The 72089-nt window shown below is 42.2% G+C and overlaps 1 protein-coding gene and 1 non-coding gene across 3 annotated transcripts; one reads left to right on the top strand and one right to left on the bottom strand.

Moving 5' to 3' along the window:
* The first annotated feature begins 33043 nt into the window (after positions 1-33043).
* Positions 33044-35863, top strand: LOC136518385 (reticulon-like protein B1). Of its 2 annotated transcripts, none has more exons than XM_066512035.1 (6): positions 33044-33177; positions 33398-33596; positions 33822-34002; positions 34340-34481; positions 34572-34641; positions 35434-35863. In XM_066512035.1, the coding sequence occupies exons 2-6, from the start codon at positions 33410-33412 to the stop codon at positions 35595-35597; spliced, it is 744 nt and encodes a 247-aa protein (XP_066368132.1). In that variant the 5' UTR covers positions 33044-33177; positions 33398-33409; the 3' UTR covers positions 35598-35863. The 2 variants fall into 2 exon arrangements, with proteins under 2 accessions (XP_066368132.1, XP_066368130.1); XM_066512033.1 differs by having other exon boundaries at positions 34554-34641.
* Positions 35864-68828: 32965 nt separating this feature from the next.
* On the bottom strand, positions 68829-68935 carry LOC136519229 (small nucleolar RNA R71). Its single transcript, XR_010774786.1, has one exon. It is a non-coding gene; the product is annotated as a small nucleolar RNA R71 (small nucleolar RNA).
* Positions 68936-72089: the final 3154 nt, after the last annotated feature.

Below are 72089 nucleotides of genomic sequence, written 5' to 3'. Positions count from 1 at the left end.
GGATGCGCACGGCACGGTCATGTGTCCCCGCGTGGTGGCGGCGATAGCAATTAAACTAGCTTCGGCCTTAGCATCTAGACCTTATGGCGACGAGCAACCAAGGGTGAGGGAGATTAGAAGAGCACTGGTTGTGACTGGCCATGGCGAGCTTAAGCTCGATGGCACACTGTGACCACGGCAATGGTGGTGATGGTGCAATGTGGCCTTACCCTTGCTCAAGTTGCGAAGCTAGCGGGTTGAGGAGATAGAGGAGGTGGTGGAGAAGCTATGGGCGAGGTGGATTGGGCATCAGTGCTGCGTGCACGATGAGCGAGCATGGCATAGGCACACGACGATGGCAAAGGCGGCTGTAACACCTCAGTGTTATGGTTGCACTAAAACACTTGCATCACATGAGCACGTGCATCATCATCTCATTCATAAGCATCATTCATTCATGCATAAGCATTTCTATATGAAACATTGCTATGAAACATGTGAAACATGCTATTGTTCTTTTAAGTTTCAATGTATGTATGCTTTATGATCATGGTGATTGAGTGCAAGTGATGAATGTGGGTAACTAAAATACCTTAGTTATACTTAGAATGTCATTAGGAACAATGTTTATGTTGATCATTTTGCCTAATTAAGTTTCCAAGTGGTAATTTGACTTGTGTTGACCCTAGAGCTCTTTTGTTTGACTATGTAAAAAGTACAACTTAGAGTGTTTGCATGTCTGAGCAATCTAAAGCAAAGTTGTAGAAAATTATATAAGGAACAAAAGTTATTTTATGACCAACTCATGATAATGTGTGGAACAGTCTGAAACATGGCCCACAAGTCAGATTTGAGGGCTGATTCTACACTTAGAATTTTTCTAAGTCTGGCAACTGAGTTTCAGTTTCATGTATCATTGTTTCGAGCTTTGTATCTCCCTAACCAGGCTAAACCAGCTCAAGCTCCAATTGGAAAAGTTGTAGTCCTCACTTCAATCTCCAACTTTGTCAACTTCACCTAGAGCTAGATCATCATGGTTTAGGAGTTAATGATCGACGAAAACTCGCTGTCAGGCTCCATCGGTTTCACTGAATCGAGCCTACGGTGCACCGGCCGGTTTCAGAACTTGATGGCCGCATGGCGCCGTGCGTCGCCGGCCGTCTGACCATGCTGGCCATGTTGGGCTGTCGCGCCAACATAGGCCCCGGCGTCCACCTGTGTTTCCTAGCGTTTCATTTCGTCAGTTCGTCTCCTCCTTTGCCTTCGCCTTCGTAGCAACAAAGCTGCCACCATCGCCATTGCTCTGCCGAGCCATGCACCTCACCATCATTGCTCACTCCAGCTAGCCCGTGATGCCACCATAGTCCCCTTTAGCGCATCCACCTCACCATTGAGCTGATGAGTCATGGTTGTGGTCGCATTTCTTCTTCCCCACGGTGAAGCACCATTGCCGCCGTGAGCTCCGTCGAGCTCCCGCGCGCTCGCCACCGTGTCTCGTCTCATTCCATCTCGCCCACAGCTTCCCCACCATCTCCTCTACCTTGTCCACCCTCTAGTAGAGCCTATCAAGCTGAGTAGATGGCACATTCACCGAATCCACCGCCGCCGTGACTCGACCTCACCGGAGATCGAGCTCACCGTGGCCGGAGCACTAGAGGCTCCCCATTTCCCCTTTCTCTTCTTGGATAGCTTCACCAGTGAACCCATGTAGCTCGTACCAAGCTTGGGTGGAGCAATGGGGGCTCGCCATTACCGAAGTTCCACCACGGCCTCGCCGCCGTCCGCCATGCACGTTGTCGCTGTAGGTAGAGGCTAGTAGAGACCGAACCCTAGGCACCCACGGGTGCGGCTCGTCGTGGTGAGCACGACGGTGGCCCTGGTTTCACTAGAGACATCACCGCCGGTGAGCTACGCCTGATTCTGCGTAGTCATAGCAGTGGTTCCCCTATTTTGTTTCGCTGACATTCGGGGTCCCCTGACCGGTGGGTCCCAAGCGCCAGTGACTCAAACCAGAGAAGCTAGTTCATTATTTTAGATTTTGATGCCATTTTGTAAAATTTATATCTCAAGTTTGGTAGATCCAAATTGTGTGGTTCCAATTTTTTTAGTATCATGGTGAAGTGTAGTATTTAGGAAAAATATAACATTAACACTTGTAGTGGAAGTTTTGGATGAATTAATTTGAAACTTGGAATGTGTTTTTAAATGCATGTAAACTTGTTTAAATTATATCTTGAGTTCCTATGCTCTAAAAATTATGAAATTTTGTGGGTGAGCTCTTCTTGATGAGTAGAAGCTTTAGTAAAAATTTGAGAGTCATTTCATGTATGGTTTTTGATTTATAGATTTTCCTTTTATCATTGGATGATCCTTGTATGAATTTTAGTAATTTATTTATGAATCCAATGACCATGAAATTTGTTTGAGGATGTCCTAGTACCTTAAGTATGCTAGGAAAAATATAAAATCTGTTGGTTGACACTTTTCACTAGGGTTTCCTATTTATGCCATTTTAAGCCTTTATGCCTTGTCATTTTTGTGTAGGATGTTATACTTGTTCAAATGATGTGAAATTTATGTAGTAGCCTATTGGAAACATGTATAAGCGACTGTAATGTTTGTGGAATTTTCTGTACACTCTGGATATGTGTTTATTATTTGACCTAATTATCTAAATAAATTAATAAAGGAATGAAAATAATTTATTTAGGAAGGGCCACTATGTTTTCTTATGTTCATTTGATGTATGTTAACTGTTGGTAACATTGGTAGTACTCGTGGTGTTTTTCGTGTATGTAATGAAATATTATTTTCACTATAATTCTATTATAGTGACTTTCTGGACAAATTTTAGAGTTAAGCAGATTAACTGGTGAATTTGATGTTTGCTGTGAAATTGGCCAATAACAAAGTTGTAGGAAACATGTTTAGATGGCTTGTGTCAAACTTTCAAGACATTTGGCCTAGTAGTTTGAGAGTTATCTCAGTTGGAAGACAGCACTCCCAACTGCCTACTCTCTGGAATTCGCAGACAGTTTTGGAAGATCAGTCTATTTGGCCTAGTTTGATTTTGAATTGGACTTTGTTGATTAAATAAAAGTTGTAGATAATTTTATAAGATTTCCAGATAGTCTTAAAGCATGGTATTTGGATCTGCAGAACTCCAGTTATGGATCAAACTTGTAGCTGCTAGTTTACAGCCTGAAAACTGTTGAGTGCAGTGAATGACTTGTTTGCTTTATATGAGTTGATGTGATGATTTAGATGCTAGGCTAATTAAGATAAATTGTTAGTTGCAGGTGCTAGACCTCTTACTGAAGATGAACAACTTTATCTTAGATTATTAGAACTTGGTGAGTGTGCCGTTCTTATTTTCTAAAAGAGATATGCACCTACTCGGTAAAATCGATGTTAATCTTGTATCATTATGTCTTTCATGCGTCCATTCATACATGGCTGTACATTTCATCATCACCTTCCATCTCTTGCGTATGCATGATTCTTATACTATGCATATGCATGCAATAGGTATTCTGAAGGGAGTCACGCTTCTAGGAATTCGAGCAAGTACTTCCGGAGGAGTAGCAGCAAGCTCAGGAGCAGGAGGTGTAGGCACCTGAAGAAGGAGCCGACGAAGAAGTTCTTGAGTGTCCCAATCACCAACCTTTGTCTTTTCTAAAGGCAAGCCCCAGAGCATTTTAAGTCTCCTATGTTTTGAAAGTGGTTACTTTGAGTATCTTAATTTGTGATGCATTAAGTGATAGGAACTGGATGCAAACACTTGTTGCATATATATCTATTCCTTGTCCAGTAAATGTACCCTGAATCCTATTTAGGTCCAGGAGCGAATCCAAGCTTAGCCTTGCTTAGACTAGTAAAAGTCAGGTGATTTCCTGTCACCTACAAGTTAGGATGATGTCTGGTCACGGTTGGCTATATTTTCTATCATAGAAAATAACCATGTGTTAATAATGAATTGTGATCGGGCGGGATGTCGATAAAAAAAGCAACAAGGCAAGGAGGTCTTGGGTGTGGATCTATCCCTATCTGTGTTGGTTAAGGACCGATTCATTGTACGTCCTCATGTCATGTTCAACGCATGACTATCATTTAGTTGGCCGGATAACTTGTTCCGACTACAAAGCCGAGTAGCTCAACTTAGGCCAAAAGCCTAGAAGTGAAAGTGCGCACTCTGGCGGTAGTAAGGATGTGCGGGGAGCCATTGGCGTAAGTCCAAAAGGTGAGATTGACCACCTAGCAAAGTGGACTCCCTGAGAGTGCGGCACTACATGGACCCGCGATTCCTGAGTTGTACCAATGGTGACCCGAGGAAACCACTAATCAGGTTGATTAGGTTTGTGTTAGGAATACCCCTCCAGCTGGATAGGAAATCGATTCAAATCGCCGTCTCTCCCAGATAGTGAGAACTTGACTGAGCAGCAGCAATGTAGATGCACTTAATGGAACTTGATGGTTAAATCGATGATGATGATGATACAACATTATACCGGATATGGTTACTAATGTTTGGAGTTAATCAATTGCTTGCTCTAGTACAGGTGCTAATCTAGTTGATAGGTTAATTTGGATAATTTGCTGCTTACTAATAATATAAATTATGCTCTCATATCACTAAAGCTTTTATGCAAAATGGTTGTCAAGCAAGATCCACCGATAAAGCCTTGCATACTCCTTGGTGTCATTTATTTCTAGGGTTACGACGGGTAAGTCTAGCTGAGTACCTTCTCGTACTCAGGGTTTATTTCCCCCTTGTTGCAGATGACGTGCTCTATAATAGGCTACTGCAAGTATTGTCTCCACCCTACGGGGGATGAAGACTAGATCATGGGCATGATCATCTATGTTATCTTATCTTACTACTTTTGCTGGATATGACTTAGGAACTAGCTTGTATTTGAACTAAGTGTGTGTGATGGTCTCAAACTACTTTGCTTCCGCTATTTGTGAACTTGTTTTGTAATAACTATGTGAACTCTGATGTATGAGGTACTTGTGAACTACTTGTGAAATGGATGTAACATGTGGCTTGTTATGTTGAATTACTATGATCTTGGTTGTATGCAAGTTGGTTTGAAATCCTTCGTGGTTTCAGTTGAACTACCTGGGTTTATATGGGTTCAAGTATGCCGGTTTGATCACTCTAGTGATTGCTTTCGTACTTGTGCTCTTATAAATTGGTCGGTTCTGTTACAGCGGCGTGGCTTGGCTGCGAGAGAGAGAGCGAGAGGAAGGCGAGGCAGAGAGAGTGAGCGAGTGCGATGCGGCGCCCTCTTCTGCCCGCTCTAGCCTAACACATGGGACCATCGCCGGCATACGGCCTCCGCATGGTGGCCACAGCCTGTGGCCGGTCGGCCACTAACACGGGCGGCGAAGGCTGGTTCAGGCCTACGATTGCTGACTGACAGCGCAAGTTCAAGCAACTAGTGTTCCTAATCCATGGCGAGTTAGCAAAAACTCCATTACTAAGAATTGTAGAGCTACACGAGATCTACAACTTTGCTTTAGAAAGTTTCCTCAAATTCGCCATGGTTTTCAAAACGCAAAGCTTCAAAGTATGGTACAACAAACTATAAATCAGTTCTTAGAAAAATTTCTAAGTTTGAAAACAACATTTTGTTGATTCTTGTGAGCCCTATTTGACCATGTTAGGCACTGAATTAGGTCTTGGCCCAAAAATTAAAGTTGTTACTCTAGTCATGTACTACAACTTTGATTAGGGGTGCACTGCCATGCAAACACTCTAATGCATAGTTCAACTTTGGTCAATGTAGGATCATGAAAATTGGAGTTTCTAGAATAACTATGACTTGGGGATTGTTTTGGTCCATGTCATGAATACAAAACTTGTTCCAAGTACCATCCTAGATATGTCTAAGGTGTTTTTGTGACCTAACAACCATTTCTCACATTGGTCACCCATGATCACAAGCATATGTATGTATATAAGCAACATCACATGTGATAGAGATAAAGTGAATGAGATGAAACTTCTTATGCTCATGCCCATGAATGCTTGTGCTCATGAAATGCAAGTGCAAAAGTGCAAGCCTAACACCTAGTGTCTTACAACACCTGCCATCCAAGGTACGTTACACAATCAAACACAATGGCTGATAAGCATGGGACAAGAGATGGCCTAGCTTCCAGCAGCAACAACAACAACAGCAAAATCAAAATTGGAAGGCTCTATTCTAGCACCTCCACATCCGGACCATCTCATTGAGCAACCATGACAACAACCTAGCTTGGGGGAGAAGGCATTCCCCGTGTATCCAGATAAGTATTTCTTTCCTTTTATTATTCTAAGTTTGCTTTATATACATTAGAAAAAAGATGAATAACTAAAAATGAAGTAAAAGCTGTCTTTATAGAAATATAGTTATAATGTGTGATCTAAAAAATGAAAACAAAATAAAGAGAGTGTATCCAGTTTGTTTTAATTTGTTTTAAGAGCTAAATAAAATAAAAAGGACTCTGAAGATAATCTCTTAAAATGGAAATGATGAATAGTTGCTGAATTGTAATTCCTTTCAAGTACCTAGTTTTCAGTCTTGAATTCTTCTGAGTTTTGGATAAAACTATTTTGATATAAGGATTTACTCTGAACTTGAAACTTGTGGGTAGCATATGCTCGATCTAAGTCTAGGTAATTGACTGGATATGATATGAGAAGGTCTAAGCTATGTTTATCTTGTTCCAAGTGACACTAAAGTTCTAGAGATTTATCTTTTGAAAAACACAAAAATGCTACATGATGAGTTCCTATATGATAAAGCTTGAATTCCCACCTAGAGCCATATATGTTATTTAGGCTAGGAAAACTTCCACATATATGCTATTTGCTTTTGCATTGAGTTTTATCAAGCTTTGTTGACCCTTATGAGAGGTTTCTCATGTTTTTAAAATCAAGATCACGTACACACCACCCAAATATGCACTACTCCTACACTAGGGTAGGTGCAAAAACATGCTTTCCATCTAGATCCACCCAAAAATGTTCTACTCCTACACTAGGAGTGAACACCAAAAACATGCTTGATAGGTTTTCCATCCACCAAATAAATGCTCCAAGTTCTTGTTGCTATCTCTCAAAGTTTTGTTGTAGAAAAGAGACATGGGGCTATGCAAAAGTTATTCAAAAACAAAGAGAAAGAAAAGAAAAAGAAAGTTGAGAAAAAATGGACAAGTGTCCGAGATATGTAAAACAATGGGTACTCAGATGCCCGCCTGAAAAAAGAAGAGATGAATAAGATAGCCCCTGCTCTCTAGCAAATGTTTCCAAATTCAAAAGAGAGATATGTTTCCAAGGAGCATAGTAGAATTAGGTTAGCCACCATACATATATCCACCATATACATCCACACACATGCACATCGTGATTTGATTGTATGACTTAACTCTCTTTGGATCTGAGGTTTGACTTTACAATATATGTATTGCAAGTATGCTCTAGCTTTCTACCTCCCTATGAACTCCACATAAGCCTTAGTGGTAGAAAGAGAAAAGGCATAACATCTTTATTGCCTTGGTGAGGATCCACGAATACCACATATATTAAGAGATTTGAGAGTGTCATTCAATGGAATCTCTGAGATTTATTTTGAAAACATATAAAAACTCTAGAATAATAGTGGAACAAAGACCTTGAGACATAGTGCTTGACTTGATCGTTCTATCTTTCAATTGCTCAAGACCCAAGTGAAGGCTAAGAAGCCCCATGGTTGAAGGTAATTATGGGTAAGTTTGAAAGTCAGATCAGTTTATTCTAATCCAGAGGAGAATTTTTTATTTAACACTTGTGTACTTTTGAGGAGTGAAAGCATTGTAGCAACTCTTGATCCATTGCTGAGTTTGGCTTTGCTCAGGGACTAGCAAAGGTTAAGTGTGGGGGAGCTTGCTGATGCTTGTTAACATTCATCATAAACCATCAATATAACTATATAAATGCATAAAAAGGACCACCAACATAGGTCTAGGGGTTTAAACTAATAAATTCCACAAGTTTTGGTGAATCTATGTTTACAGGAGGATTTACTCAGAAAACTATCAAAGAGAGCCTATTCGTCAAAGCAAATCACATTCATCCACAACAAAACCAACATGGGAAGACTCTTCAAGACTCCAGAAGGCAAACCACCAGAGCAGAGGGTAGGTGGCTACCATGTGGGGCCGGTCGGCCCCACCTACTAGGTCGCTTGTCCCCCTAGGCCCACCTATCAGCCCGTCCTTCGAATGTTGGTTCTCCACCGCCTCCTAGATTGCATATTTCAAGTTGGTTTGATCCGAGGGTCTAGAATGGATGCTCTGGCCTATATATAGCAGCCCTACCCCCTCCCTAGAGTCATCCCTGAAACCCTAATTCATACCTATCATCCAGAGATCAAGATACAATAGGAGGATAAGGTCTAGACTCTCCAATGTAGTAGATTAGTAGCTTAGGGTGAGGGGTGAGTTGGGCTCATGCTCTAGTTCCCGATCTAGTCTTGGAGGCTCGACAAAGCCTTGTATCTTCACTTCCACATCTTGTAAGACTTATTATAAATTCATCATATTCCTATCTACATGCTATGCTTACTTTTAATATGTATCTTGCTTAGTTGAGATTATCATACTTTTGTAAGCGGGTTCATAGAGCGCTTAGCCTGCTAGTTTATCGATTGGGCTAAGTAGCCTGAGCCTTGTGTAAGCATGGTGCTTATACGATGCTCTACTTATGAGTACACCCTATTCTCTAGTTGGGTGGTAGCAGTGGGAGGTGATAGCCCCATCTATCCTTTTGTAGTCCACTCCAAATTGAGCAGGTTCTTAAATTGTACGATAGTAGTCGCATCGGTAGAGTTATCTATTGTGGGTACTCTACCGTCTAAGCAGCGTCCTGAAGTGCACAAGAGTAGAATTAGTCTTAACTATAGTTAGATGTGTATATACTTTGATCATGTAATAAGAATGTCATAGGAATCTGCCTCACTCGTTGCTCTCCTGAGTTGACTAGCTTATGTTATCTTATAGATCTACCCCCTGAGTATCATTATTCCTTTATTCCTATCATAACCTTCACCTCTGCTATAGCCATACTATTATGTTGACTAATAGATACTCCTTTGATATTCAATAAGTCTTTACTCCATTGTTTCCCCGTGGTAAAATATAAATAACAATACCTAGGAATACTCCCGGTAAAATGCTACAATGGTATTCTGTGCGCTTATGGAATCCTTCATATTCTATTTGCACTTATAAATACCAACAACTACCGACGATATTTAGTCGACACAAAGTATTATAAGGCCAAAGGTCTCACCATTTCTCCACCTGGCGACCACAAGCGAGTTTCGGTCTCACCGTGCTGAGCTCTTCAAAGATAGTGGCAAGTTTGCCTTTGGCCATGCTCAGCTAGTCGATCAGCGCTAAGTTATTTGACTCCTAGCTGCGTCACACGCGCCTGAACTGCCTCCTTGTTGCTATGGGCATCGGCTAGCATTTTCTCCAACGCCTTCACTGACTCCTTCAGCCTCTCATTTTCAGTCGATGGCTAGAGCAGCCCGCTCCACTTGGCTCGCGTGATGCTCTATTGTCCTCATCAACGCCTATAGAAACAACAAATTCAAGATTACAATCCACAATAACAAGTGACAATATAGATTGGCTTACTTGTATCTAGCTATTTGCCGATGCAAGGGTGGCCTAGAGCTTTTCCATCTATTTGCTGGCCTCTTCCTCTTCCACCAAGTCTAGCCTGTCTCCTTGGTGCACAATGGTTTGTGCGACCAGAGGAGCCACTTCCCTAGGAAGTGGTGGTTGCCGGTCGATCTCCACTACCTCCTTTGAGCTTCCCTCGATCTACCTAGCCTCTCATTGTGCCATGGTCTGATCGGTGCGCCAAGAGCCAACTCTAACTGAGGTGCTTGGGGACCGGCTGCTTGTTCACTACCCATGGTTCGACCCATGCACCTTGCCTTCACTTATCGGCTTTAGGGGCTAGGTATTTGCTACAGTGGGAGCTAGCTGAATTCCCTAATGCCCCAGGTGACTGCACCATCTGCACCCCACTAACTGCCTTCTATGCCCAAGTTTGTGGCGGTCGGAACCACCTCTTGATGTGTTTCTCCAACGCTGACCGATGCGTACAACCTCAGTCGATGCCTCACTATGCCAAGATGATTACTAAGTATTTCAAACATCAAAGAAATTAAAACAGTCTATGAAAACAATACTTACAGATTTGACCGCCTAACAGAAGGCCTGAATTTGTGTGGCCTGCCAGAGCTTCCTATTCCGACAGTCGGTGCTGACATTCTCATGAAACCTGAGGGTGCTTGGCTTGCCCCCACTGGTCCCTAGGCTTGTAGCCTCTACTGCCCTAGCTGGAACATCTTGTCCAGGCTTAGGGACTTCATCGTCCCCATGGCTGATAGGGCTCTAGGTCTACCGACTAGTCTCTTCTTCTAGCCCGACACTCATTGTCGGGCTAGGGTACTTTAGTGAGTGGAATGGGGGAAGCAGGGGTAGTCTCGTGTGCTGACCCTCTCTGCGAGCGTCCCCATATCCTCCTCATCTTCATTAGAATCTAGCGCTGCCCTGTATTGTCGGTAGACCGGCTTGAACTACACCCCTCCCCATGGATGGGAGGATGCTACAGCACCTCTTTTCCTCTTCTTGTCAGGCCAGCCCCTCTTGGACTGGCTGCTTCCTGCTCCTAGGTCCATGGCACCGATCAGGAATGGCATCCTCCTCCTCTTCCTCACCATTCAGGACTGGTTGATCCTATGTCCTTTGACTGATGGGGTCATTGGTTGTCAGTCCTGCCCTTCTTTCTGATCGGCCAAGCAGTGGTCCGACACGCTAGAGAAATACACCTCTCAGTCCTATGCAACAAACATTTGAGGATATGATGCATAAATTACAGCAATAGACTCACACTAGCTAAGCTACTTAGATTTAGTTACCTTTGGATGAGGGTTTCCAATGTTGTATGCCATTGGTTGCCCCTTGTTTTTGATCATCATGTTAGACGAGAAGAGTTTTGAGGCATGGATGGCGATCTTGCCCCTTTCTAGCCTCTCGGGCGCCTCTCGGATGAAGTCCTCATCTGAGAATTCATATGCAAGGTGCACCCTCTCCTTGTAGGGCTAGATCCGGCAACTAATGAAGTTCAGTGTTATGCCAACTCCATCGACCTTGGTTTGGGCCAGGATCTCTAAGAGTTCCTCCACCTGATGCATTTCTTCGCTGCTCACCCTCGCCGCCTAGTTTGCATTCAGCTTCACCATGCTGTTGATGTCGGCCAAAATACTTTCTTCTACATTTTCGATGTAGAACCACCTTGCATTATAGCCCTTCATTGATGAATTTAGTGGAATGGTTTTGTACTGGTCGGCCATCCCATCCCGCAAGACTAGGTAGACGTCACCAATGATTTTTGGGGCCCTAGATCTAGAGAATGGTTTGGGGTAGAAGAAATGACAGAAGAGATTGAAGTGTGGCTCGATGCCAAGAAAGGATTCATAGAGATTGATGAAGATGGTGATGTGGAGTATGCTATTGGGAGTAAGATGGCATAGGGTAATCCCATAGTAACATAGAAGGTTGCACAAGAAGGGATGCGCCAGAAGCCCTAATCCTCGATAGAAAAACAACTTGAAAACAATGATTTCGCCAGCATGGGGGTAGAATAGCGTTCACCTGCTACAGGATGCCACCAGGACGATTGCTTGATCTGGTAGGACACCGTTGAACACCATCGTGTTGGGTGCATCTTCGTTGCAAGTCGATTTCACCCACTCCTTGCTCTAAGCAGTTCCCTATGCGGGCATGCTTCTTTGATAGAGCCATGGACTGGATCTAGATCTAGGTGAATGTGTTTGCTGCGATGGTGTGGTTGTGAGATGGAGATGCGGGAGCGTGAGGAAGAAGAGGCGACTGGTGGAATGGAAGCAATTGTTCGAGGAAGATGATGCACTAGTGGAGAAAGTGGGAGTTGTGTGCCATGAGCAGCGAGGTATTTAACAGTTCGCCCCTACCCTTTTGCCTTCTAGGGTTCTTGGAAACCATGCCGCACGGCACGGGCGCTCCAAATTCTTCGCGGGGGCATTAATGGGCCATTCAACAGGTTGTTGGTTTCTTTATTAAATAGGCCTTTATGACAGTTGAGTGCTAAGCACAAATGATTTCTCCTATCTAGTTATACATTTCCATTTAACTTCTTTTACCCTGCTACAAGATGCTTTCTTCTATCTTCTAGCAAGCTTGGGGACTAAGTGTGTATACTTCACCTTGCGGTGAGTGTACTATTTTTCTTTTCTTGTGTTTCTCAGCTAAGCTAGGGACTAGCTTTGTGCTTTGTTCAACATTTGAAATCTTCTATTTTTGACCCTAGCAATAGGTGCATTCTTCACCTACTGTCGGGCTCGATGATTATAGCATGTACACTTGTGGTGCGTGCATTGGATTTGTTAAGTGCTAAGCGCTTGTTTCGACTAGGTCATAGGTGATAATCATTCTGCCTCTACTTTTATTGGATGACTAAGTCATCAATGTTAATCATCTAACATTGCTAATAGCACCTAAGTTTGTACACTTCACCTAAGGTGAAGAATTTTTAAAATTTAATCTTAAGCTCCTTACATCCTTTTGACAAGCCTTACTTGGTTAAGTCTAAGGTCTACTAACTAGTTAAACTGGTCAAAATTCATTTTCATTGGACTAGTTAGTCAGTTAAACTTGTCGGTATCCATTTTCACCACTCAGATCATCAGTTAAACTGGTCAGATCTCCAGTTAAACTGGTCGACTTCATGTTAATCTGCTCAGGACTTGTTCAAGATGGCATTTCTCAACAGATACAAGGCACTCTGTAACATCCTAGATGTTAAGAAGCAATTAAAACTTGATCATGTTCATCATGAAGTATAATCATGTGTATTATCGCTGTTGGTATTTATTAACTTGTCATTTGTTTTAGTAGCCACCTGTTAATTACCTACATCTCCTAACATTACTTTACTAGGTTGTCATCCCTAGTGATAGTGCCAGAGATGCTTGTTGGTACTGCCTAGCATCACTAATGGAGACTGAGGATCCCGATCTTCCATCAGGTGATGGTAACTTTTGTTGTGGCAGAGAATGACACACCGATTCCGGCTTCAGATCGAAAGATCGAACCCTGCAATCTTAGCACCATAGCTCCTCTAGGTTATCAACCAAGTCATGGACCAGGTTGACCTCACCAAGAAGGCTAATCCCTGCCTGCGCAATGAAGAACACAAGCAAGAACAAGAAAGAACACAACCAAATTATAGATGAATGATTATCTCACGAAGTTGGGGTCTCACAAATCGATGAATGGCGAAACTATTCTTGTTAGAATAATCTAAGTAAAACCCAAACCCTAATGACGGCGGTGGCCTATGATTATAAAGGTCTTAGGATCGTCGCCTACCCTAGACGCACCCCTTAATGGGCCCAAACACGATACATGGTCCAACGGACCAAAAGAAGGTGTCGTAGCACCCTGGTAGATTTTGGATGCTGACTTATTTCAACGATTCCTATTTATTTCGAAGAGCTTTTGGCATGAAACCACTTGGATTGGCTTCCTTATCAAATTACCTTTCCATCCATATGTGGATCATCAAAAACAGAGTCCGGATGCGTCTTGGGTGACTAGTTTAAGGCAGACTGGTCCTGGAGGCCGAGGCAGACTCGAATTCTTGTTGGACTGGGCCTCCGGCTTGTGTTAGACGTCCTTGTTGGTCATTGTAATAGAACCGCCCAATTTATACAAGATCAAGTACGGCTGTCCCCGTTAACACATTGACACGCGCATACTTTCACTCATATAAACCCGGTAGTTCGCCGAGTGTCCCGAAAGACCTCAGTAAATCAACATCACAACCAAGATCGCGTGATTAAGCAAATACACATCACATACACAGGGTTGCAGCGGAAATAATATTACAAGTATGGGTTTCAAAAACCAATTAGTGAAAACAACATAGCTTTCAAAAGATTACATTAATATATGTTCCAAATACATTGCTAGCATAAGTGACATCATCCGACAAAAGCATATAGATGAGAAGTAACTATAGAATCACCGAGCCCACTAGCGGTTAGCCACCATCTTCAACAGGCCGAGAACTTCACCTACAACATGGTGGGATAAACCCTGAGTACGAGAAGGTACTTAGCTAGACTTATCCGTCAAAACCAAAAATAAAGGACACCAAGGGTCATGCAAGGCTTATGAGGTGGGCTAGCTTGACACAGTTGCATAAAAGAGCTTATGAATATAGTGACCAATTTAAACTTAGCATCGAGTTTATCATCATTTACCTGTCCACTAGATTTGCACCTGTACTAGAGCACTCACTTATTAGGAGCAAACAATATTAACCATAGCAGGTATAATAAGGATGTCATCATCATATCATCATTTTTGAACCATTATGTTATCTAGTGTATCTACTTTGGAGATAAGCCCGTCAAGTTCTCACTAACTGGGAGAGACGGCGACTCGAATCGAATTACAACTCAGCTGAGGGGGTATTCCTAACTCTCACCCTGGCATACTTTGCAAGGGTAGCCGTGGGTCACCTTTGGTACAACTCAGGAACCAAATTCGCGGGTTCGATCAGCGCCAGAACTCTCAGGGATCACCCTTCTGCCAGGACGATCAGGACTTTTAAATCACCTGCCCTTGGACTCACACCTACGGCTCCCTTCTGAGGCGCACTTTATACTTATCGATTCCTGGCCTGAGGTGAGCTACTTAGCTTCATGGTCGGTCTTCAGACACGGCCAACTAAGAGAGAGGCATGCGTTCAACATGAACATGGAAAGGCTCTAAGATTCAGTCCTTAAGCGACACAGACGGAGTCACTACAAACCGGCAAGCCTCCGCCCGGTCTTCATTTCAAATTAAGACAGGTTCTTTTCCACGATAGCAAATATAGCCAACCGTGCCATATGTATATTCCTATATCTCGCAGGCGATAGGAAATCACCTGACTTCTACCGTGTTTAAGCAGGGCTAAGCACTAATGAGCCTGAGCTACATAGGATTCAGGGTATCAATATCTGGACAAGGATTGGATAACCAATGCAGCAAGTGTTTGCATCCAACACCTAAACTTAATGCAACAATATATATGTAACAATAATACTTTAATTGCATTTCAGAAGTTAGGAGGCTTAATATGCTCCGGGGCTTGCCTATGATCCGACACAAGTCAGTTCAGTTAGGTTGCACCGTCCTGGTGACATCTCAGGTCCTAGCACTTGCTTAGTCCTTCCATCTTCGGGATAGATCCATCAAACATTGTCTTCGGGTTTGGCTCCAACATCCCATCCTTCACGTGGTGCATCTAGCATACCTAGATGATATGAAATATGTAAGTGCATAAATATGAAGAATAGTACCATGAGACGCATCACAAAATAGCAAGCAAGACAAGCATAGTTTACACTAACACACTTAAGTACTTTGCGATGCTTACTTAAACATCACACAATCTATCATGCTAAGATGGCAAAGAAGACGACAACACCAAGCATGACACAAGTTTCCCAAGATCTCAGGTGCTCTAACTCAGTCATCATTCAAGGCATAAGTCACACTTAACAATATACAAGCAACACTATAATTGGAATCTGCCAATTTCTGGACATACAAACAACAGCTACAAGATTTAGCTATAACTGGAGTTACACAAATCCAAATGACTTGCAAGAAGACATTTTGGAAAGCTTATGAAATTATATACATTTCATCTGTAACCATCATAGCATGATTCACAAGTTAAGTAGGTCGAAATGATACATTTACAGAAACTGGTCCACAATTGACAGAGAGCAGCCATTTCTGAAACCCAACTTTAAACAGGCATAACTCACAAACTACTTGGCCAAATGACACCAAATTTTAACAGAAGCTAGATACATGAATTATCTACAACTTTTATATAAACAAGTTTCACAAAAAAGCACATTATCATGAAGAACTTTGCTAAGTTCCCAGATCTGTCCAGAAACCACATTTGCAAGAAAATAAATATTAACTTATGTTGCAAACACATAATTAGGCAAAACCAACTTTACCAACAGTGTCACACATGACTAAAGAACACCAGAAAACCTAGTGTCCATGACCAAATAAATTCTTTTAATGCATTTCTTAATTTATTTTAGATAACAAGGTGACTTAATGAACATATACCAAAAGTATACAATAAATTCTACAAAAATTACAGTGGCTCACATATCCTCTCAATAGTCTACTGTACAAATTTCACTCCATTTGAATATGTATAGCAACCTCTATGAAAAAGACAAGTTGCTAAAGCAAAAAATCATGTGAGAGCGAGATAAACCAATAACTCACTCATACTTCACCCAATACTCATGAAATTTTTACCACACATCAACTATCACATGAGTAGCATGACACAAAAATTTCACTTCATTTGGAGCCCCAGATCTACAGTTATGGAAAATAACAAATTCAACTAGCATTACAACCTTACTGCACAAATCTATTTTTACCGCAAAATATTGAAACTAAAACATGCCATATTATAGATCTATTGCATAGAGAATTTCACAAGGATTCCAAAAAGTCCTCATTTGCTATTTTACGAATTTCCTATGAATTACTATGAATTTCCAAAGATTCAGCAAATTTACTGCAAATAGGTCCTTATCGGCACTATTCATTTGAGTCACAGACTTCGCAGTTAGACCCCTCCCTTTCATCAAATTTGAGCCCGAGGCCCCTGGTCGCAGTTGAGAACAGAGGAGGCCGGGGAATCGGCCAGTGGCGGCCGGAGAAGGGCCGGTGGCGGCGGGGGAATGGTGGGGAAGCACCAGGGGTCCCGCGCGCGCCCGATGGTGGTCTCGGATGGCCGGGAGGCGGCCTGAGGTGGCTCGGCCATGTGCACCGGCGGTCGGAGGCGACGGCAGCCGGTGACTACGGTGCTCCCAGCGCGGTTTTGGATGGCGAGCACGAGCACGGCGTGCAGGAGAGGGAGGTGAAGCTGATGGCGTTGCTCGTGAGGAGCGAGGGGGGCTAAGGGGGGGAAACAGCACGGCACCGACGAGCTCGGAGCTCGGCCATGGCGGTCGCACGCTCTAGCGCCGAACGGAGCAGGGCGAGGGAGCCGTAGAGCGAGTGAGGGAGAGAGGGCAGCTCGACGTTCCTTCAGGAGGGCACAGGGACGCGACAGGGGTAGACCACGCGGCAAGAAAGCTCGGCAATGGTGGCCACGTCCACGAACACGCGGCGTCCTTTGAGGCCTTTTACCGAGCACGTGGCGGGTGACGGTATGGCCGACGTGGGGAGCCTATTTGGGCTGCTTCCAGGCTGAATTTAGCAATGGGCCCAAAACAAAGTTTGCTCACCTTGGTCAGCTCTACATTTCTTATTAAGGGTGCCAAGTCATTTGAGCTATGGATTAGTAGGTAATTAAGCTACAAACTGCTAGTGTCAACACATTGATAACGGTCACGGAAATTCGCTTTCGGAGGTCAAAACTCGGTCAAACTCAGTGCAACTTTTTGCATGCTCTTCTCCATAATATAACCTTCAACTTTTATTTTTGGACTAACTCAAGTTGCTTAGCAAAATTTGGAGAACGCGGAATGCCAACGTCGTTGCTTAGCGAAACTGACTTAGGATAATTCTAAGTGTTGCAGACTGTAGGAGAATCAATCTTGTGACCTTTGATTGTCAAGCTTAGAGATAGATTTAGACTTGGGTCTTTAAATAAAGTTGGTAGTACACAAACTATACTACAACTTTTGTTTAAGGTCAAACCTCGTATCTTGAATATAAACCATTCTTTTACTTTGGTCAAAGCAGCATCTTGTTAACCCTAGAATTAGAGTTTTTGACCAATTGAGGCCTTTTCTTGACATGTGCTCAACACAAACCCATCATGACTTTTGTTGTAGAGTTCAATTAGAGTTGTTTGAGCAAGGTTGCAATGTTTGGTTGACTTCATAGGTTTCCATCCACTTGATAAAGCAATTCATGCAAAGATATGACTTATCATTTCATGTGACTTTTTGATTCCAAACTTCATGAAACTTTTCCAGTGATCAATATAGATGGATATTGATGTGAGACACATGAAGATATTCCAATAACACCAGCCATGCATATATCCTAAAAAGGGCCTATATGTAAAGCAAGGGTGCAATATCCGAGTTTAGGTTGGGGCTCATTTCCAAAGGTTTGACCTTGACATCTTCATCGTCACTCAATCTGTCATGTTTGAGCTCAAACCCATAGCTTAACTAGTGACAACACTAGGGGTGTTACAGTCATCATCACCTCCACCACTTCCTCTAAGTCCTTCATGACCCTCTCCAATGTTCCTAAGCAAGATAACATCATTAGGTAGTAGTCTATTCTCAAAAGTATGAAAAGTATCGCTTAAGAACAAGCTCACCTCTAAATTGAGTTGTCGCTTTCGAGCCTGGGTCATTGGACCTTGCATGATGGTTGGAGGATCAGTGGGTACCTCTGAAAAAGTGATGTCCTCATCATCCTCCCCCTCTTGAATTGGAGTCATCCTCGACTCAAGCTCATCTTCTTCTCCCAAATAAGGTTTCAAATTTGCAATGTTAAAGGTGGGACTAACCCCGAACTCGGGTGGCAATTCAAATTTATAGGCATTATCATTTATTTTCTCAATGATCTTATAAGGACCAGCTGCTCTTGGCATTAATTTAGACTTACATAGCTCAGGAAATCTATCTTTTCTCAAATGTAACCAAACCAAATCACCTAGTTCAAGTTTAATCTCTTTTCTACCTTTACTACCAGCAATTCTATACTTTTCATTCATTCTTTCAATATTTGCTTTAGTTGTTTCGTGCAACTTATGAATAAAATCAGCACGCTCTCTAGCATCACTATGTATTCTCTCAGTGGTAGGTAAAGGTAAAAGATCAATAGGAGCACGGGGGTTAAAACCATACACTACCTGAAAAGGACTTACCTTGGTGGTTGAATGTTCCGCCCTGTTATATGCAAACTCCACATGCGGCAAACACTCTTCCCACATCTTCAAATTGCGCTTCAAAATGGCTCTCAACATGGTAGACAATGTTCGATTCACAACCTCAGTTTGCCCATCAGTTTGGGGATGACATGTTGTAGAAAATAGTAGCTTAGTCCCCAATTTATTCCATGGCGTGCGCCAAAAATGACTCAAGAATTTTGCATCACGATCTGAAACAATAGTAGAAGGCATACCATGCAAGCGAACGATTTCTTGAAAGAAAAGGTCAGCAATATGAACAACATCATCGCTCTTATGACAAGGAATAAAATGTGCCATCTTAGAAAAATGATCAAACACCACGAAAATACTATCCCTCCCCCTCTTTGTCCTTGGCAATCCCAACACAAAATCCATAGATATATCTGCCCAAGGAGTAGAAGGAACATAAAGAGGCATATACAAACCATGTGGGTTCAACCGCGACTTAGCTTTTTTGACATGTGGCACACCGAGCCACATACCGCTCTACATCTCGCCTCATCCTTGGCCAAAAGAAGTGTGTGGACAGCACCTCCTCTGTCTTCTTGGCACCAAAATGTCCCATCAATCCACCTCCATGTGCCTCCTGCAATAACAAAAGATGAACAGAACCAACTAGAATGCATAGGCGGTTAGCTCTAAACAAAAACCCATCGCTGATCATAAACTTATTCCATGTGCATCCCTCTCTACAATTAAGCAACACATCCTTAAAATCAGGATCAAGCGCATATTGTTCTTTAATGGATTGAAGACCAAAAATCCGATAATCAAGTTGGGACAGTAATGTATATCTTCTAGACAAAGCATCAGCAATCACATTATCCTTCCCTTTCTTGTGTTTGATAATATAAGGAAAAGATTCAATAAATTCAACCCATTTAGCATGCCTACGATTCAGATTATTTTGAGAGCGAAGATACTTAAGCGATTCATGATCAGAATGAATAACAAATTCTTTAGTCCACAAATAATGACGCCACGTCTCTAAAGAACGAACAAGTGCATACAATTCTTTATCATACGTGGAATAATTAAGAACAGGACCATGCAATTTTTCACTAAAGTAAGCAACTGGTTTACCATCTTGCATCAAAACACCACCAATGCCAACTCCACTAGCATCACATTCTAGCTCAAAAGTCTTACCAAAATTTGGAAGTTGCAGTAATGGTGCGTGTGTAAGCTTGTCCTTCAAAGTGTCAAAGGACTCCTCTTGTGCCTCTCCCCAATGAAACACCACTCCTTTCTTTGTCAACTCATGCAATGGGGCAGCAATGGTGCTGAAATCTTTGACGAAGCGGCGGTAGAATCCTGCAAGACCAAGAAAACTCCTCACCTGTGTGACGGTTTGGGGAACCGGCCAGCTCTTTATGGCTTCAATTTTCATCTCATCCACCTCAATTCCCTGTGGAGTTACAACATAGCCAAGAAAAGAAACTCGATCCGTGCAAAAGATGCACTTCTCAAGGTTACCAAATAGACGTGCATCACGTAAAGCATTAAAAATAGCACTTAAGTGATCCATATGTTCATCAAAAGACTTGCTGTAAATCAATATATCATCAAAGTAAACTACCACAAAATGTCCAATAAAAGCTCTTAAAACCTCATTCATTAAGCGCATGAAAGTGATAGGTGCATTTGTCAAACCAAAAGGAATTACTAACCACTCATACAACCCGATTTTGGTTTTAAATGCAGTTTTCCATTCATCTCCAAGTTTCATTCTAATTTGGTGGTACCCACTTCGCAAGTCAATCTTAGTGAAAATTATAGAACCACACAATCATCTAGCATGTCGTCTAGCCTAGGAATAGGATGACGATACCGAATAGTAATATTATTGATGGCTCTACAATCAACACACATATGCCAAGTTCCATCTTTCTTAGGAACCAAAAGTATAGGAATGGCACAAGGACTAAGGCTTTCACGTACACACCCACGGTCCAATAGGTCTTGGACTTGCCGCTAAATTTCCTTAGTCTCCTCGGGATTTGTTCGATAGGCAGCATGGTTGGGCAAGGTTGCTCCTAGAATCAAATCGATTTGATGCTCTATCCCTCTCGTAGGTGGCAGCCCCGGGGTTATCTCAGCTGGAAAAATGTCCTCATACTCCTGCAAAAGGTTAGTGACAGCAGGAGGTACCAAGCTAACAATATCATCAAGCGAAAACATAGCTCGTTTGCATACCAAAGCATAGCAAATATCATCATCAGAAATTTCAGTAGTCACATTTTGTTGCAAGCATAACACCACCCTTCAATTTAATTCCCTCATCCTTAGAAATAGATGTAGACTTATCCTTTTTAGGTGGGAAAATAGAATTAGCAACTTGCTGATTTTTAGATTGAACATCATTCAAACTAGCAGCGCGTTCTCTATCAGCTTGTACAATTTGAGTAGGGGTCAAAGGTACCAAAGTAATTTTCTTTCCTTTATGCACAAAAGTGTATTTATTACTTCTACCATGGTGTGTAGCATCATTATCATGTTCCCAAGGATGACCCAATAAGAGTGAACAAGCTTGCAAAGGTACCACATCACAATCAACAGAATCAGCATAAGAACCAATGGAAAATGAAACTCTACAAGTTTGTGTTACCTTTGCTTTACATGAATCATTTAGCCACTGAATATGGTATGGACATGGGTGTGGGCGTGTGGTCAAGCCAAGCTTCTTGACCAAATCAGAACTCGCCAAATTGTTGCAGCTACCTCCATCAATAATGACATGTGCTCGACAATCGCTGATGATGAAGAAAATCTAGAACAAGTTATGGCGTTGTAGCTTCTTAGGTTGCTGGACTTGTGAGTTGAGCACCCGTTGTACAATGATGCTCCTATAGGACGTCGTGGCCTCGTCACCAAGGACTTTGACGTCATCCTCATCTGTATCTTGGTCTTCTTCATCCTCAATGTCAGAGGTGCTGATGTAACCACCTTCTGTAGCAATATATGCCCGCTGACTTGGGCAGTCCTTCTGCACATGGCCAATGCCATGGCAGCGGTGGCACTAAATACCCAAAGTGCGTCCCATCGATGCAATGGATGAGGAACTCTTGGTAGGCACCTGCAAAGAATTTTTACCTGAATCTGAAGGTCGTGCGGGAGGTGCCTTAGGTGTAGCGGAAACTCTAGAGGCTGCTGGTCGCTTGCTCGCTGGTGGAGGCGCCCGAAAAGTGGTTGGCTTGGTTAGCCCCGAAGATGGTGCAGAGCGTGGCGTGTATGTGCTGGTGCTGACCTTGCTCTTGCCCTACTGTTCACGCCCCTACAATTCCTTTTCTACAAGCATAGCAAACTGAAACAACTGGTTGACAGTGTTAAATTCTTTATAATCAACAATGTCCTAAATCTCACACCTCAAACCCAAATGAAAATGACAAATGGCATCTTCGTTTCCCTCCACAACACTACAGTGCATCAATCCCTTTTGGAGCTCACCATAGTAATCCTGTACAGATTTATCTCCTTGTTCTAAACGCATCAATTTCTTACGTAAGTCTCTATGATAAGGAGGAACAAAATGATCACGCATAGCTACCTTAAGTTCTTCCCATGTACCAGGTAAAGCATTTTGTGCAGCTAGCCCATTCCACCAAATAATGGCAAAGTCCTTAAACTCACTAGTAGCTTGTCTAACTCTATGCTGCTCAGGTACAAGGTGGGCACTAAACTTTTGTTCTACCATCATCTCCCAATCAAGATATCCCTCAGCATCATAATGACCCAAAAAAGATGGTATTGTGAACTTAATTTTAGCATAAGGATCATCGGGCACACGGTGATTATTACCTTGACGGTGGTGGTGGACACCACCCATACCTATCGTGTTGCGGCGAAGATGTTGTCATAGTCTCTCTTGTCGGAAAGCTGCTCGACCTATGTTCTCGTTGGCATCATGCACCGTGTCTTGACCATCGGTGTTGCTACCGGAGACGTCGTTGTTGCCCACCACAAAGGTTTCCAACTCAGTAACCTTGTCGGTTAGTGTGGAAATTCACTTGTCCAATCTCTCCATGCTATTGCCAATGTTGAGTTCAATGAGTGCATCAGTGATGGCCTTCCTGATGGCCTCATTCATCCTTTTTTGGGCATCCTCTACAATAGCTTGTAGTTGCTCTTGGCTAACACACTCGTTGAATCCCTTAGGATTGTTATCTCTAGTCTGTTCACCTCCTGCCATTGAAAACACAAAAACAGGAACAAACAGGTGAAAGTTATCCCTACCAAATGACTACGTGGTTGCAATGGTGTCACTTTTCATAGCAAATGGAAGCATCTTACCAAGCTCTTACAAAGTTCTTACCAACACAAGCAGTGGGTGGTACAACTGGCGGCTGGTTCGTGATACCTGTGAGGCAGTGGTACCGAGATTGCAAGGCCCTTTGTCTGTACTAATCTGAAGAGTTTGTGGAGCTTGGAAGGCACATGAAGAGTAATATGTATATCTGGCACACAAGTCAGTAACAGAAAGTAATGCTGAATTATAGTCCAAAGTACTTGTTCTCGTTGCTGGTCTAAAATGTTCCAAGTACCAGATGTGTGACAAAAGTATGGTGGATAGCAAGGTGATAGGTGTATGAAAAACAAGTATGGTGGATGGAAACAGCAACACAAACAAGGAACCAGACAACACACACAAACACAGCTCACTTTGGTCTTCTCTATGTGCTCCTCTAGATATTGTTCCTCTTTTGCCCCTCTCTTTTTTTATATTTTTTGGGCTGTCGTTGTTTTTTTGGGAAATTTCGACTTTTTCTTTTTATTTTTTTTTGATATTTTTCCTTCACTTAGGAGCACAAAATCGACAAAATATGAGCTCAAACAAGTGAAAGACATGGCCTGTGGAAATTTCAGAAGACGTGCTCAAAATCGACAAAAAGCTTGTGACCACGAAAAGATGATCTTGTGACTAGTTTTTGACCAATTTAAAATTCTCCGACCCTGGCGACGCTAGGGATGGATGGATCCAAAAAAATTTTTGATCAATTTTGATATATGGAACGTCGAAATCGGAGTTTGTATACGAAAACTAGACTAGTTTTAAGAATTGGCTCCGAATTAGAGGACAAAATGGGAACAATGTGCGCAAAACTGGTCACAACAGCAAAGATTTGATGGAAACGATGGGGGAAAACACACGAACTGGACTCTAATATGACCTAACCAGCAACAAGACCTCGACCAGGACACAAACTCAACACGATGAACTCTGAAACTAAAATATGCAAAGGCTATGGCGCGGAAGGTTCTAGGACAGGAAAAACGAGTATGGCATTGGACTATGGGACGAATGCGAAACACTCAAAACTAGGGAATAAAAGTGAACCTGACAGTATACCTTAGCTCTGATTACCACTTAATGGAGACGGGGATCCTGATCTTCCGTCAGGTGATGGTAACAATCGTTGTGGCGGAGAATGACACACCGATCCAGCTTCAGATCAAAAGATCGAACCCTGCAATCTTAGCACCACGGCTCCTCTAGTTATCAACCAAGTCATGGACCAGGTTGACCTCGCCAAGAAGGCTAATCCCTGCCTGCGCAACAAAGAACACAAGCAAGAACAAGAAAGAACACAACCAAATTGCAGATGAATGATTATCTCACGAAGTTGGGGTCTCACAAACCGATGAATGGCGAAACTATTCTTGACAGAATAATCTAAGCAAAACCCAAACCCTAATGATGGTGGCGGCATATGATTATAAAGGTCTTAGGGTCATTGCCTACCCTGGACACGCCCCCTAATGGGCCCAAACACAATACACGGTCCAACGAACCAAAAGAAGGTGTCGTAGCACCCTGGCAGATTCTGGATGCTAACTTGTTTCAACGATTCCTGTTGATTCCGAAGAGCTTTTAATGTGAAACCACTTGGATTGGCTTCCTTATCAAATTATCTTTCCATCCATATGTGGTTCATCGAAAACAGAGTCCGAATGCGTCTTGGGTGACCAGTTTAAGGCAGACTGGTCCTGGAGGCCGAGGCAGACTCGAATTCTTGTTCGACTGGGCCTTCGGCTTGTGTTGGACGTCCTTGCTGGTCATCATCACCTCCACCACTTCCTCTAAGTCCTTCATGACCCTCTCCAATGTTCCTAAGCAAGATAACATCATTAGGTAGTAGTCTATTCTCAAAAGTATGAAAAGTATCGCTTAAGAACGAGCTCACCTCTAAATTGAGTTGTCGCTTTCGAGCCCGGGTCATTGGACCTTGCATGACGGTTGGAGGATCAGCGGGTACCTCTAAAAAAGTGATGTCCTCATCAATCACTACTAGAATGATACTAAGTAGTTCTTTATCATTTTATGTGAGTAGAAAGAATATAAAGATATATGAATGAAAAGGAATCTGCAAGCGCATAGATAATTATACCATTGTAGCACTTCAGCCGGGAGTAATTCAGGTATCATTATTTATATTTTACCACAGGGAAGGTCTAGCACGGACATGTATTGATAACTTATACCATTGATGGAGAAGTAAACCATAGCCAATATTCTACTCATAACAGGGGTAAGTCATAGGATAAGAGATATGAAAAGTATTGATCAATGATGATGATAAATCACTCAGAGTACTCCTTTCGATGGCATTAGCATGGTTAGTTAGAATATTAGAGGAATAATTCCTAAGTCATTCTTAATTATAAGTTAATGCATACATTGATTAGTGCAATTACACCTAGTAATCATGGCTAAGATCATCTTTATATCTACAAATAAGGGATATTACTAAGGAAGATTAAGAACCAAGCTTGTCTTTCTTCGTAACTAGATCCTACTTGTATACCTATATTCGGGGAGTGGACTACAAAGGACTCAACGGGAGTGTCACATCCGCGATCTACCACATGGCTCGGAATATAGGGTGTATCCGTAGGTAAACAACGTATAAGCACCATGCTTACACAATGTTGACCACTCAGCTCGTGTATTTTGGAGCGAGCGCTTTGTGAACTTATGCATAAACATAATGATAAACTAGCTATACTAAGTATATAATCAAAGTAGACGATGAACATTATAACAAAGAACATAAATAAGATGAATACTAATATTATCATAACAATTGTAGCAAGAATATAAAAATAATGGAGATACAAAAGAGAGGGGGTACAAGGATTATACCAAACCACGATCTTGACATGATCGAGAATCCAAGCGAAGCCTGCTTGCCTCCCTCTAGACCTAACCTAACTAGCTATTCCCTAGAATTGATGGAGCTCTGAGGATGATTAGGGTTTCTGTCTTCTCAAATGACTTGATGCCTTAGGGGGTGGCAGGGGGCTGGTATATATAGCCCAGAGCATCAAACGCGAACCCATGGATCAAACAGACTTAAGGAACGGCATAGATGCAACCTAGGAGGCGGTGGAGAACCGACATTGCAACAGTGGAGACTGACAAGTGGGCCTAGGGGCCGGGCAACCTACAGGTGAGTCTAGGTGGCCCCACCTAGCAGCCTCTACCTCTTTGCCTCGGCGTGGTGTCCTCTGGTGTCCTCTAGAACCTTTTAGTGTCCATTTCACGGCGGATAAGTGCAATTAAATCTGACATGTAGGTCCACCTTGATAATTTTATGGTTAAACCCTGCAGAAAATACAGATTCACCAAAACTCATGGAATTTATTGGTTTAAACCCCTAGACCTTTGTTGGTGATCGTATTTATGCCCTTATTCATGTTTCTTTGATGGTTTATAATGGTTGTTAACTATCGTTAACAATCGCCTAGATGCATTTCATGTTTCAATCATAGCATGTCAATGTTGCATATGTTGTGTTAAAGCTGTTGCATGAAATGTGTCATTAATATCAATTAATGGTCTTTGTGAATTTATTTAAGTGAATTTGCTTAAACAATTCAAATTTTGTTAAAATAAAATTTGTAGTATAAATTGTGCTTTGTAATATAGAATCAAAGTTTGTTTGAGTTTTCAAGTCAAACATGTTTAAATTGGAGCCCAAAGATTTGATTTGAGGCTAATTTTCAAACTTAGCCAATTTTTGCCTACGTCCTTGAGAAACAGTGTTTAAATCCAATCTTTGATGATTTATTAAATGAATTTTCATGAATAAAATTTGTGTAACAATTGTTCCATGAATTAGTGCAATGTTTGAACCTTTTTATTGCGCCTTTGGTTGTGATGTTTGTTAGATGGTCGATCACTAATTAAATGCCAAAGTTTGCTAAGCAAAACAGTTTACAAAACCCTAGAACTGAATCCAGTGTTTCAGTTTCAAATATCCTTGTTCCTCATCTTTGATCTCTCAATCCAGTTCGAATTAGAAGTTGAGCCTATAAGAAAAGTTGGAGAGCTCGTGTAGATGAACTAGCGATAGTGAGGAAGTTTTTTGAGTTTCTATTTGGAATCAAGAGTATAAGGAAGGAGAAGAAGGGGTTTCAGTCAGCGACTGTAAACTCCGGTAGTAGCCTGCTCCTCTACTCATCATCAGTGGCCGCCCGCCACCCTAGTTCACGTCATTTATGCACTTGGCATGTAGCTGCATTCACGGTGACAGCATGAAGCAACTACTATCGCTCACTTGTGCCTCGCCCTCGTCGTTAAATCATCGACCCAGTGGCCATCTTCCCTTTTTCCTCTTTCAGCAGCTGCCGTCAAGCCTTGCTTCACCGGCGCAATTCATCGCCATTGCACCGCCAGTGCCCAATTCCTCTTGTTCATAGCTCCACCTCACCCATGCGCCCCTTGTTGACCCGCTCACATCGCCTCTAGCTACGGAGTCAGCCACGCACCATCGTTCTTCCTCATAGCCGTCCAAAAAGCCACCGTGAACACCTAACCATTGCTAGCCACCTCTGGCTACCCTCTCTCCCTTTTTTTCTTCTGTTTTGTAGTCGCCTTGGCACCGCGAAGCTCATCGACTTGATGGTTGATCCTGTTCCCCTTTAGGTCACACTAGAACATCGCTTCACCGCTGGTGCACACCGCCTGCACTGCACCCTAAACATCAATAATGCATCTCCTCCACGTCTCCTCTTCAACTACCAAATCCTACATGTCATGGTGAGCCCTCTTGTGCTCTAGTGTACCTTAGTCGGACCAGTCTTGTGCCGAAGCGGCGAATTTGCCACCGCGCTACCATGCCGTGCGCCACCGTGCCACCATGGGTGTGGCCAAGCTCGCTACAAACCCTAGCTCGATCAACCAATACCCTAGTCATGTGCGCGAGGTTATGGGGAGCATGCTGGTGTGCTTGCCAGCGCCTAGAATCCTCACCGGATGATGAGTACCCGCTGGTCAAAGCCAGCGTCACCACGGTCAGTGCGGCCAGCACTATGCCGTGGACCTAGCCCCACATGTCAGTCACTGTGGCTGGCTGCGGGTGAGTGAGAAAAGTCTGAGCCGGTTTTATCTTTTTCATAAAATGTTAAAATGTGCAATTTCTTGTAAAATTCATAATTAAATAATTAGAGCTGATAAAATTGTTATAATTTTTGTGTACCTTTGCTATCATGTACTCTACATAGGAAAAATATGAGATGGGTATTTTGAGTAGTTTTGTTATGCTTAAAAGTTACATTGTTTAATTATAAAATGGACATTCCATGATTTTTATAGGCTAAAATAATTATCCTTTAATCATGAAACTTTTTGTGTATGCTTAAAATGCTTAGATCTATCTTCATGAAAAGTTTGGTACTGTTTTGAAAATTCTAACTTGGTCAATTAATTTATGCGTGTTTAAATGCCTTTTCTTTAATTAATAAATGCTAAAATGAATTAGGAAATTACTTGAATGGCTTTGGTGTATTTTGGGCTTTATTTGTGGACCTTGGAACACAAAACCCCTGCTATTCCTTGGCAACTCTTTTACTTCTTTGTTGTGCTCATAATTAACTGGTTAGCTAATAAATAAAATAGTTTACTCAAATGACTAGTTAGTAAATACATGTGTTTAGGTCATGTAATGATCCTTGCTTGCCTCGTGGCTGAACTTGATGTAATGTTAGTTAAATACCTTATCTTGCTTGACTAGTATAATATAATAAGTGTTGCTTTCATGATAACAACTAATTAACTTGTTGGATAAATAACTAAAATGATTTTATAATAATAGCCCTAGTTCTTTAGTGAAGGAAAGTTGTACTCAACTTTTTTAAGTTTGTTTAAGTTCCTTCATGCATCATGGCATTCATTCCATCATGTTAAGCCATCATCATTTATTATGTGTAGTGCACGAGAATGAGATGATTCGTGTTGATCAAGTTTTGGAGAAGGTTCATCCACCAGTGGTGTTGGTGCCAAGTTTGACCTCAGTAGTCCTTCTATGGAATCTAACCTTCTCTGCAACACAGGCAAGCCCCGAAACATAAACCCTTCTCTAGTACTTACAAAGCTTTATTACACTTTATGTCTTGTGAGTTGTGCATTAAGTAATTAGGAGTTGGTCGAACACCAGTTGCTAGTATGATTACCTTCATATTTAGGTATCCTTAGTTGTTACCCCACTAGTATAGTATATGTAGGTCGATATCTCTAATGCTTAGTAATGCTTAGACTTCGATAGAAGTCGAATGATGGTTATCGTTCTAGAGAAACAGGTTTACCTTGCTCTTCTCGACTCTGCTTATGGCCATGAGAACACCATGATTATGATAATGTTTGAATTGAGACCGGGCAGGACTTGATGTTATGTTAAGTGTTCTTGGGTAGACAGGTTTGCCAAGTGGTGCTCGTCCCGCCTGTGTCGATTGAGGACCGTTCGTTGTAGGCCTAGTGTGTGGTTGAGTCTTTGCAGTACTGGCCACATACTCCGGTAAGCCTAATACCTCAGCTATTCCATTATGAGAAAGGACAACCGCAGCACTAGGAGTGGAGAGATGGTGAGAGTAGCATGTACCCACCCTACGAAAACATCCAGGATGACGTACGGAGGTGGAGTATGTGCTCTCGGGTGGCGTGAATCCATTCTTGTTTTGAAGGATTCAAGTGAAGATTGATATATGGAGGTCATGTGGTAAGGAAACCCCTATTGGGCCTAATCGATTCGAATCATCGTTGTCCCTCGTTTATGGAGACTCAACCCTCTGACCATACATTGTAGTTAATCAATGAAACATGGTTACTTATGAAAATGAAATAGAATGAGATGAGATGGTTTATGAAGTGCTTGATTTAGAACTAGGTACAAATTGGATATTGATAATAACTTAATGCAAAGCTAAAACATTGAAAGTAAGGATCCACTTATAGTAAGCTTTTCTATAAAAATTATTCTTGCTTCAAACTTTCATTTAAGCCAGCATGCCCTTGGAGTCTTTTCGTTTAGTCGAGTAAGACTTGTTGAGTACCCTCAAGTGCTCAGGGTTTGTTAACCCCTGTTGTAGGTTCTGACTTATGCTGCTAATCGAGGTCATGTCGGTGGGCTCGACATGATCTGGCTATCGCTTCTACCTTAGGTGCTTCACCTAAGTTGCTTCTGTAGTATTACTCACCTTTTGAAACTTAAGTTAAGTTTTTACTTCAACATGTTTTGTAACCTAATGTTAATAAGTCTTCCACACTCCGATGTAAGTTATTTTTGTACCAAATGTTGTAATATTGTGGTAACTATATGGTTGATCCTGTATGAGTCATAAAATGTGGATGATTCAGGGTTCCTGAGGATACCCGACAGACTACCTAGAGTTATCTGGCTCACGTGTGCAACAGTAAGAGGTCTTTAGGACAATGATAGGTGCACGTGGGCCATATAATTTGGGTGGTCCTACCACATGCTCGGGGACTACTGTGGCGGATATACTCCTAGGTATCCTCGACAAGGGACATGGGCCGCACCATTAGAGACGGTCCATCCCACGACATCAAGACTTGCGGCGCACGGCACTGGTCAGTGTACACTGGAAGGCTTCTAGAAGATATCCAGAAGATGGTGATTAATCTGTTAGGATATGCCGAATATTTGATTCCATGTAAAGCTTATCGCTTACCCAATTAGACTTAGTTCTGACCGACCTGTAACCCTACCCCCAGCTATATAAGGTGGGTAGGGGACCCCCTCAAAAATCATTCAATCATATCAGATAGCCAATACAAACCAAAAGAACACATGATTAGGGTATTACGTCGAGTTGACTAGCACGAACCTGTCTAAATCTTGTGTCTTTGTTGCCATCTAGTTCTTGTTCATGCGCACCTCCCCATACAATCTGCCATCATGGGTATACCCCACGGTGGACTATTGGTGATATCTCGTCGACAGCGTCCCAACTAGATCGATAGGATTCAAGTAGCAAGCTCTCTTCCTTGCTTTTATTGTGTGTGGTGTCTGTATGGGTGCGGGAGGGGGAATGGGAGGTGGAGGGTGACTAGGGCTCCCAACGTCAGTCATGCCATTGGGTGGATGCGGCAGCGGATTCAAAGTACTCTCAAACCTACAGTTTGTATGGCCAACGGACAGTGGTTGTCTCCCTTGTACCGCTGGGGGAGTCGCAGATCCGCAGCCACATGTTCCGAATAGGACAAGTGGCATCGTTGATGGTCAAGCGGGTGGTGTTAACTCAAGACTAAGTGGTAGAGCGGGCATCGGAGGATAGAAATGGAAGTGCAGCGGATGCCACAACAGTGGCAAGGATGAGAAATAAGTCAGCTGAAGAAAAGAAGTGAAATAAGGCTGAACCTAAATGATAAGTAGCAGTGCAGGACAAAGAAGACAAGGCCCTAGTGGGGCCATGATAGGGGAGTGAGGCAGCACGGGTGGGAGGGGAGCAGCTACGACAGTGGCACTGGGATAGAAGAGGACGAAGAAAGGATGAATTTGATTCGTACCATTACAAATGGAGATTGCCACAAGTATATATATTGTTCAACTATTTAAAATCATACCATTATATTTTTTATTATATATAAAATACACTGTTACATACACCCGCGATATCTTTGGTCCACATACATGTTTAGATCTCATTTAGAGGGGCGAATTTTAAATCCACTTCTTCTCCCTCGTAGTTATTTGGGCCATTGCCGAGGACCCGACTAACACCTATCGTACTTTTATATGAATGATTTTGCCTCCATCCTCACCTGTTTCTTTTCAACTTCGATGAGTTTCTTAATCACGCCACATGTTTCTTTTTCAACTCCGATGAGTTTCTCTTGATGTCTGACTGTGGGCCTGCATGTGCCACCATGCCCTTAAGCCTCCAACACTGCCAAGCCTCAGGTGCGCCGCCCAGCAGCCGCCTCGCCTCGACTGCGACGTAGCTGCAACCGCTGCCACTCACTTCGCTTGCCTTGTGCCACGTGTGTCACCCATAGCTCCGCCAATAGCCGCTCCAATCGTGCTCTTGCACTCGCCACCCCCGCACCCCATCATCACGCCCCGTTAGCTGGCGTTGCTCCTTTAATTTGCACTTTGCTGGTGGGGCTCTCGGGGCATCCTCGACCAGTGGACAGGGAGGGCTTCTCTCCCTATGTCAACATGCATGTGAGCAACATCTCTTCATTCATTTGTAACGCCTGTGTGGCCTGTGACGAGAGAGATTAGGGAGAAGCGACCACTTGCCAGGCAAGCATACCAGCAGCGAGCGAGGCACCAACACTACAGCAGTGGAGCAAGGTAAAAAAACAACCTCACTATGACATACTAAACATTTCCACTGACATGCATGCTGGGTCGGGCACACACCCGATATGCACGTGACCAATCACAGCGCGTGAATAAGCTGTGCGGTTGCATGTAGACGTGGTTTGTATATATCGAGCATTTGAGCTCAGACTTGGGTGGAAGGGAGGAAGTTCAGTGGCAACTTGCAGCACAATAGGAGTTGTGATTGGTTGAAGTTACTACGTATATTAGCGCATGGCTAATAATACAACATATTGTTACATTGGATACACGCAGGAGGGCAGGAGGTAGGCTTTTGCACGTTTAGACATTAGCAGAGTAATGAGGGATCGGTTGCTATTTGTGATTGTCCCCGCCTTTGGCTCCACACCATTATTTCTACGATGCAGCCTCCTTCAATTTCGGTTTCCATCCCAACGATAGAGAAGAAGGTAAAGCCATAGAGACCCAGAACTGAAATAAAAAATAAACTGCAAGCAGAGGGGGGAGGGGCGATAGGAGAGTCATTAAATAAATCCACTTGTGGATGTAAGTGATCTTGATCTTCATAAAAATAGGCCATTCATTAGTCCTTCCATCACATCGGTCTTTATCCCCTTTTCTAAGATTTTGTGACTTTTGTGGGTGTTACATTCTAAAGATCATGGTGTTATGTCTCGACTTATAGTAGTGCATGGTCGCAGTTATGTTATTTGGTAGATGGGTGTGTTTAGATTTTTAACTCAGTTTTCATGTTTTGTGAGGGAAGTCAGGGTAGGGAATGATGTCTGAAAGTGAAGAGCACGGCTCACTCCTAGAGAAGATCAACGAGAAGATCCATGAGTACAAGCACTCATCGTCGTCCTCCTCTTCGGACTCAGATGATGACAAGAAGCCCAAGAAGTCTAAGAAGAAGAAGCTCTTCGGGAGGAAACATCCACTGCATCACGTTCTCGGAGGAGGCAAAGGTACACATAAGTTAGGAAGGGAGAAATTTGTGAATTTTGTTCCCATCTGTTTTCTTTATAGAAAAAAGAAGGGAACACTATGTCTTTTGAAACATGAATTGACACAATAAACCATATATTGTTTGTGTAATTTGTGAGTTCTTTTTGTTTTTTTAACTTTTGTCAATCTATAAGGTGTGCAACAACCACGGATGACAATGGCATCTAATATTCCTTTTGATTTAGCCGCCGATCTTGTGCTGTGGAGGAATAAACAGGAATCCGGGAGCATCTTGGCAGGGGTCACTGTGATCTGGCTACTATTCGAGGGCATCGGCTACCACCTCCTTACCTTCCTCTGCCACGCACTAATTGTGTTTCTCACCGTCTGGTTCGTCTGGTCCAATGCTGCATCCTTTGTCAACAGGTCATCGCTTATGTTCCTCCCAGTATTCTTAGCCTTTTAATTTGGTCCTTAATTTTAATTTGAAACCAAACAAATCCACTACTTTGCTTTTTATTTGTTGAAGAACCCCAAAAATTCTCATCCGTATGTGTTAAGCAAACATATTTTCATAGTATTTTAAATGTTAGTTATTCAAGTCATACTCTGTTTAATTTGAGCAAGGTTCTTTGTTACACCAAATGCAAAGAATTGCCTAATAATTGTTCACCTGTACATATTGCACAGAAGATTTGTGTAGTTTTTAGCTATGATATGGTTACATCTTTGGAGATAATATGACGTCTTCAGGTTTTTTCAGGTCTCCTCCAAAGTTCCCAGAGGTCATTCTATCTGAAGTTCAATGCCTGAAGGTAGCTCAGATTGCAAGGAAAGAAATCAATGAGGCTTTCTATACATTGCGCAATGTTGCTTCTGGAAAAGATTTGAAAACATATCTGATGGTAATTAACCTGATTTCTACCACCTCTTTTTTTCTGATTTAATTAAGATGTTGCTGAGCTTTTTTATTATAGCCTTCCTTTTTTTGGCAGACAATTGCGGTGCTGTGGTTCATTTCCATAGTTGGAAGCTGCTTCAGCTTCTTGACTCTGTCTTACACTAGTAAATTCCTTATCTACACCACAATACATTACTGCATAGTACTTTATATAAATTACTTTGATTGAATAAATAATTTAAATAATGCACTAAAATATAAACGAATTTTGATTGCATTCAGGTACTTACAATCAAAATAAAGAGTTTCTTGCATATACAAAAATAAAGTGTGAAATGTGATTAAGTTTGAACTGTCAGTTTTATGATTGTGCCACTTGGTCTATGAATATCTGCAATGTACTTTTAAGAGTAAAACAACAACATGCTAAGGCCTAAGTGCTGATAGGCTCTTCTAAATTTATTGATCACATTTTAACAACAAAATACGAGGATACAATTTTTTCTTTATTTTCTCTTCCGAGGTAGCATCCCATTTATGTGTGCTCTCTCCCTCATTTTGTTGATCAACAATTGAACTGAAAACCGTAAGAACTATTTCTTTTTTTTTTCTAAAAAAAAGGTCTCTTAATTCTTAAATCAAGAGATAATTTTGATCATATCAAACATTGTGATACACCATACTAAGATTTTTGATTTGAAATCAGTGTGAAACAATCAAACTAGAATATCTGGTTTCTCTACCTCCTCTTTAGGAATCATCTGGAAAATAGGAATTGGATGAAGCGCCGACATGAACTTTTTACTTATAGACTTCATGTTACATCCAAAAAATCATATTTTGTATATTAGGATAAAATATACATATTCAAGCACAGTATTGTGTATACAATCATCGTTGTACTTTTATGGATCATTGTCATTCGGCAAATGTTGAAAGTGATCGCAATTTTGCAGTTTTCCTGATGGCATACACACTTCCCATGTTGTATGAGAAGTACGAAGATCAAGTTGATGCTGTGGGTGAGAAGGCCCTTATTGAGATAAAAAAGCAGTACAAAGTGATTGATGCCAAGCTTATCTCTAAGATCCCACTGTTGTCTGAGAAGAAACAACACTAAAAGGGCGCTCCAAAATAACTAATTCAGCACATTACCAATATATGAAAATAGATCTTTTGGCTTTGCCATGCCAACATTTAGCAATCTTTAAGATGAAACCATAGATATTATATGGATTCTTAAGGTTGGAAAATTGAGTCTTCCGAGTCCTAGAACAGTGTCAACCATCATACAAAGTAGTTGCTTCTTCCTGTCAGATAGTCCATTTGATTTTGTACGGATGTGGACATATATGCGTGACCAATTGTGATTATTTGCTATTCCTATATGTTACTTGGTGCATTTAATAGCTCTCCATATATGTAGTTATGTTTGCAGTCGAATCAACTCGGTTATGTCATATCGCTAACATTTTATAGTTGATGTTGCTAATAATTGAACTGTTTTTATGCTTATTATGTGATCAATTCGTACTACAGCTTGTGTTCCCCATGCCTTACGTGCCCACCAAATTTAGTGAATAAAAAAAATAATACCTAGTTCTCAGAAATAGAATACAAATGATATCATATCACCGATCCTAAAGAATGAAGTTTCTTTTTTGAGATAAATAAAAAAATACAACACAATGGTCAAAGTAGAAGGACAAAAAAAGTAGGACAAAATTTGTAGATCCACATAATGATTCCTAATTCTAGTTAAGAAGATCAGCAGTAATAAATAAGATAAAATGACAATTCTTCTTAGATCTATAACCACCGAGAGCACGAGCAGTTCAAGTATTCAATATATGGGCAAACTTTTGGCCAACCATAACTTGAAGGGACACGGATCAATGTACAAGAGGACTATATGAACCTGTTCCCTGCAATTCATGATCCAATCAAACTCACAAGCTTCAAACCATTACCATTTTTTACCAAATTTCACCTAATTCTAACACCTCACCAACTTCAACCAATCTACCTATCAAACAATTGATAACTCCGATGCATATGTGCATCACAATACATTTCAAGTCGGTAATATAGTCTATCCATTGCAAAAATAAAAGTTTGCAAGAGTCTAGTGACTTTGACTAAGGGGGCATTACACACATCGACGACACAAGATCTCATATATATATATATATATATATATATATATATATATATATATATATATATATATATATATAGAGAGAGAGAGAGAGAGAGAGAGAGAGCTTGGTCCAGTACTGTTGGTACTATGGGCCTCGTATACTCTCACTGCACGGATAAACAACCAACTGGGATGGGGTGGGCTAAGTTGATCACTATGGAGGCCGAACCTAGAGGGGGTATCCCAATGACTTGGAAGACAAGGCATCATCTACATGTACTTAGCAGCCAATCAATCTGTAATGATCAGACTAAATCTGATCTAATTCTTTGTAACAAACTAGGAAACAAACCCGATCCAATCAAGGTCACTCAATGTAAACTTAGATGGCTAGAGGGAGGGTCAATACCCTATAAAAGTTCCCTTAAAAACACAAACACTGCTAGGCATAATATCAGTAAGAGAGATGATCCCTAATAAATATGCACGCCTATCCTAGCACTTCAATGCAAAGCCTTTCCTAAACAATTCTAGTAGCAACAAAATTAAGTAGCTATCAACTAGAATACTCAAGCTACTCGAATATGCTACTCATATCATGCTACACAAGTTAAGCAACTAGTCAAATTACTCTACTTAACTAGTTGAGATACACTAGCAACTACACAAGCATAAGACGAATAATGAAATAACAAGTGTAGTAATAGGCAAACCAATAGGGCAAGTGGCAACTAGCAACTCCATGTTGGCGGTCCTTAACTCCTACTTTTAACCGACAAATATCATATAAAATGAACTCATATGAACATCAAACTTAGAATTAGGGCTTATAACTAACAAGTTCCACAAGTTTTGGTGATTCATCATTTATAGGAGCACATATCGGAATAGCATAGAAAATGTGCTTAAAGTACATGTGAAACACAACAATACAGACATCTAACATGAGCCCAAGAGGATAAGGCCCATTTACCAGGCAAATCAGGGCCCAGTAACGTGGAGAAAAAAGCCCAAAACCCAAAGCAAACCTTCTCCAATTGGCATCAAACATTGCAAGACCCATCTAGATGCCCAAAGAGGACCTCGACTACTACACTTGGACCTTTCATAGCCACGTCGTAACCCCCATCATAGTCCAATTTTGGCCTTGGCAGTAAGCTATCGGCAGTGATGGTCATAGCCTTCACCAGTCGGCATCTGGGACCGACTGCGGTGTACACTAACACCACTATATTGGCTTATGATCCGTCCGTGATTAGGTCCTTACTTCCGTCGCATTGGAGCACGACCCGGCTATGGATGTACACTAACATCGCTGCATTGCCAAATGATCTGCCTATGTTAGGGCTATCAAAACCGTCATGTGGGCACATCAGTCGCCTGTGTAGTGGTCACCAGCACCATCGCATTGTGTGGGTTCACTATCGCTTCGATGGCCGAGACGCCTGTGTAGAGGTTAACACCACCATCGCTTCAACGTATGATCCACCAGTACAAAGGTCATGGTCACCGTCGCCTTACAACACGATTCGCCTTTGATGATCGTTTAGTCAGTGTCGGGTTACTAAAGGATTCGGTGGTGATATACTTTTGATCCCTATCGTATCATACGTATAGCGACGGTGGTGATAACAAAACAATGAATGGCGCTTACATCCGATGATGATAGAATTTCATCTAGTTTCACAATAGTTAATAATTCAGCTGAGCCCTTAATAGCTTCATGAACACAAAGCATACAGATATATAATCATTACATCCATAAATCATGTTCACAAATAAGAGTACTTTTTACAATAACAATGGATGCTACCATAACATCTTTCTCAACTAATGTCCTAACACAAGCGGTACATAGAGCATACTAAAGGTACTGATGTATACATACTTACATACCAAAACGACGTAGTTGTGCTCCTTCTATGTGGCACTCCTACTTGCAAGGCAAAATTAATATAATTAGTGCATCCTTCAGATTGGTAGCCAATGCACCATGGAACCCCTCTTATTCATCTCTGATCCACAACCTGAACAAAGCAATAGATTTAATAATATTGAACATACCATTACTTTAGTTAACAAGCCAAAATTGGTCCTATACATACATAGAATGAAAACAACTCCCTACCTAAACAAAGACTATCGTGACGACGAAATGCAGGAAATGCACCTTTACTGCTCTGCTAATGACTCCCTGAACAAGGGAATATAAGGAAGATAGTAAAGCTTGTTCATATGGAAACGCCCTCTTGATCTACAAAAGCTGGATCACACAGGCATGGAGGACATGAAACTTTCTACGGTCCATGTCATATGCAATCAGTGTTCTATCCATCCCAACAAGGAAAATAAAATTCCACTCTAGGTGAACTGTAATCACTCTGTACTCCTCATCCCAAAACTTAGAACCAACTTTCATATTCATGTGTCCAAACAGTTCCTCCATGTCCACAACATGCTTCAAACTCCTAGTTATCAGTACCATAGTCCTCAAGTATCCACACTAAAAGCCAAGACCTGTTACAAAAATCAGCACAGCACACACACGTGACCCTAAGCTTGATGGATGGACATTTTAGCACCACCTAGGTTTATGAATTCTCCTCCATGTCTTTTCCTCCATATCCACAGCAACTATCGCAAAGTACTCAACCATGTGCATAAAACCATTAAGAAAAGCACTTCTCGATTTTGAACGTAGAATAATACTACACTTGCCCCATTCAAATTCCTTAAAGATCCATGCTGTAGTTTTAGATGAGTAGATCTCCACACCTACGCACGTACCCTCCACCTCAACAAATTCAATCACATAGAAGTGCGAGGACATTGGGTCAAAACCTAAGCGAGCCTGACTAATAGAATGAATGCTACACTGATAGTGCATGCCATTTGTGGGTCACTAGATTGCAGACAACATAGTGCCATAATCCATCAGGCTCGGCACAGCAAGCAAAGGATGAGGCCACTACAACAAGGACAAGGAGGGCCATTCACTAGTGAAGCTAGTGAAGTGGCGATTGCCCTTCCACTAGCTGCCATAGAAGAAACCGATGACAGTTTGTGAAAGATTCTTATGGTGATAGGAGTCAGAGATGACGCGATTCAAGGAGCGATAGACACACTTGCAGTAGCACAAGGACCAAGCGTGGAGGTAGCGGAAGATGTCAGCAAGCACATCAGTCTGAGAGGCTATCCACTACGTTCCTCATGTTGGGGGCCTCCTTCATCTAGAAGGACACCACCAGCCAAAGAGATGAGGCTGCCCTGCCATAGAATTGCATCAAGTAAACATTAGTAAGGAGATAAGTTTTGAGGACAAGGGACTGACGATGCAAGTAAGGCCTTATTACACTTGCCTTTGGATCCGGATAGCAGGTGAGCACGAGTGGAAACACCTGGTGATAGCAGCAGCTCGTTTGCTGGTGGTTCTATGTAGGCAATCCAGCAATGTGCACTAGTGTAGAGCAAGAGTTGAGCAGTGCTGATGTGAAGGAGCAGCGATGATGAACAACAGCAATGAGGAAAAGAAAAGCTATATGTGTGGGGGGGGATGGAGGGCGGCGGCGAGGTGGGAGTTGGGGTTAGGGAGGATGTTGGAGTAGGGGTTGCTTGCTCTCTGCTTAACTTGTATGGCACACGAGAATCTAAGTTTCATTAGTTCCGTGTGAGAGGGTTCAAACCAGGATTGGAAATTTTGCAACTAAGCGGCGGTGAATGCACAGTACCATCACTGGCGGCTAGGTCCTATTACCACCCGGAGACCTCCGTATGATATGTCGATGAACACTAAGGCACACAATCTTAGCATTTGGCATTGCAACAAAGTGAAACTGTGCACTTAGAAAACTAAAAAAAGCATAATTCTAGTACTCGGATTGAAAGGAAGCCAACTTGAGTTTGATGGTGAATAATAAGGTACATAGATTTACATTGAAAGAAAGCCAAAACACTCACTTAGAAAACATAAGGAAAGCACAATGCTAGTACTCTCGGATTGAAAGGAATCCAACTTAAGTTCCATACATTCATACCGAATAAGTAGGTGGTCACTACCAAGCGAACAAGTATGCCGAAAGCTAAAATGCAGATACTAATTAGGCCGACACTATGCAAAAGTTAAAAGCCCTTCATATGTACATCATTGGTTGCATAATTAATCATTCTCCATGCAGATCCTAGTCGACCTCCATGGAATCGTTGTGAATCTTCATAAGATCATGCATATCATTATCGACCTCCATGGGATCAGTTGTCAATCTCAATGTCATCCTGAGCCTTGACCACTACAACTCTATCCACATCCATTGGTACACTTTCATTTAGCACATCGACTTTGTTCACAAAGCACTAATTCAGGTGAACCGATACTAAGGACAATAAGGCTCACAAGTTGCACTCCATGAATATACAAGGCCATAAACTCCTAGAACAAGAAGATGCATTTTCATCTACAGATCCAACAAAGTTACTATAGTTAGGTGGAGGTGAAGGAGCAGAGAGCACAAGAGAGCAATACAAAGGAATATAGAATTTGGTGAAGAAGCAGATCTAGTGCAGTTACCTTAGATATAGATGGAACAGAGAAGCAGGGACGATGCAGCTGAAGATTTGTGCAGCCCGTGAGGTTGGAGATGAAAGAGCAGTGAGCATGTGAGAGGCTGCCTTTCATCTGACGCTAGTAGCATGAAGTAGAGCAAGGGAGCAGAGTGGGGAATGGATGGGAGGAAGGTGTGGTAGGACTATAGGAGAGTGTATATATAGTTCAATAAATTGGTTGCCCCAGTACCTAGGTGTAACACCCTAGTGTTAAGCATGCATTTGGCACTTGAATTTCATGAGCAGAAGCATCATCCAATCATTCATGAGCATGAGCATATGGAATTTCATCTTATTCTTACATATTATCACATGTGATGTTGATTATATACATGCATATGCTTGTGATCATGTGTGACCAATGCAAGAGATGATTGTGAGGTCATGAAAACACTTTAGATAGGTCTAGGCTAGGTAAATAGAATAATGTTTGTATTCATGACATGGGCCAAATTTGCTTCTAAGTCATAGTTTACTCAAAGCTTTAGTTTTCATAATACTACTTTGACTAGAGTTGAACTATAGTCTAGAGTGTTTGCATGATAGTGCACCCTTAATAAAAGTTGTAATTCTTGATATGGGTAACAAACTTTATTTAAGGGCCATGAGCTAATTCAGTGCCTAACATGGTCAAAAATAGCTCCCAAGAATCAACATTGTACTATTTTCAAGACTTGAAATCTTTCTAAGTCTAGACGCCGATTACAGTTTCAAGTACACCACTTTGAAGCACTGTAACAGCACTATAACTTGCAAACCATGGCAAATTAGATGATGCTTCCTGAAGCAAAGTTGGAGACCTCACATAGCTCTACAATTTTTATTAATACTATTTCCACTAAACCGCCACGGATTAGGAGTTACATGTGCATGAAGTCACGCTGTCAGTCACCCGATGCAGCTCTGAATCGGCCTGGTAGCTCGACGTCATGGTCGACCGGCCATAGGCCACGTCCGCCATGTGGACGCCATATGGTGGTGTTGGGCCCGCTGGTTAGGCCAGGGTGGATAGCAAAGCCACCGTGATGTGCCCTCCACTCCCACTCGCTCTCCTTCACTCTCTCTCGCTCTCGAGCACGCTAGAGCAAAGCCACAGCGCCACGCCGTCGCCACCGAGCTCCACCGTGCATGTAGTGCCACCACCCAATCCATCTCGCCCACAACTCTACCACCATTTCCTCTACCTCCCTAACCCTGTCAATGCCACCATCCAAGCCAACGTAAAGCCACATTTTGCGTCGCCGTTGCCGCCATGGCCACGGAACACCGCCAAGCTCCGAGCTCGCCCGTGGCCAGCCACCACCGTAGCATCTCTAACCTCTCTCTCCCTCGCTTGGTTGTGACCGTAGGTAATGCACGATGCCACCGTGCGTGTCCGCCATGGCCGCAAGCACGCGCTCACCACCGTCGACTTCACCGGCCACCCTTAGCCCGCTCTGGTACCCGTTACCGTGTCGCCTATAGGCGTAGCACCTTCCCTGATGATGGAGACCTACCTTCAGCCGCTGTCTCATTAGAACGGTGTCACCACCACCATGCCGCCATGCACATGGCTGGAGCTCACCTCGCTTCACCATGGTTGTGACCTAACCCTAGAGCTCCGCTAGGACCTCCTGATGCTGTAGCTGCGCCCGCCTAGCCGTGCCATCACCAGAGACGGCGAGTCTGCCACCACGCACTGCCGCCGAGCCACCATGCTCACTGGTGAGGTTGCTCCAGTGATCTGCCGAGCTAACCTAGGATACCAATAGGTATGCAGGAGTGTGGGGAACACAACGCCAGTGATCTCGCCGCCAGTGACCTCGCCGTCGACAAGCAGTGGTGGGTCAACCGCTATGCTCTGTTTTGTGTGTCTGTCAAGTGGGGCTGGGTTGACTGTGGGGCCATGCTATCAGTCGTAGTGGGGTGTATGAACCAGTTGTACATAGTGTATTTAGGGTTTTTGAAGTGTTTTGTGTATTTATTTTCATAGATTTGAATACAAACTTGAAAAAAACATATCTGGAGCTAGGAGTATCCAAATGAGGCGAACCAAATTTTGTTAGATTCATCATGAAGTGTAATATTTGATAAAAATATGAAACCAACTATTTGGGGTATTTTTTCTAGGGGAATTAAATTGAGCTAGTAAAGTGCTTTTAAAATAGTTTCTATCTTGTAAAATTTATAACTTGAGCTAGATAGATGCAAAAATTGTGATTCCAATTTTGTTGGTCTTGTGTTGACATGATCCGGCTAGCAAAAATACTAAACCAATAGTAGGCATATTTGAAATATGGTCTTTCTATTTAACATTGATTAATTGCTAGTTTCTAGTTAAAATAAATGGGGTAAAAATACAAAACTTATGATCATGCAAATTTTTACATAGTGTTCTTGTGCTAGGATGAAAGTAAGAAAAATATGAAATCTATTGTTTGACACTTTTCACTAGGCTAAACTATTTTCGCTAAAATAAGCCTATACAACTTGTCATTTTTGTAAAGGTGGCTATACTTATTCCAAATGGCATGAAATTTGTATAGTAGACTATTGGGGTCATATGTAACCTACTGTAATTTTCTCCGAATTTATTGATCATTGGAAATAATTATCCTCTAAATCACCCAATTATATAAGGAAATTAATAAATGCACATAAGTAAATTATTTAGGGCTTAACCATGATGTTTTCTGTGGTGCTTGTGATACATATGATCTATTTATGTTATTAGTTGGGCTTAGAAGTAATTGGGTATAGGCAGCTAGTTAATTATTGCTTTATAATTCAACTAAATGGCTGCATGAGTAGTTTCTATGGTGTTGACAAATTCATGATGATAGTGACCTTTCCTATTAAACTTATTAATAACAAAGTTGTAACTAACTTACTCATCTTTCTTGTCCTAAAATTTCATGATCATAGGCCTAAAGGTTTAAGAGTTATAGCTGTTAGAAGTATGCTATCAGATTTGCTTGTCCTCTAGATAGATCTGAAAGATTGAATTATTTGACCTAGATAGCTATTGAATCACCTTAAGATGATTAAAACAAAGTTGTAGGAAATTTCATAAGATTTCTAGAAAGTGCATAACCATATTGTTTAGATGTGTATAACTCCAGTTATGGTCAAAAAAATTGGCTACTAGTCTTGTAATCTAGAAAATGCTTAAATGGACATTTGTTTAATTACTAGAGAAGAGATACGCACCTACTCAGTAAAAGAAAATTTATCTTGTTATCACTTTAATACATTAAGATTAAGGACAATTATGAGTATGCATTTTATCATATCATATCATCCAAGTCATTATCTATACATCCATGATACCTTATTTCATGCCAATACATATAGGATCGCCCGAAGGAGTAACCCTACTAGAATTCGAAGAAGAGGCAGAGGAGAATTAGGAGACACCATAGCCCACAGCTCTCGAAGGCGAGGAGCAGGCTCCTGAAAGAACTACTAGAGTGCCCTGAATCAATGGCCTACTTCTTTCCTAAAAGGCAAGCCCTGGAGCATTCTAAGCCTCCTATGTTTTATAAAATATCACTTGAGTCCTTTATGTTTGATGCATTAGGTTATAAGAGTTGATTTGAAAACACTTGATGCATAGAACTACCTTGTCTAGATATATACACCTTAAACCCTATGTAGGTCCTAGGATCGAATATATGCTTAGCCATGCTTAGACCGATAGAAGTTGGGTGATTTCATGTCACCTGCGAGGTATAGGTGGATACCGGAGCACGGTTGGCTATATTTGCTATCGTGGAAAATAACAATGGGATGTTATCTAAGTGGAGACCGAGTGGGATCTTACATGCACATGGTGTGGGTTGGATATGTTGATCCCATTTGTGTCGATTAAGGACCATACCGTTGTTGGCGCTTCTATCAAGATTGAACACATGTCTCTCACTTAGCTAGCCGGATAACTCATTCCAACTGCGAAGCCGAGTAGCTCAACTCTGATCGGGCCTCATTCTATTAGAGTGTGCACTCTAGATGAGAGTAAGGATGTGCGGGGAGCCAGACGTGAGCCCAAGGGTAGGACGAGCCTGAACGTCCTAGCAACTAGGTTGTCCCTGGTTGTGCGACATTGATCGAACCCATGAAATGTGTACCTAAGTTGTACCAAAGGTGACCCAACACGACCATGATGGGGGAAGTGTGGGTTTCTATTAGGAATAACTGCCTAGATGGTTGCAACTGATTCAAATCATTGTTTCTCCTAGATAGTGAGAAACTCGACTAGTCCCAGCATTATAGTAACTGGACTATGGAATTTGATGGTTATATTGGACATGGGAATGCTACACCGGCTATGGTTATTATTGTGATGCTACATAATGATATATCAGATGTTTGGCACAGGTTTGTTGTTAATCTAGAGGTATCTCCCTGCTTGTACCTCGATGAACACCAGCTTTGTACCTCAATGGGTATATTAGTAAGTGTTCGTGGTTCCTTTGGTTATAAAAGTCTTTTGATTAGTTAAGCTATACCCATATTTGCTTGCAGGTTTGTCGTCCGTCCCCATGGTGGATGCTCTAGTAGAGGGCCCTGATAAAGATGGATAACCCTACGCGGACGCTAAAGTAGTAGTGTAGGCTAGAGGCTACCTTCGTTTGCCTCATATCCTCTGGTTTAGGGGTAGGCGGTAGGTGATGACAGCCCTATCCGTCCCTTGTAATCCCCCATGTTCAAGTATTGTGTAGAGCTAGAGGCCAGCATCACCTGGCAGACTAGGTGCGATCCGGTGCTCGAAGTAAGCATGTATAAGTAGAGTTTATCTATCCTTAGACCCAAAGCCATAGGAATCCTTCTCTACCCTCATCAACTATCCTTGTGTTGTCCTTGGACGAATTAGTTAGAAGAAATACCTCCATTCCCTATGGAAAATACGATACCCTGAATACTTCTGGGTAAAAGCTACAATGGTAATTCCATACGCTTGTGGATTAACTTCTGTAGATAATAAGAAATACTAACAACCCTTGCACTCCCACCAAGATGAAATGCTATGTCACCAGCGGTTCAGGGTACTATCCGCCTATAGAAGAAGGCCTGTTTTGGATCCTCTATGCTTACATAGGGGTGTACACATGGACCAGAACCAAGACCGATTGATTCAATTAGCAGTTCAACCAAAGTAATAGTTCAACGATTATGCAGTACTCATACATACTAATCCAGAGGTTTCATCAGTACATATAAACTTCATTAACATAAAAGTTTCATAAATTCTAAGACTAAATGTCGGATGGGTAGGTAGTTGCTACGGTACTCAATTGGCTGATGCGGTCCCGAAAGCTAGAGATAGTGAACCATAGCAAAAATGATAGCATCTCCATCCATGAACACATTGTATCTAAGTATGTCTACTTCCTGTCTAGTCCTACAAAGCACAAAAATCTCTCCACAAAAGGGTCTTGAATGATTCTTGACAAATTTTGTGGTCCGAGAAGGTGATGAATAATAGCTTCAACAATCAACAGTCAGTCCGGGTGAATGCTCCTTCCCCAAGTAGCAAACAACATCATCTGGGGTCCTGGTGCCACCCCTAGCCATCAAAACGCAAGGTTGCTTGCATTGAAATGGCTTCTTTCGAAGTAAGACATCTGTTGCAATGAAGAAATTCCTAATATGAACAAAACTGATACGAAACCCAAAACCAATTGGAACCAAATGCAAACAGGGGGTGACCAAATCCATCTAACCTTCATAGGGCATTGTCCATGATGACAATGCAATGTGCTCGAGACAGGGAAAGTATAGGCGATGGTTCAAAATGAAGATGAAGCAACAATGGGTGGGGAGAACTAATGGATTCTTTTTAGTTTGTCGAACTGTCGCCAAGGCACGGATAGGACCTGAGTGGAGTAGGGAATGGGCTGGGTGCTTCTAGGTTGGTTGCCAAATGGACGGTCTAGATTGATCAACAGCGGGAACAGATGGCACGAGATAAGCTAAACAGTGTCCGTATTAAGCTGACCATTGCCACGCTAATCCAACTCTATAATACGGTGATTGTTAGTTGTTGAACTGCTTTTAGATTCTCCTAGAAACAACTGCAACCATACCTAACAGTTTTTGCCCTTTTCATTCACAAATATACAAAAAAATTAAAAACATTCATTGAGAGATCAAATCCATGCACTGACATTTGGAAGTAGTATTGGAAAGAACTTCTTTGCATTTCATATAAAAAAGGTGGCATTGAAGAGATCAAATCTTCATGAATATAATTTTTTTCATTGATTGATTATATATAACTAATATATAGATACAATTTGGATGAGTATATGATTGTACTCATCTAGAAGCATAATAACTAACCTAAACTATTAAAACTACTTATACTAACTATAAACTACTTAATATATGCCTCGCTCGCTTGGGAGGAGGCAAGATGAAGTCACAGTCGGAGTTGGAGTCATCGTTGTCGGCATTGGTGTTGTCTCATCCTCGTCCTCCTCCTCTGGGTCCTCCTTCTCAGAGCTCCACGGAGGACTATAATCAAACATCCCATCGTTGGACGAGATGTTCTCCTAGGAGTGGTGGGAAGGCAATTCATCCTCGCTAGATGACGGGCTGCTTGGAAACTTGATGGGGTTGTCTGACATTTTCTTTGTAGATTGGAAGAGAAGGGGATGATGGATGAACAAGAGTGGTTGTTTTAGAGGGCACCAGGCCTAAAGTATATGTAGAGCAGTGGGTACATGGCTCTTAGGCTTCAGGTGGTGGAAGTAATGGTGATTTGATGGCCTTGGAAGTTGAGGCAATTAAACACTCACACTTAATTTACCGCTGGTTGACCAGACGCTACTTTTGGGCTGGCGGGCAAAATGCGTATCCTAGTCGGCCTAGCTTTTCATGCGATGGAGGAAATGGAACCCCAATACCACTGTCGCATCTATCGTTAACCCATCGGTGGTAGAAGTATGAACTGCCGGTTTTAGTCCTAGGAGGCCTCGCTATCGTTCCAACTGACGGTGCAAGTATCACACCATTACTTCTATCGCTACGGCAGTGAAAGTGGCGATAGTGATAAATCAATCTGTAGTAGTGCTCCCACTGAAGTTGGGCTCCTTTTGGCCTAGTTAGGGTTCAACTGCACCCAAGGTGTGCCCGCACTGCTACTGGGGCCTCTCGGGGCCCATCTTTGGTGGGGTGTCAGATGCCGCCTTTGTAATGACAGTCCCGCAGGGTTGGGCCAGGTTCAACGTATCTAGGAGGTCTGTTGGAGGTCAGTTTTCTCACTTATGAGGGGAATATGCCATGGATCATTCCCTCCTCTCCACCTATAAAAGTAGGCCACTCCCCCTCACTCAGCAACATTTCAAGGAAGAGCACACCTCATTTGAGCATCACTCCAAAGGCTTAGGCCACAGCTAACTAAAGTTAGTGATAGGGAGAGATGTGAGGGAAGAGTATGGGGAAGTGCTAGACTTATCGGTAGACTTCCCAAGCTTGTACCTCAATGAACACCTGCTATTGTACCTCAATAGGATCTTCCTCTAGTAAGTTATTCTTATGGTTATAATACTTTTGATTAGTTAAGCTTTGCTCTTATTTGCTTGCGGGTTCATCATTCTTTCTTGTAGTGGATACTCAAGTAGAGCACCCTAATAAAGATGGATAACCCTCGCGATGCTAGAGGAGTAGTCAATAGACATAGTGTCTAGGCTAGAGGCTACCTTCATTGGCCTCGTGCCCCATGGTTGAGGGGTAGGCGGCATGTGATGACAGCCCTGTCTGTCCCTCGTAATCCCCCATGTTTGGGTTTGGCATAGAGCTATAGGGGGCGGTATAGCTAGGCAGACCAGGTGCACTCTGGTGCCCAAAGTAAGAAAGTGAAAGTAGAGTTTATCTTCTCATAGACCCAAAAGCCATAGGAATCCATCTCTACCCTTGTCAACTTTACCCTTGTGTTGTCCTTGGACGAACTAGCTAGAAGAAGTACCTCCATTCTGTAACACCCCAGGTGTTAGTCATGAGTTAAGCAGCGAAATTGGACTTAAGTAGGATATGTCAAGTAATGATTATGATCTCTAGTTCGTAATTTTGAAGTGATGATGAAGGTGTTGAGGTCTAATCTATGAAATTGAGTCCTAACTTGAACTTGGACAACACACCTTTACTTACATGTGGACCCTGGTTAAGTTAGACATGAGTAATGTTAAGCATGCTTGTTTCATGTACATTACATCAACATGCATCCATCTTGACCAGTGTAAAAGTTTCATGAAGTTTGGAATCAAGAAGTCACATGAAATGATAAGTTATAACCTTGATTAAATTGCTTTATTAAGTAAATGGGAATATGAGATGTCGACCAAACCTTGCTACCCTACCCAAATGACTCTAATTGAACTCTACAACAAAAGTCATGAATGGTTCGTATTGAGCAATTATCAAGAAAATGCCTCAATTGGTCGAAAACCCTAATTCTAGGGTTTAACGAGGTGCTGCTTTGACCAAGATGAAGCAATGGTTTCTCTACCACATATAAAGTTTGACCTTTAATAAAAGTTGAAGTTTGAGTGGTGTAGAACAAACTTTATTTTTGGACCAAGACCTGATTCAACTTCTAAGTGGCTTAAACAATGGCCTCAAGTTTGAATGCAGTGTTCCTGTTGAGCTTTCAGAAATATTTCTAAGTCCCCAATTGACAATAGCAAGTTGACATGTTTGTGAATTTTTATCTTCCAAATTCATATGGTAACTCAACTGGATTCCTTACTATAATTTGAAGTACACTTTGTGTTGGAAGTATCAAAATAAGTTTTATCACTTTTGGAGCACATTTGGACCGTTAAAATCAGGTCCCAAAACTGCTAGTTTTCACTGAACTTCATGGATTTAACCTGAATGTCTGAATCGTGGTTTCAGTTTCAAGTACTAATCTTTTGAGCCCCGGATCTCTTCAACCATGTAGAATCTAGCCTCGAGCTCTTAAGTAAAGTTGTTCATCTCATGTTGCTCTACCAATTTTACCACAGTGCCTTGAGCTGATCTTGCTTGGATTAGGAGATAGAGAGGGGAGAAGTTGGAGGTTTTAGTCAGGCAATGGTGCCTGAAGCTACCAATGGGGGTGAACGTGGTTGATCGGCCATAGCGCTTCGCTGCCACGTGCCTCGCGCGCTCACCTATATGTACTCCACCTTGCCACCCTGCTCGAGAAAATAGAGACATGGTGCCCTTAGCTCTCTCTCACGCTCACTTGCTCCTCCTCCCTCACCCTCTGCGCTGCACACGCGTGCCAGAGCATGCCTGCCATGGCTGACTTCCAAGCTATGCTCTGCATAGCCGTATCCGACTGCTCGTGCTTGCCTCTGTCCAAGTGGAAGTGTGCCCCAGCAGCCCCACATCCACAGCACACGTCTACCGGCCACTTTCTCTGCTACAACTCCACCATCCATAGTCGCAGGTGCATCCACCGCTAGTGCCATGTGGCTAGGCTGACCTGGCCAGCCTTGGCCCAAACTGTGGCTACCAACAGATGTGCGTGGACCCCTAGGTGCTCCCTACCGCTGCCAGCCCTTGCTGGCCAAGGCCGGCCGACCTCGAGCCATCCTCGCCGGTTGTCGGGCCGCTTCTGCCATGGTGCCCACCTAGGGCCGCCTCGGGCCAAGCCAAGCTATCCCATGGATGCATGTGGACTCCTTGGTGCTCCGCCACCACTCCATCGTTGTCGATGAGCCTCCTCTGGCCGGCATTGGCAATCTCCCTGCGCCTCCTCTGCTCTGATTCATGGTGAGGACCTCGCACAACAATTGGAACAAGTGCAGGCGGCTAACTGCAGAGTCTGTGACATAGTTGAATAGTGCTTAGAAGGACTTGTTCGCTGGAATTTGTTTTCTTGAAAGTTCAGGGGTCCTCGATGCAAATCTATTTTTCTTTTATGGCCTAAAACTTTGGAAAATGATAATAAATTGTAGAAAAATCATAAAATAGCAAATGAGGACTTTTTGGAATCCTTGTGAGTAGATCTACATAGTAGAGTCATAATATGATATGTGTTAGTAGAAAGTTGCTGATGTTTTTATTTATTCTTATAAAGTGCTTTTAGACATCCTTTTAAGTTGTCGGATGCATATCTTGAGTTATAGAAGTCCAAAAATGGTAATTCTAGTTGTGTTAATATTGTGATGACATGATCTAGCTAATAAAAATATTAAACATGCTAGTTGTGTACTGTTTTTATAATGTTTTGATTTAATCTTGTTAAATAGGCAATTTTAGCTTGTTATTCTCATATCTAAAGTTGTGGTGCTCCAATTACTATGAAATTTTTATGGTAGCCTACTGATGCTATGTGTGTGTTGTGGTAAAATTTAATAGGTCATTGGATGGAGTATGATTGAGTTATTGATTTAACTGGTTTAATGCTTGATAAATGGTTTTAAATGGCTTATAAATAATTTATATGTGCAAAAATATAAAATGTGGTTCCTTTAACCTTGCATGGTGGTAATGTGGCCTGAGAAACCCTAATATGGCTATATGTTTATAGAAAATAATGATCTTTAGATTTATCTTGTTCTCACATGTTTATTAATAATTAAGATTTGCCTTTTTCATAGCAATTAAATTATAAAACCTGAGCATGTAAGATTTGTACAGTAATCATATTTTGCGATCATCTATCTCACATAAAAATTTGAGATCCAAATGAGATGTTTGCAACATCACCTATAATTAATATGTAGGTTTTTATATATAGAAAAGCTAATGAAAGTTTGTTAGTTGATGCTTGTGTTTATGCCATGTAATACTTCTAATAATTGGTGCTAGATAATGTGATTGCTTGGTTATAGTTAGGAGTTGCATGGAGCTGCATATATAGCAACAAAATGTTAGTTTTTAACAACATAAATGATAAATATATATAGTTGTATCTCTTGCTGTTATGGCTGCATGTACAGCTTCTGTGGTGGTGATATTTTTGTGATGGTGATATTTTCGTGATGCAATTGATGTTTTCTTGTGTGGTGATAACTTATCATTTCATGGTTTTAGGCCTGATAATTTAGGAGTTATAGATTTTAGAAGTTTGCTAGTCAGGTTTTTGCATGTCCTCTGGATAGATCTGAATGATTGTATTGTTTGGCTCATTTAAACATGGAATCATGTATTAGTGATAATAAGAGAGTTGTAGTGCTTTTCCTAAGCTTTCCAAAATATTAGAGAACACCCTTTTTGGTTGTCTAGTACTCCAGTTATAGGTGTTCAAAGTGGAATGGTAGATTTTTGTCCAAATCTAGATAGAGATGCCTTCTTAGGTGTTGTTTGACCTTGTTAGCTGTAGAATCATCTTAAAATGATAATGAGAAAGTTATAGATAACTTAATAATCTTTCCATAAAGTTAAGAATCATGTTTGCTGAATGTCTAGAACTCCAATTATGCATTTTAAAGTTAATATCAGTTTCCTATCATTAGTTGTATAAGCTCTGCTTCATGATATATTTTGACCTTGTTTTTTGTTGAATCACCTTTTGGTGTTAATAACAAAGTTTTAGATAATTTCATTAGCTTTCTAGAAAGTCTTGAATCACACTTTTTTTATCCCTTGAACCCTAGGTATGATTAAAACAAGTTACTATAGTGCTGCTGTTCAGCATCTGTGTTTGTACCTAAAATTGTTTACTTCACCTTGCTTTGCCTTGTGTGTTGCTAAGTGTGGCTCATGCCTTTGATGGTGTTAAGTTAATATACCTAAAACCTTATGAAACTTGTGTCATGCTTGGTGCTACCTTCCTTGCTATCCTAGCATGATTGGTTGTGGGATGTTTAATTAAGCAACATGGAGTGCTTATATATGTTTGGTGTAACCTTGTGCTCATCATGAATACTTTTATGTGAGGCATCTCATATTGCCATTCTTGACATTCATGCACTTGCATTGTTGCATCTCATCTAGGTACGCTAGATGCACCATGTGAAGGATGTGATGTTGGAGTCAAACCTAGAAGACGGTGTTGGTGGACCTATCCTGAAGATGGAAGGACCCCTAGAGTACAGTGCCTGAACTAGGAGATGCTCGCCAAGCGAGTGTCATCTAACAAACACTAACCTAGTGTTGGATCCTAGGCAAGCCCTGGAGCATTGTAAGCCTCCTATGTTTTTACAAATATCACTTGAGTCCTTTATGTTGATGCATTAGGTTATAAGAGTTGATTGGAACCACTTGATGCATAGAACTACCTTGTCTAGAAATATACCTTGAACCCTATGTAGGTTCAGGATTGAATGTATGCTTAGCAATGCTTAGACCAGTAGAAGTCAGGTGATTTCCTATCACCGACGAGATATAGGTGGATACCGGAGCACGGTTGGTTATATTTACTATCGTGGAAATAACCATGTGTTGATAAATAAAAGGAGATCGGACAGGATTGTGATAGAGAAGCAACAAGGCATGGAGGTCTTGGTGCCTATTTATCCGCGTCTATGTTGGTTGAGGACCGATTCGCTGTACGTCCTCATGTCATGTTGAACGCATGCCTAGCACTTAGTTGGCCGGATATGTCGTTCCGAACCGTGAAGCTGAGTACCTCAACTCAGGCCAGGACCCGGTAAGTGAAAGTGCGCACACTAGAGAAAGTAAGGATGTGTGGGGAGCCAGTGGTGTGAGTCCAAGGGCAGGCCGGGCCTAAACTTCCTGGTAGACTGGTAGTATCCCTAAGGGTGCGGCGCTGCTCGAACCCATGACTATACCTAAGTTGTACCAAAGGTGACCAAAGACTACATTGGCACAGGTATGTCTGGGTTTGTGTTAGGAATAACTCCCCAATTGGTTAGAATCGATTCAAGTCGCCTTCTCTCCCGGATAGTGAGAACTTGACTGAGCAGCGGCAACGTAGCATTAATTGATGTAATTTGATGGTTATGATGAATATAGAAATGTTACACCAGCTATGGTTACTATTGCATGTTACTAAATGATATTCCACATGTTTGGCATAGGTTAGTTGCTAATCTAGAGATGAATAGCTATAATTAACTTGGTTACCAAATTGTAAAATGTATAGCTCAACTAGTGGCTTTTATGCAAAATTTTGTCAAGCTAGCTCCACCTATAAAGCCTTGCATACTCCTTGGTGTCACTTTATTTCTGGTTTATGACGAGTAAGTCTAGCTGAGTACATTCAAGTACTCAGGGTTTATCCCACCATGTTGCAGGTGAAGTTCTTGGCCTGCTGAAGATGGTGGCTAACCACCAGGTGGGCTTGGTGACTCTATATTCATTTCTCATGTATATGCTTTTATCATAGGAGTTCACTTATGCTAGCAATGTATTTGGAACTTATATTAATGTAATCCTTTGAAAGCTATGTTGTTTTCCTTTAACCGGTTTTAAAACCAAAACTTGTACTATTTTTTGTGAACCCATTTGTAATATTATTTCTGTTGCAACTCTGTGTATGTGATGTGTATTTGCTTAATCATGCGATCTTGGTTATGATGTTGATTTACCGAGGTCCTTCATGACACTCAGTGGACTATCGGGTTTATATAAGTGAAAGTATGCGCGCGTCAACATGTTAAACGGGGATAGCCGTACTTGATCTTGTATAAATTGGGCTATTCTATCACACGTTCCTTGTGGAAAATATGATACCCTGAATACTTCTAGGTGAAAGCTACAATGGTAATTCCATAAGCTTGCATTAAAAATACCAACAAGCTTTCTACTGTCGTTGTCGGGCAATGGTTGCTATATTTTCTTTGAACCTAGTTTGTCCTCATATCTGTACCTTTTTCTTTTGTTTAAAAACACCAAAAAATATATTCACCATGAAGCCAATTCTTATCCAAAACATGTTTGCTTCAAAGAGCGAGTTCCCTAAGCCACCTTCAAAACCAAACCATTCATCTGGCTATGAACTCCACCCTGGCTTGATAGCCATGGTTCAGACACAACCCTTCTCTGGCTTGATAAAGAAAACCCCTACCATCACCTAGAAGAATTTGATGAAATATGTTCATGCCTAAGCAACTTTGGCATGACACAAGAAACTCTTCTCTCTCACAGAGGAGGTGAAGTAATGGTATACTCAAGCCATAGAAAGTACGAATGGGGACTAGAATGAACTTAAAGACAAGTTTTACCTTGCATTCTTCCCTATGTCTCGTATCGTCTCTCTACAAAGAGCAATCCTCAACTATGACTATGAGGCAATATGAGAAGGAGTCTATAGGAGGAACCTATGCTAGATTTTCAGTTTTAATACACTCCAGCCTAGACTTTTCTTTACCCGACACGTGTTGCTATGACTCTTTTGTTTGGGTATTGACATGGAAGCTTGACCTATGCCTCGACATGACCGCTGGAGCTAGATTTACACACAAAACTATGATGTAACAAGTGAAATTCCTTGAAACCTTCATAGACAAACACACTTTTTCCATCATAAGAACCAAACCCCTCTAAATGAAGGTTTTGTCGAGCTTTGAGGAATCCTCATCAGTCGAATCCAAACCCGTAGCATCCTTAGATTCGACTCATGAGCACTCACCCGAACCACGAACACCGAGGGAAAGAGTAATTCATCCTTCGAAGTTCCTTATCAAATTCGAGGATTATGGCAATACCTCAAAACACTCATGGCACAAAACACATACAAAGGAAGCTTCCCCTAAAGCAGAACCATCAAAGGAATGGTTGATGGAAGTGAAACGCTCTTCGGAAGCAATTCGAATTCTTTCACCTTATAGGACCATACCTTGTTCATTAAGGGGAACTATCGTAGAAGCCCTACACAACCCCATAGTCAAGACTAGTATCATATCAGAATTCCTTGTAAAAAACTTTTGGGTAACATGCCACTAGTCCCGACCAACAAACTTTTCAAAAGTCCATCAGGACTCATCTTTGAGTGTAGTGGGATTGTTAGGGCTGTGCCAATTGAAATTAATGAAATTGAGGTTCACTTAGATTTCCACATCTTTGCCATCCTAGATTTTGATCTACTCATAGGCTACCCCTTTGAAAAACCTTTTGAAGAAAAACCTACCCATGGGAGCCTTAATAAAGAAACTACTTTTGCCTCTTGCCTAGAAAGTCCAATGACGAAGCAGCATCTTTACCCATAGCTCATTCGAGGAGGTGAAGTTCATATCCCCATTCGTTCCACATAAGATTTCTTGTGAAACGAAACATCCATCATCACCCTCACTCAAACTTAAGACATGTCCCCTGGCCATCCAAATGTTGTTCTCGATAATGGTTGAGATTCAACTTTGATCCTTTTTGATATATCTCTTGAAAAAGAAAACTTATGTGCCATGGACATTCCTAAAGCACCAACTTATGGCAGAACCACCCAAACCATATGGCCCACATGCACATGTCAATGTTCTAACGACCTCTGACTGTTGTACATGAGAGCTAGAAAACTCTGGTAGTCTGTCAGGGTGTCCTCAGGGAACCCCGAATCATCCACATTTTACAACTCATATAGGATGAACATTGAGTTACCACAACATTACAACATTTGGTACAAAAATAACTTACATCAGAGTACGGAAGATTTATAACATTAGATTACAAAACATGTTCAAGTCAGAACTTACTTTATGTTTCAAAAGATGAGTAGGACTACTAAAACAACTTTAGGGGAAACAGCTAAGGTAGAGGTGGTAATCAGATCACATCGAGCCCACCGGCATGACCTCTACTAGCAATGCAAGTCAGATCCTGCAACTAGGGCTAACAAACCCTGAGTACTTCAGGGTACTCAACAAGTCTTATCTGCCTAAATGAAAAGACTCCAAAGGCATGCAGGCTTAAAGGAAAGTTTGAAGTAAGAGTAACCTTTACAGAAAAGCTTACTATGAGTGGATCCTTACTTTCAAGGTTTTAGCTTCATGTTAGTTATCAGTAGTATCTAGTTTGCACCTGGTCTAACTCAATCACTTCATTAATCATCTCATCTCATCTTATATCAGCTCGTATCCATCAGGTACCATTATTTCATTGATTTAACTACGATGAAGATCAGGGGATCGAGTCTCCTTAACCGAGGAGCACGATGATTCGAATCAATTAGGCCTAGCTAGGGTTTCCTTACCACATGACATATGCAGGTCCTAGACCTACATATATCAACCTTCACTTGGATCCTCCAAAACATGATCTGGTCTGTGTTACCTGAGAATATAGTACTCCTACCGCCCTACATCATCCATGATTTTTCTATAGGGTGGGTACACGCTACTCTCGCCATCTCCCACTCCTAGTGCACGGTTAGCTTTTCTCATAATGGAAAAGCCAAGATCTTAGGCTTACCAGAGTATGTGGCCAGTACAACAAGGTCTCAAACACAATAGGTCTACAACGAACAGTCCTCAAGCGACATAGGCGGAGCACTACACCGACTCATTTCATGATGCAAGGCACGTGCCCAGGTCTCAATTTAAACATTATCATCATCATGGTATTTTCATGACCCATCAGCAGAACCGAGAAGAGCAAGGTAAACCTGTTTCTCTCAAACGATGAAACCATCATTCGACTTCTACCTAAAAGGGTCAAAATGCCCAAGAGGGGGAGTGAATTGGGCTAATTCTAAATTTCTTGTAATAATTAAGCCCTACACTTAACCCATTTCACCCCCTTGTGCCTAAAAGTGTTTCTATTTTTCTACCGCACAAAAGTTTTGCACCCTAGGTTCCAATCCTACTCTAGCATGTCAATTCTAAGAATGTAAAGACATGAATTGAATTGCTCAAATATAAATGCTCAAAGTAAAGAGAGGGACAGGAATGTGGCGATGTTTTTTGAGGTATCAAAGAGTCACCACTCCCCACTAGTCCTTGTTGGAGCACCCGCGCAAGGGTGTAGCTCCCCCTGATTCGTGCAAGGATCAAATGCTCTCTACGGGCTAATTCTTCAACACTCTGTCATGGTGAATCACATACAACTGCTCACACCATGACTTGGGTCATCCGCAAGCTCCTCTGGATGATAACCAAGCTTCCAAACACCACCGAGTCATCTAGGTGATGGCGATCACCAAGAGTAACAAGCACAAACACTCACTTGACTAAGACAAGCCTAATGAGAAAGGTGGATGCACACTTGCTACTCCATATGCACTAATGAGGTCCTTAATCTTGGATTATCAAATTTCAATCACCCCACTAGGCTCTTGGTCTCCCTTGTAGTCAAAGTGTTTTCTCAACTGAACAAGTGGGCAAGAGAGGGGAATTGGACAAGTAGGAAAGGTATAAATACCCCATACTCAAACAAATAGCCATTGGGGCAAAATCCCCTCTGTCTGCGAGGCATCGGACTAGCAGACGCCTAGGCATCAGACCATGAAGTTAGGGTCTAACCCTCACAAAATAAACAACATGCTCACTATGTCAAAAAAATCCATTGCAATCGCTTAGTGCTACAGTAGGGTTCGATGACCCCTCGTTGGCCCAGTCCAACACGCCAAAACCCTCACGGTGTAGATTCTGGACAACGTCGAACCGGGATGCCCATGGGTCCGACACCTTCCTATTCACCATGGTCCGACGGTTCCTAAAGCCTACCCTCATGTGAACAGTGTCCTCGTCTAGTCTGACGTCGCCACTTCTCAGGGTCGGATGACCCTTCTCCACATCACCTGCTCTATGAATGCACCTTGTAGGCATCAGACCTAGGTTGTTTGGCCCGACGACCATGCCGCAGCATGGTCCAACGCCTGATCAACCCCTCATTTCACTTCTAATTCAAAATCTTTGTGAATGGGGATTGTTCCACTTGATCTTTGGGCTATCCCTCAGCTACCTAGTGCTAAGTTTGACAAATGTGCACCACACCTAACACATTAGACTCACCTAGGTCAAGCTACTAGTTCATACCCCCCTTTATAGTACGGCCAAAGGAAAAACAAAGTGCTAAACTACTCTAAGTGTCTCTCAATGCCTTGTCATCCATCCTTGAAAACTGAAACAAATTCCACTGATAGGGGCATCAAAACCAATCATTGCCCAAACAATCACCATTATCGCGACCTAACTCAAATTGCCTCTGCAAAACACACATTAGTCACAATAATCTTGTGTCGTCATTAATCACCAAAACCCAACTAGGGGCCTAGATGCTTTCAATCTCCCCCTTTTTGTTGATTGATGACAACATAACCTCGAGTATGTGTATAAGAGAAGGGTGAGGTTTTCAACATGCTTGGTTCATAGAAGCAATTGACATTTTGAACAAGGAGATAAAAAAGCTTATACGAACCAAACCAACAACATGTACTCAAAAGATATGAAATAAGCATGAGTATGAAACATAGAGCTCACTTGAATTAGAGTAGAAAGTGGAAGCAACACAAATGGGCAAAACCAAGTGACATGATATAAATATATCAAAACAGAGAGCACACATCACATAAACCATCACAACATGCAATCACACATATAATACAATGCATAAAAGTAGACGTGAATGCATGAAGTATCACACACAAAAGAATGAGTCCATCTCACAAGCTCCCCTAAGTCTAACATACTCACTCCCTCTCCCCTTTTGGCGCCAAGAACCAAAACCTAAGGGTTGGTCGATGGGACAAGAGCAGACAAGTCGGGTGAGGAGATACGTGGGGTAAGCTAAAACTAGGTTGCATCATCATCTGACTCTAATCTTTGTGCTATCAGACCCTCTGGAGCGGACTCACACTGACCCTTAGTCACTGAAAGTGTAGGTGAAGCGGTCTAGGTCGGCTCTAGAGCTAGGTCAGTTGGTTGGGACTCAGAAGCTAAGGTGGTGGATGGACCATTTGGCTCAAAAGCTATCTTTGTAGTAACCACGATAGCCACTATCGATGTAGACTCAAGTGTAGTAGTGACAATCAGAGGCGGCTGACTCATGGACTATGGCCATGGCTCTAACGAAGGAATCATCTCTGTGACTAGAGCTACTGAGGTAGGTAGAGATGCTCTGAACTTTGGAGGTGTGGGCTGCCCTGTAAGCTCACTGAAGGTGGCACCCAAACTCCATGAAACTAGAGTGTCTATCACTAGTACAACCTCTAACTTTTTAGGAGTGAAACCTATGACAATCGGAGTAAAGTCCTAAGCCTGTCCTGTCCCTAGAGAAGCGAACCACTGAAAGACCTAGATGGAGGGTGAGGCAAACTATGCTGGAAGCTACTGAGTCTGACTCTGAAGTCCACTAGACTATAATGCTGGAGTCACTATATGAGGAGGAGTCACTACTAGGCCAAGCGGCTACACTGATGGCCGGTACATAGGAGCACCAGTGAACTAAATGACGTGGTCCATGAAACCAAGCAACTACTGCTAAAGTGACTGCTGTTGCTACAAGAACTAATCCTATCATAGCTGTATCTGAGCATTGGCAACTGGTTGTGCCTCTACCTAGCTCTATTTCACTCGCTACATCCTATTGAGTATAGCAAGCAAAGATAGATCTGTCTGCTGAGGTGGTGCTGAACAAGAGCTACCGGCCTATCTGTCATGTTCCCATGGGTGATGAGGACATGACACCATCGGTACGACCATTGTTGATAAGGTGAGCTCATTCCTATATTGGCATAGTGATTTTTGGTACAATTCACTTGGTTCCACATGTACATGTCGTTATTTGAATGTAGGTACAAATATGTCTCAACGTGCAAGTTCATCAAAGTTGAATTTTCGGTTCATCGGCAGCTCGATAGTGCATCATTGGGAATGCCATAACTCAGCCATCTGGAGTGCGATTGAGGTCAATGAGCACTTGATTGAAAGCTTATTTGATAAGATTTCAAATAGATCTAGTCTTATCTCAATATCACATCAGCAAGGCCTCCAAACCATCAAGATATTCTGTCACTATTTCTGCTGGGAGCTACACTATCGTTATGGGCTTGTTATTCATCCTTGGGACCCTGGCCCAAGTGGGAGCACACCCCAAGGACTTGGAGAACCCACCAAGAAAGCCCTTGGACGTCCTCCTCCTTGGCCACCACCTTAGAAGGCCAAGACGTCCAAGCCAAGCCGGAGGCCCAGTCCAACTTGAGTTCGAGTCCATCTCGGGCTCCAGGACCAACAGTGTAGTAAAACGGACGTCCAGGTCACATACGAACTCCGTTTTTTATGATCCACATATGGATGGAAAGATAATTTCATAAGGAAACCAATGGAAGTGGTCCCACATCAAAATTCTATCAGAATCAATGGGAATCGTCGAAACAAGTTGATGTCTAGAATCTGTCACGACGCTGCGTCGTCGTCTTTTGGGCCGTTGGGCCTTGTAACGTGTTGGGACACCTTTAGGATGTGAAGAGGGATCCTTGGACGTCCCTTAGGCTATATAATCTGTAGCCACCACCTACTTTAGGGTTTGGGTTTTGTTTTAGATCAAGCTATCATTGAACATTCGCCGTTATCGGTTTGCAAGACCCCAACTTTGAGTGCTTAATCATTCATCTGCAATTGTCACTTTAATTGAGTTGCTTTTTATCTTGTTCTTGCTTATGTTCTTCGATTCGCAGTAGGGATTAGCCTTCTTGGCAAGGTCAACCGCATTGTGACACGGTTGATAACCAGAGGAGACGTGGTGCTAAGGTTGCAGGGTTTGGGTCTTTGTGCTCTAAAGCCGGATCGATGTGTCGCTCTCTGAACAAATCGTTGTTTATCTTGAACCTGACGGAAGATCGTGATCCCCGTTCCCATTAAGTGGTAATCAGAGCTTCAGGTATACCATCAAGTTTGCATCTTACCCTTAGTTCGAGTGTTTTTTCTTTTATCCCATAGTCCAATGCCATATTTGTTTCCTATCCTATAACCATCCGCGCCATAGCCTTTGCATGATTCAGTTTCAGAGTCCGCTTTGTTGAGTTTGTGTCCTAGGTCAAAGTCTTGTTGCTAGTTTAGATTGTGTTCTTTTCTAGTTTGTGTTGATCCCTTCACCCGCCGCTATTCCGTATCACCATCGGTTTGCATCTTGTGTCCACTAAATCCCAGATTCGAGCAGTTTCCTTAAAACAGTCATAACTTTTGCATCCGAACTCGAAACAGGAAAAATTTTATATCTACGGAGAACGCTAGAAAATTTTAGATCTATTTCATCCTAGTGCTACTAGGTTCGCAAAAATTAGATTTGCAAAATTCAATTAGGAAAATTGAGTTTCTGGGCCCATAAGTTTTGGTATGCTTTTTAGAGCACAATCCTAATTTTCTATAGGCTACATCTTTTATTCAATTGAGCTCAAATTTTTTGTGGTTTATTCTTGTGTGCTCCTTGCTGAGAAAAAAATATCAAAAGAGAAAAAGCAAGAAAAAAAGATTAGACAAAAAAATAAAAGAAAAAAAATAGTAAAAGAGAATAGAAGATATAAAAAAGGAGCACACAAGGAACACTCAATAGCTCTATTGTTTGTGGTATCTTTTGCCTTGTTCATATCCGTTGCTAACTTTAATACTTGTTTCCTTTCATCCTTGTTTCCTCTTTTGTTTATCACAACTGGTGATAGAAACACGTATAGGCCAGCAACTAGGACAAGTGCTCTGGACATTTATTCAATATTGTTGTCTATCACTGACTTGTGTGCCACATATATATATTTGTTCTTTTTTGTGCCTCCCAAGCTCCACATATACTTCAGACCGGTACAGAAAAAGACCCTTGCAATCTTGGTGCCACACCCTCACAGGTATCACGAACCAGCCACCGGTTGTACTGTCCACTGCTTTGCGTTGGTAAGAACCTTGTAAGAACTTGGTAAGACGTGTGAGAGTGTGATTCCACTTACCCATAAATAGTTGATAGGGGATTTATATTAATTTCTAACAATATCAAACAATGAGTTTCTGTTTAAGAGTGAATTGCAGGAAATCATGGACCAGAAGTTTGCAAGGATGGACCGATTAAAGAACAATGAGCCCTCACATATAGACTATAATCATCAAGGTATGAGAGGTAAATTGACCATACCATCCTTTTCGGGTCATTATGATGCTGAAGGATACCTTAATTGGGAGATAATGGTAGAACAAAAGTTTAGTGCCCACCTTGTACCTGAGCAATATAGAGTTCGACAAGCTACTAGTGAGTTTAAGGACTTTGCCATTATTTGGTGGTATGGGCTAGTTACAGAGGATATTTTACCTAGTACATGGGAAGAACTTAAGATAGCTATGCGTGATCATTTATTCCTCCTTCATATAAACATGAATGGCATAACAAATTGCAGTGCTTAGAGCAGGGCAATATGTCTGTCCAAGAATATTATATAGAGTTTCAAAAGTGTGCAATACGTTGTGGGATGGTAGAGGACATGGAAGATACCATTGTTTGTTTTTTGGTGGTTTGAGGCATGAAATACAAGATATTGTTTTCCATATAGAATTTTATACTCTCAAACATTTGTTCCAGCTTGCTATGCTTGCAGAAAAAGAATTGCAGGAATGTCAGCAAAAGAACCATACCAACATTGGCGACAACCTCAACCAGATTTTAGCAAGGGTGGAGCAACCATTTGCGAAGGTTGAGACTGTGATAAAAAGGCGAGTGGTTACTTTCGCCACTACAACAACATCTTCACCACCACCACCTCCCACACATACTTTGGAGTCTAGTAAAACTTTAAACCGTGCTAAAAATGCACAAACTAATAGAGATAGAGCTGCTAATGAAAGGAAAGAATTGGATGTTAAATCTGAATTACCTTTGTCAAAAAATAATTATTCTAATAATGCTAGTGATAAAGAAGAGCTATGATAAAATACTTTTATTATACGTATGCCACAACTAGTGAATGAGTATGATGCTTTGGCTTTGGAACCAATTACTTATGCTGAACATAAAAATTTGCTTCCCATTGCTACTGAAAAAGATGAAAAGAAATTATTGTATTCTTCAAATACTTTGAGTTATATTGAGTTTGATACTTTATATGCTCTTAGTAGTTTAGAAGAGAAACTTAAATGTGTTGAATTGCCATGGTTGTCTACTTGTACATATCATTTTATTGGAAAATATAATTGTAAAGGAGAGTATATGGTGCATCGTGTCTATATTTATTCAAATCTGAAATCTCCTTATATTGTGCAAAAGTATGATCAACCAAAGGATTTCAATTGCTATAATCTTATTATGTCGAGTTCCCCTAGTTTTGTTATAAAGAAACATGTTAAATTTCATGAAGGGGAGCAATATTGGCTACTACCAATAACGTTTTCTTCAGCTAACCCAAACCGAGGACGGTTTGTTGTCAAGAAGGGGAGGATGATGAGAACATGACACCATCGGATACGACCATTGTTTATAAGGTGAGCTCGTTCCTACATTTGCATAGTGATTTTTGGTACAATTCACTTGGTTCCACATGTACATATCATTATTTGAATGTAGGTACAAATATGTCTCAACGTGCAAGTTCATCAAAGTTGAATTTTCGGTTCATCGACAGCTCAACAGTGCATCATTGGGAATGCCATAACTCATCCATCTGGAGTGCGATCAAGGTCAATGAGCACTTGATGGAAAGCTTGTTTGATAAGATTTCAAATAGGTCTAGTCTCATCTCAATATCACATCAGCAAGGCCTCCAAACCATTAAGATATTCTGTCGCTATTTCTGCTGGGAGCTACACTATCGTTATGGGCTTGTTATTCATCCTTGGGACCCTAGCCCAAGTGGGAGCACACCCCAAGAACTTGGAGAACCCACCAAGAAAGCCCTTGGACGTCCTCCTCCTTGGCCACCACCTTAGGAACCTAGCAAGGACGTCCAAGGCAAGCCGGAAGCCCAGTCCAACTTAAGTTCGAGTCCATCTCGGGCTCTAGGACCAGCGTGTAGTAAAATAGATGTCCAGGTCACATACGAACTCCGTTTTTAATGATCCATATATGGATGGAAAGATAATTTCATAAGGAAACCAATGGAAGTGGTCCCATATCAAAATTACATCCGAATCAATGGGAATAGTTGAAACAATTTGATGTCCAGAATCTATCACGGCGCCGCATCGTCGTCTTTTGGGCCGTTGGGCCTTGTAACATGTTGGGACACCTTTAGGACATTAAGAGGGATCCTTGGATGTCCCTTAGGCTATATAATCAGTAGCCACCACCTACTTTAGGGTTTGGGTTTTGTTTTAGATCAATCTGTCATTGAGCAATCGCCATTATCGGTTTGCAAGACCCCAACTTCGAGTGCTTAATCATTCATCTGCAATTATCACTTTAATTGAGTTGTTTTTTATCTTGTTCTTGCTTGTGTTCTTCGATTTGTAGCAGGGATTAGCCTTCTTGGCGAGGTCAACCGTATTGTGACATGGTTGATAACTAGAGGAGACGTGGTGCTAAGGTTGCAGGGTTTGGTTCTTTGTGATCTGAAGCCGGATTGGTGTGTCGCTCTCCGAACAAATCGTTGTTTATCTTGAACCTGACGAAAGATCAGGATCCCCATTCCCATTAATGGGGGCATGGGTGGAATCAGTAGGTAGTCCTTGTCTGAGCTATCGAACGTGTCATCCTACTATGCCTCTAATTGTTCAAGCTCAGTCTCTGCAATGGTCCTGATAGCCTTGTCCTACTCAGCCTCTATCTTAGGAACCTCTCGTCTATGATGCTACTAGGTCGGTGTCCTGCTCACATGATGTCCATCTATAACTGAGGTCATCTAGGCATGGCAATCAAGGAGGAGATCCAATGAGCATATGGAAGTTGTCGGCGATTCTTGATGCCCTCTACAATAGTGTCCTTCATCTCTGAAATAAGTCAACTATGTCGAACTACGACTGAGACACCAATGCTGCAAGAAGCCACTACCAGGAGGTTTGTCAACCCCTCCTTGTATCTAGTCCTAGGTAGCACTACTAGAAATATCCACTTCTACAACTGAAAATGTTAATGACTGAATTTGAAACCGTCATAAAAAAATAACTTTTTATGATGAAAATTTTGGTTTTGTCATAGTTTGTCGGTGACTGAACCTCGAACCCCCTTATCTATGATGAAATCGGGTACCATCACAAAAAGACATCATAGAATAGCATAGGGTTTTGTCACAGATCACTCGCATGATTATTCCTGCTCGTCTGTGATGATGTTATTCAGAACTATGACGAACAGAGCTTTGTCATTGAACTGATCACTGATCTATGACGAACAATATTCGATCTATAACAATGGCGCTTCATCATAGATCTACACATGGTACCTTCTCCATCCAACATGTACCTATGGGACCTACAGTTACTCATCCATGACGCTTGCAATTCATCAGAAAAGTCTCTGCTCGATCCTTTCTCCATGCGACGTGTGCCTATGGGACCCTCCTCCATCTAACCTAAGGGACGCAATGGCTTATGTGTCACAGTGTACCCATGGGGCCTTTCTGCATCTCCAACCGACCTATGGGACCCGATGGCTTGCGTGTCACTTGTGCTTGTGGTCCTTTTGTTGACGGTCCTTAACGATCAAATTCGATTGCCAATTAATATCCAAAATAGGAGAAATAAACAAACTTATAGCACAAATACATTTACTATGGACATATTTCCACTTGTATTAGATACTTAGCATTTTGCAGGACATATACATGAAATACATGGGAAGTATGGTCAAAGTGCATCAACCGGAAGCGTAAAGCAGATTCTACAAAAGCACAACAAGCAAAAGCCCAAACAACTTACACATATAGGCCAAACACCAGCGTAGCAATGGACTAGCCCACCGTAGGAACCGACCATGCAAAGACAGGCACGTGAGCAGGGCTAGCCCTAGTGCAATCGCACTAGGGGTGCGCCCGCACCCCCACTACCGCCTCTTAGACCTAGCTCTCTACGGCAGTTGCATGGCGGCATGCAAAGGCGGTCTATGGCAGTTTCCTATTTTATTAGCCTCCAAACCGACCATCCTAGGCTATAAATAGATAGGGAGCAGCTCCATTCACAACACACACCACAATTGAGCTCTCTGTCCCTCCACTTGTATTTTTTACTATTTTTAGTAGTTTTATTTGGAGCAAGGCAAGCTTCATTGGAGAGCTTAAACCTCTAAGGGCAAACTTGGTATGAATAATATGAAGAGCTCCCTTATCTTCTTGTTCTCATTTTATCAATATAGTTATGTTATGAAATTAGAGCAAAGTCCTTATGTTATTCATTTAGCATATAAAACTTTATGCTTAATCTTTCATACAACATACATGTTTAGACCAAGACCTAGATTGAGGTAGTGAGTCCTACTTTAAATTAGTCTTTGTTGTTATATGCTTGCAGGTTTATCAGTCCGTCCCCATGGCAGATGCTCTAGTAGAGGACTCCTGATAAAGACAGATGTTCCTGGCCATCGCTAGAGTAGTAGTCACTAGAATAGACATGGTGTCTATGCTAGAGGCTATCTTCGTTTGCCTTGTATCCTCCAGGTTGACGAGTAGGCGGTAGGTGGTGACATCCCTGTCCATCCTTCATAATCCCCCATGTTTGGATATGCTATAGAGCCATATGCCGGTATCGCCTAACAAATCAGCTACTGCTCCGATGCTCGAAGTAAGTTTATAGTGACCAAAGCTATCTTAACTTAGGATCGCTATCCTTAGAAATTCATGTATCTGTATGACCATCTGCTCATCTTAGAATAGCTATACAAGATAAGCCTGCTCCAGTTTAGGTATATTCTTTTATTCTTTATTTTATCTTTATCCTTGAGATTGGCTTGAGTGTGTGTGTCATACTATCCAATATTTATCCTGGCTTACCCCTGTTATGAACATTAGGTCTAATATACAGTCATGTTATCTTGACCAGTGTCCATACTAGAGACTTTTACACCATGCCTTCCTTTGGGAAAATATAAATGAACGATACCTGAATACTTCTGGGTGAAATGCTATAATGATATATTTGTGCGCTTGCGGAATATTTCTACTTGTGTTTGAAATATCGTCAAGGCATTTCTGGTGCCATTTATAGGAAGCACCAATCCTAGTGATGATGCTAAGAAACACCAACAAGCATTTCGGGCGCCATTGCTAGGGAAGGCACTGGTTTAAAAGAATCTTTTAGGACATTTTCAAGATAATATGCATGTGTAGTAGCCATTGATCATAACAGGATAACTTTGCTTGTTTTTTCCTGTTGTGGATGAAAACAGTATAGTGTAACATAGTTTTGACTTGCTAACGACCTTCACCAAGAATCTGGAAGTCATTCCTAAAGAAGGCCCAACCTCATGTCGATCCTCCTTCCACTACTCCACCGCCAATTGAATTCATCACCCCAACATCATCTATACCAAACACCATGGTCGACAAGACGCTGCACAAGTACTCCATCCCTATTGTTGCCAACATGCCCATTGGGCCCACTATGAACATGGGTGACGTGAACTTTGAATTAAAGACCGACCTAATCATGATGGTGCAGGCAAATCCATTTAGTGGGTTGCCTAGCGAGGACGCCTATGCACATCTTCAACACTTGCTCAAGATGTGTGACTTTATCGTTATGAAGGATGTTGCACCAGAGAACATCAGGCTCTATCTGTTTCAATTCTCCCTCTAGGGGAGGGTGAAATAGTGGTTCTACAAGGACCTGGGAAGTTGTCAACACATGGAACAAGTGTTCCACAGCATTCCTCGCGAAGTTCTTCCTGATGGGCAAAACCAACGCCCTTCGTGGAAGAATTTCCAACTTTCAGCAGACAGCATCAGAATCCATCCTAAAAGTGTGGGAGAGGCTACAAGAATACATCCTTGCCTACCCACACCATGGGATGGAAAAACTGGTTGATTCTTCAAAACTTCTACAATGGGCTAACTTTCACATCCAGAGCCCACATAGATGCTGCTGCCGGAGGAGCCTTCATCTCTCTCATAGTCAGCGGAGCTATGACTCTCATTGAGAAGATGGTCTCCAACTAGGGTTGGAGTGAAGACAGACTCCAAACCCAAGAAGTCGATTACCAGAAAATTCTCAGAAGCAAGCTCAAGAAGAACTTCATTCCGCCAGGGTACAAGCCGTAGAGAGAGCACCGACGGACCCGGACTCCTCCAAAACTCTTCCCTCTCACTCTATCTCTCTATCTCTAATACAAGACTAGATCCTATCAAGGACTAATCTTCTCTTGATTGCTAGCCCTGATCCTGGGGGACATATGAATTAGGGTTTCTGGCTTCTCAGCTCTCAGGATCAAATGAGGCATCTACCCTGAGGGGGGGTACAGGCAGATATATATAGGCCGGAGCATCAATCATCAGCCCTTGATCAAACCGACTTGAAATAACGACTGAGATGCATCCTAGGAGGCGGTGGATAACCGACGTAGCAACGTGGCTGATAGGTGGGACCCACAGGGGCCGGGCGGCCTGGCAGTGGAGGCGGGCGGCCCCACATGTCAGAGACATGTGGTCTCCCTCGGTGGAGAGCCTCCTGGAGTCTTCTGGACCATTCCCACGTTGGTTACGCGGCAAAATTCCGTGATTTCCTTCGACGAATAGGTCCTCCTTGGCGGTTTTCTGATTAAATCGTGCTGGAAACACAGATTCACCAAAACTCGTGGAATTTGTCAGTTTAAACCCCTAAGTCTATGTTGGTGATCTATTTTATTCATTTATGCAAGGTATATTGACGGTTTTTGTGATGAATGTTAACTACCGTCAACAACGGCGTGCCAATCACTGGCGACGACGTCATGGCCAACTTCCCAATGAACCGACGGCCCTTCCTTGTCGGCGACCTGCAGATCGATCATGGTTGGAATTGGCCCGCTCGTGGCCGAGTCGCGCTCGGTGGAGAACCTACACGGGAGCATGAAGAATACGCCATAGTCTCCATCGACCCGATGCCGGCCGACGACAACCAGCTGCGACCGATCCTGACCGGTGTCTGTGAGTTTCTTGAACAGAATCAACAGGTTCACATTGCTGCTGCTCATCTATCACCGCTAGGTCTTGGTCTGATTAAGCTGCAATCTGTTGTGCAATGGGATAGACTTGTGCGTAATTCTCCTTTTCATCCTGGTCATAATCACGTTGTCCGTGTGGTTAAGCATGATGAGGGTATCAATGCCAGATCGTGTGCTTATATCAGAGTTTGTTGGATCATGTTCTTGGCTTTTCCGCTAGATTTCCATAAAGAGCTGTACATCAGAGCAGCTGTGGCACCGTATGGTCGTCTGCTTGAGTGGTACCATGACACCAACAAGTCAAGAATCCTAGTGCAGGCTCTAATCCTCTGCCCAAATAGAGTCCCCAGAAGTTTGGTAGTGTGCCGGTTTACATCCTAAACGGCAACTTTCCTGATGCATTCCCTGCTGATGAGGACCCTGTGCCCTTTGATGGAGAACCACACCCTGAGCACGGTCCTGTTGTTTTTGGTGCACACCCGCTAGAACCCAATTGGCAGAACGAACTTCAGGGAGCTGCAGGCAACTTGGGTTTCTTTGGCGCTAACCCACACCCTCAGCCGAATCAGCACAACTTAGCTCACCACAACCTTCAGCAGCAAGAGGGTCAGGAACAGCAAGCAAACACAATGGAGATGACATGGATGAAGATGAAGGTGATGAGGAATGGCCAGCCTGGAATCCATAGATTTTTGTGGCAGACAATGCACAGCCGATCCCTCAACACCCAGATGTCCCTCAGGATCACCTAGACCTGAATCTTTCTGGCTCATCGATGCGCTTCCTGAGTGGTGATGACCCTGATCTGTCACTTGACCAGCTGTTTGATGCTATCGTTGATGAAGACAGCTCCTCCTCCAGTGATGCCAGTTCTGCTCCGATAGAAGAGCGTGCCCGTTTTGCAGCTGCCCAGTCACGATGTGCAAATATCCTGATCTTTGGAAGAAAAGGCCTGCCAAATGATGTCTTTATCCGGGGTTCATCTTCAGCTGGACCCATTGTCATTGACAGGAGCATAATTCAGTCAGCTGCTCCTCAGCCCGTCTTGGCACCGACCACTGGTTTGGAGATTGTTCCCTGGAAGCCGGTCAAAGATGCGATTGCCCTCCAGCTCTGGCCTGCTATTGTTCAGAGCAGGCGCGAAGCAAAAGCCGAACCAAGCATCACTCCGTCTGGGCCTGTCATCCTTTTGGAAGCCCCGCCAAGATTTGAATTCCACTCGGAGCAGGAAAGGCCCAGCCCATCACCCGCTCGGGGCCGAAAGAACAGAGCAGCTACAGGTAAGAAAACTCTTGCCCTCCCATCTGCTGTATCTGCAAGCAACACGTCCACACCGCTAGCACAAAACCAGCCTGCGACGCAGCTCTAGAATCACAGTTAACTTGGATGGTTTCTGTCCTACAGTCAGATTGGATGGCAACCCATCAAAGAAGCGCAAGATTGCAGTGATCCAGATTGATGAAACTACAGGAGAAGTGGGCCCTGTTCAGTTGTCTGTGCTGCAAGGATGGGGAATCAACTGCGGTGTTCCTCCTGATGAACTCACCGATGATGCGCTGCTCCAAGCGCCAACGAACCAAGTTCCCAATGAAGATCAAGCAGACTAGACAACCGGTGGTGCTGCAGAAGCCCACTATCTTTTGCTTTATCTATCTTTCTGTTATTTGGTCAAACTTTCTCTATTGCCTGTGTGGTGCCGTCGTCTATCCTTTAAACCTTGTTATGTCGTGGTACTTGTGGTTTATCGTTACCCTGAACCCGTATGTTATCTGGTTGATGAACCTTTGCTTCTATGAAATTTGGTCTGTGAACCTTTATCCGTATGTTCTGTTTCTCAATACCACTTCCTATCTGTGCCTGATCATGCTAGACATATTAAGATTTCATACATTTATCCATCTATTGTGCAATGAATACACGAAATTGGCACATCTTATGTTGGAACATTCGTGGAATTAATGCATCAGAGAAGTGGGATGCAGTGCGAGACAAAATAGAAGAAAGTGCTAGCTCCGTCATTTGTAT

Source organism: Miscanthus floridulus, chromosome 17 (assembly GCF_019320115.1).
Source record: "Miscanthus floridulus cultivar M001 chromosome 17, ASM1932011v1, whole genome shotgun sequence".
Classification (NCBI taxonomy): Eukaryota; Viridiplantae; Streptophyta; class Magnoliopsida; order Poales; family Poaceae; genus Miscanthus; species Miscanthus floridulus.
The sequence above is the reverse complement of the archived record's forward strand: the minus strand, read 5'-3'. Positions and strand labels throughout refer to the sequence as shown.

Coding starts and splice junctions, on each gene's coding strand:
- LOC136518385 (XM_066512033.1), top strand. CDS start 33,410: ATGATGTCTGAAAGTGAAGAGCACGGCTCACTCCTAGAGAAGATCAAC. Junction 33,597..33,821: donor CGTTCTCGGAGGAGGCAAAG/GTACACATAAGT, acceptor CTTTTGATTTAG/CCGCCGATCTTGTGCTGTGG. Junction 34,482..34,553: donor ATTTGAAAACATATCTGATG/GTAATTAACCTG, acceptor TTTTTATTATAG/CCTTCCTTTTTTTGGCAGAC.